The sequence below is a fragment of the Schistocerca americana genome, chromosome 2, assembly GCF_021461395.2.
Source record: "Schistocerca americana isolate TAMUIC-IGC-003095 chromosome 2, iqSchAmer2.1, whole genome shotgun sequence".
NCBI lineage: Eukaryota > Metazoa > Arthropoda > Insecta > Orthoptera > Acrididae > Schistocerca > Schistocerca americana.
This window is the reverse complement of record NC_060120.1, coordinates 756058650-756130738: the sequence shown is the minus strand read 5'-3', so window position 1 is coordinate 756130738 and position 72089 is coordinate 756058650. Positions and strand designations below refer to the sequence as shown.

Sequence of the window (72089 nt, the reverse complement as noted above, 5' to 3'; positions counted from 1 at the left end):
CCCCAAACAGCCAACCCCCCCCCCCCCCCCTCTTGTAGGTGAGGGTAAAAAATGATTCTAGTGCTAGATTTTCTGCATCAACGTCATGCCATAATTGACCTTCGACGATGTATAATGGAATTGAGTGGGAAGAATTCCGACTAGGGAATATTGTTTTCAATGTTATCTATCGTGAGGAGTGCTTAGTCCAGTTAAAACGCGAGCAATAACATTAAGTCTTGATTCGCATGATAGTGTATGGAAAGGCACTGGAAAATTCACTATGGGCGAATGTGGAACCGAACTTATCGGAAGGTCTGACATACTTAATAGGACCATTGGAGGTTATTAGACACAGCATGTTATTTGGTAGTAATGTACGAGTACAGGAAAGGGACGGAGAAAACGTGGTACCTCTCAATGTCGATAATTTTGCCGCCGGAGATGTTAACTTGTTGAAGAGGACGTTATTACCTACACTTGAGATTCCGGATGAGGAAGGTGGCCACACAGAAGGTATGAGCTATAAGGGAGTGCAGGACGCTCCTAGAACTACAGTTCGTGAGTAGTTGAACATTTCAAAGGAGCAGAAAGAGCAATGTTGGAAGATCTGATGCTGGAATTCCACGATCTGTTGTTTTCCGAGAGGCCGTTGCCTGCCAAGCCAGTAACACAACACAGGATTCCAACAGGAAATGAAGCAGTGGTATACCGAAGACCATATAGAACATCACTGCCGTTGCAGCCAGTTTCAGAAGAGTTCGTAGATCAAAAATTAACTGACGGAATGATAGAAGGAAGTAACAGTGCATGGGGCAAAAATTGTAATCGTATCTAAGAAATCTGTGTATGGTTCATAGAAGTACTGGTTTGGTTGCGATTATCGCTGTTTGAATGGCTAGACTACAACAGATTCATACCCTAATTCGAATATCACTCAGACCATAGATAACCTAGGCAAAACAAAGTACACTCCTGGAAATGGAAAAAAGAACACATTGACACCGGTGTGTCAGACCCACCATACTTGCTCCGGACACTGCGAGAGGGCTGTACAAGCAATGATCACACGCACGGCACAGCGGACACACCAGGAACCGCGGTGTTGGCCGTCGAATGGCGCTAGCTGCGCAGCATTTCTGCACCGCCGCCGTCAGTGTCAGCCAGTTTGCCGTGGCATACGGAGCTCCATCGCAGTCTTTAACACTGGTAGCATGCCGCGACAGCGTGGACGTGAACCGTATGTGCAGTTGACGGACTTTGAGCGAGGGCGTATAGTGGGCATGCGGGAGGCCGGGTGGACGTACCGCCGAATTGCTCAACACGTGGGGCGTGAGGTCTCCACAGTACATCGATGTTGTCGCCAGTGGTCGGCGGAAGGTGCACGTGCCCGTCGACCTGGTACCGGACCGCAGCGACGCACGGATGCATGCCAAGACCGTAGGATCCTACGCAGTGCCGTAGGGGACCGCACCGCCACTTCCCAGCAAATTAGGGACACTGTTGCTCCTGGGGTATCGGCGAGGACCATTCGCAACCGTCTCCATGAAGCTGGGCTACGGTCCCGCACACCGTTAGGCCGTCTTCCGCTCACGCCCCAACATCGTGCAGCCCGCCTCCAGTGGTGTCGCGACAGGCGTGAATGGAGGGACGAGTGGAGACGTGTCGTCTTCAGCGATGAGAGTCGCTTCTGCCTTGGTGCCAATGATGGTCGTATGCGTGTTTGGCGCCGTGCAGGTGAGCGCCATAATCAGGACTGCATACGACCGAGGCACACAGGGACAACACCCGGCATCATGGTGTGGGGAGCGATCTCCTACACTGGCCGTACACCACTGGTGATCGTCGAGGGGACACTGAATAGTGCACGGTACATCCAAACCGTTATCGAACCCATCGTTCTACCATTCCTAGACCGGCAAGGGAACTTGCTGTTCCAACAGGACAATGCACGTCCGCATGTATCCCGTGCCACCCAACGTGCTCTAGAAGGTGTAAGTCAACTACCCTGGCCAGCAAGATCTCCGGATCTGTCCCCCATTGAGCATGTTTGGGACTGGATGAAGCGTCGTCTCACGCGGTCTGCACGTCCAGCACGAACGCTGGTCCAACTGAGGCGCCAGGTGGAAATGGCATGGCAAGCCGTTCCACAGGACTACATCCAGCATCTCTACGGTCGTCTCCATGGGAGAATAGCAGCCTGCATTGCTGCGAAAGGTGGATATACACTGTACTAGTGCCGACATTGTGCATGCTCTGTTGCCTGTGTCTATGTGCCTGTGGTTCTGTCAGTGTGATCATGTGATGTATCTGACCCCAGGAATGTGTCAATAAAGTTTCCCCTTCCTGGGACAATGAATTCACGGTGTTCTTATTTCAATTTGGAGGAGTGTATTTCTTGACGCTAGATTTAAAGAGGAGGTACCATCAGTTATTAATGGCTCCTGAAGATAGACCAAAAACAAGTTATTCAGCGAATGCGGAACACTACCGATATAGGAGGTTGGTTTTTGGGTTGAAAAATACATCAGTGACATATCAACTGTTGTTGGACGAAGTACTGAGAGAATTGAAACCACACTAGTGTTCGGTATATCTTCATGACGTATTCGTCCATTCAAAGGATATGCAGGACTATAGACGTTTTCGGCATATTGTGGGCAGTACGTCTCACACTGAATTCTGAAAAATTTTGCTTTGCGCTGGAGGAAGTTAAAACTTTGGGGCATGTCATAAGTAAGGATGGTGTAACGACTGATCTGAGATTGGCGCAACAGTGTATGATTTTTCAGTACCACAAACTGCTAGGAGTACAATTTCTGATCGGTTTTGCGAATTATTATATGAGGTTCGTGAAGGCATTTGCAGATATTACAAGAGTACTTTCGCAATTGTTGAACAAAGGTATTAAGTTTGTGTGGTCGGAGAAGCATTTGACTAGTTAAAGAAGGTGTTGAAATCCAGTCCAGTTTTTTGTTTCCAGACTTTCGGAAAAAATTTAGGTTGTCACGCGATGAGCCAAACAATGCGCTTGGCTGTATTTTGAGCCAGGAAGTCGATGGTCAAGAACAGTCTGTTGCTTTTGCATTTGCGGATAATGCCGCTTAAAAGCGGTTGCTAAGCTTGAAGGACCCGTCTAGGAGATAAACGAGAGACGCATTGAAACTCGGTGAGATTGAGTACGAAGTAATCCACAAGTCAGGAAAGAGAGATGGAAACGCGGACGGGCTAAGGAGAAAGATAGCTGTAATACACACACTGGGTCATGATTTTGCGGAATGGTGAGCAGCACGGAACATGACGAAGAATGTGGAAAAGTAAACAGGAGCAATTTAGTATGCGTGATGGATTATTGTTCAGAGGGACAAAATTAGGACTACGAGTGGCGGTGCCAGCCAAGTTAAAATTGGAAGCGTTACGTGTGATACATGATCACATTTTGTCAGTCCGTGGTGGATGCTGGGCAACGAATAGAAGGGTGGCAGAGAAGTATTGGTGGAACGGAAGGAAGAATGTTATGGATTATGCTCAGAGTGCTAATTCCAGTTGGCAGCACGTATTGTTGCAAAGACTGCCAGAAGCAACGGAACTTTCAGTTTCATTGGGTTGGGCGTATTAGGACTATTCAGCCAACCATCAGCAGATAATCATTTTGGCAGAAAGGGATAAAACAGCCCGCAAATTTGCAAGAAAATTAAAGGAGGTGTGAGACAGCGTACAAACATCAAATACGAAGGCTTTGGAGAAACAAGAAGAGGCAGTGAGGCATGTTGGGACGTCACTGCGGTATAACGTGAGCCAATGGGTCATGTGCCGAGTCCATATACGTGGAATGCAGAAACAAACAAGTTTCTTACACTGTACCAGGACTCTTACCATGTATGATGTTACAATGAAATCCAGACCATTAGCTGCTTACAGGTTTGATAAATATCAAGTACCTTAAAAGTAGTCGAAACTATGTCACCGGTAAAGAAGGACGACGATTGTGGGTGTGGAACGTCTGCGACCATTCAAGGGTGCGCCAGAGGCGATCCCACGAAAAGTGCTAGTAGAGATAAGGAAGGATATTAAAAGGAAAAAACGTAACGATGAACAACGGGAGAGTAACGTCTCGATACCTCAGGCTCATTATATATTGTCAAGAGAGTAGTTACGTGTATCCATTTTGTGCAGATTATTTTTATGTGTAGTGTAGGATATAATGTTGATAGTAGTAAGGGTAGGCCTGTGTATGTATTTGTGGTCGTCTTGACAGAAGAACAATTAAATGATCATGGTTCAGGGACAGCAAGGTTTTTGGGAGGGAAGATGTGATATGGATCCTCAACCTCAGGTTCCCAGGCGAAGAAGAAGAATGTAGTTTTGGGAACACCGTACATCTCTGCAGAGTAAGGAGTCTGCATCACCTGCATGGTGGAGATTTGTTTTCCAGACAGCCAGATGTTGTGTTTTCTAGCCACAAATGGTCTTTTAGTATTTAATAGGAGGGAAGAAGTATTTTCAGGGGTGCCAGAATTGGCGATTTGCAGCGGAAAGCAGAGAGAGGTCCCAGAGGAACTCACGAATTTGCTTAGAGCATATGCACGATTAAAGAAGCAGGTGCAAGAGGTGATTGAAGTATTTCTGCACGAGCTTATGAGACTATTGAAGACAATCTCCGGGACTAGGTGTGATACAGTAAGACCTATGATTCAATTACCGGCGTCTATGACACAGCCACCGCTGTACTGGCCAGTTGAACCACTAGAGATACTGTACAAACAGAATCTTATCTTTCTGCACGATATTTGGGAGCCAGGTCTGGAGCACTCCTTAAGCCAAACGATAGCAGCCCAAGAAGGGCGCATAACTGTGGAATGATCCTCCTACGTGACGGTATCCTCGCTGATCCACTTGCCTGTCTCCCTGGTGCCATAGGTATGGTTCTCACATTTAGTGACATTAGGATAGACAATGCCTATGAGCCATCTGGTTCTGGTCGCCGCTGTGAGCGTTCCACCTTCTTCTCTGAGACAGTAACGCCTCTTTTCCTGGGTCGGTAGGATGCATTATCATGGGAGGCGATTTCAACTGCACCTAGGTACCCAAAGACCAACTAACACGTCACTCCCCGTGCGCGGCGCTAGCGATAATTTTCCAGCACCTCACCCTTGATCTCCAGACTCTCCTTTGGCTTGGGTCCCGTGGATGCAGCGATACCCGGTCGGAGTGGCCAAGCGGTTCTAGGCACTACAGTCTGGAACCGCGCTACCGCTACGGTCGCAGGTTCGAATCCTGCCTCGGGCATGGATGTGTGTGATGTCCTTAGGTTGGTTAGGTTTAAGTAGTTCTAAGTTCTAGGGGACTGATGGCCACAGCAGTTACGTCCCATTATGCTCTGAGCCATTTGAACCGTTGTTGATGCAGCGACGGATGTGCTTGCTAACGTCACAGAGGATGCTTTCCAGGCGGATTCTGAGATCAGGTCGCCTGGCCCTGATGGCCTCCACTGCAGTTCTGTCGGGCATTTCGTCCACTACTGACGCCAGTGTGGACGAGAATTTGTCAGCACCTTATGTCACCATTCGTGCCGATCGCAGACGGCTTCCTCATTCCCATCCACAAGCCTCTGGGTATCTCATGGACAAGCAATTACTGCCCTTTGAATTACTCAACTGCGACATTATGATCTTTACCCATCTGTTGGCAGCACGACTTAAACGGACGGCTCGATACGTGGTTTCCCTCTATTAAACTTCTTTTGGAGCCGCACTGCCCTCTGTCGCAATCGGGAACAAATCGCTGTAGCTCACGCTGCTCGTGTCTGGACTTCTGATAGCTCTTCAGCCAGGCATTCGATCGGCTCGATCACGACTACCTGGAGGAGGTGATCCGCAATATAGGATACCATCGTCGAAATCGTAATGCATCTCCTTCGTATAGCAACGTCCCGTGTACCCTACAATGGCCGTCTCACTGCAGCGCGTCAAGACTGCCCCATCTCTGTACTGTTGTATGCTTTCCCCATAGAACCGTTGCTCTGCGGGCTCCGTCAACGCCTCTCTGTGATGGCTCTCGGAGGCCACATTTATTTAGCTGCACTGCTTATGCAGAAGATCTCGACATCATTCTCCGTAGCGATGCTGAGGTCAGGGAGTTACCGACGTGGGTTACCACCTACGGCGAAGCTTCTAGTGGCTGCTTTAACGACCGCAATAGCGTAGGTGCTGGCCTTCCTGCGGACAGCGGTGCTCCTTTACGTGCAGTTGATACTATCCTATGCTTAGCACTCGATTTCACCACTGATATGGGGCGCATAATTGCCCTCAACTGTTTGCTCTGAGATCACAGCTTACAATCACTCGATCTTTCGCAACGGTCGCAATATGTAAATGATATTTGGCGTCATGTATCACCCACGCGGCACAGTCCCCTCCTACTCCAACACCCGTGGCTTGCCGCTTGCTGGCGGCATTGGGTTCATTCGTTTGCCACGGCTTGCTGTTCAAGATGAGATGCGTGGCCCTCACCCTCACCCAGTGCAGGGATGGCTTAGGTCTGTATAATGCGCCTGACTTAGCAATAGCCCTTTTCGTTGCCTCTCGCATTGCATTGTGACGCCGTTATCCTACGTGCCTTACCAGCCTGCTGCTGGAGACCCTTGCACCACACACTCTCTCAGCACCTATACCGCTTTCGGACGTCCCGCCGCTCTTCTTCCACCATTTTTTCCTCTGCCCGAGCTAAGTCCGTACTGCAATAATGCCATCGCATTTCACACTCACGAAGGCGATATATGGCTCTCTTCAGTAGCAGGTCACTGAATGTGGTTGAGGGAAAGCATCCCCACGTCGGTCGACAGGCGTGCCATTTGGCAATCAGTGTGCGCCCCTTATCTTGAGACTGACGTCCAGTCTGCATGGTACCTTACTGTCAATGGGAGGCAAGTACGCCTTCACAGGATTCACCTCTCAGACACCCCTTTGTGTGTCGCCTGTGATGTTTTGGACACAGACGATCATCGCCTAGTGTGCAGATCGGCAAGAGGTGTCAGGTGACTGGTGCGACATACGTTGGTCCTAATTATCCATACACTCCTCATCAGATACCTACTGAACTGCTCCTCTTTCCGGACGCGGGGCACTTCCCTCAAGCGTTGACCAACTTCGTCAAGTGGATTTGGGTACACGAAGCTCACTACCTGTTTTCTGATAGCGAGAAAAGTATCCTTGACTTTGGAACTCCCTTAATGAGCGACATTGTGCAGTTGTATACAATGCCAAATGCTGAAAAATTTCTCCAATTTCATTTTCTGTGTCTTCAAATGGTTCAAATGGCTCTGAGCACTATGTGACTTAACATCTGAAGTCATCATTCCCCTAGAACTACTGAAACCTAACTAACCTAAGGACATGACACACATCCATGCCCGAGGCATGATTCGAACCTGCGACCGTAGCGGTCGCGCAGTTGCAGACTGAAGCGCCTACAACCGCTCGGCCACCCTGGCCGGCGCAGTGCCTTTCTTACCCTATTTCTGAGCTGGGGTGGTCCTGCCATGAAGAATTGATCCCTCCTTCTTCCACACATAGAATCGATATATTCTCCGCTCATCGGAATGTTCGACTTCAAAAATATATGCGTCGATAGTCGTATTGAGTCTGACATCTCGATGCGTCCTCCCCCTCCCCCTCCTGAGGTCGGTTTCCTGCAATTCTCGTTTGTGATAATGTTAATTTAAAAAGAAAACCAAAACCAAAAAAGGAAAATAAATACGTGAATCACTGATGTTCATTGTGCCTTAGTTCGACATGCCCTACGCTTTTCTTGGTTCCTGGAGGTTAGGAACGGGACACGGGGACCACGCCTCGGGTTGCGACCCCAGCCCACTTTGCCCCCACCCCTCGCTTTGGACACCAGGAACGAAAGTGGTAGGGTGTCTACTCGCGATAAGCGAAAAATCCGTGTTAGATCCCGGTGGGAGACGAATTTTCCTATGGCGCGTTAGGTAGTACATTTATAACCATTACAGTTCAGTTGAGTTTCCGGAACATATTTCAATATTTGAAAGTGTAAAACAAAAAAAAAATAAAATGGTAAGGCGACCGCTCGCGATAAGCGGGAAATACGAGTTCGAGTTCCGGTCACGCAAAAATTTTCATTATCGTCAATACATTACATACAGCTGATTGTCGTCCATATCCACCATTGCGAATACATTTCATGGATTTTATTTGTTTTCCTTTGATCGAATTTTTATGTTGGGTTCAAAAATGGTTCAAATGGCTCTGAGCACTATGGGACTCAACTGCTGAGGTCATTAGTCCCCTAAAACTTAGAACTAGTTAAATCTAACTAACCTAAGGACATCACAAACATCCACGCCCGAGGCAGGATTCGAACCTGCGACCGTAGCGGTCTCGCGGTTCCAGACTGCAGCGCCTTTAACCGCACGGCCACTTCGGCCGGCCGAATTTTTATGTTGTTCACAAACTGCAACACCTTCCAAACATTTCACGGTAACTAAAGCCAGAGAAGCATGATCATTTCCAAATGCACTTCTGGCCAAAAAGCGATTCTGCTGGGTGAAGTACAAGCTTTTTGTTAATTACGGCTTTTGGGCTCTTGTAGTGAAATTTCCATAGTAACATGCGTTCCATAACACATATTTTTATTACATTTAACCAAGGAATAAAGTACCAGTTGTCATAGATTTAGCTTCAAAACTTTCTTAATGTAACAAAGTATTTTCTTAAAAAATTTCATCCGCTATTTCACTCCTTTAAGGGACTGAATTTCTAAAAAAGAGTGAAATACCTGATTTTTATATTTATAACAGAGAACCCAAATGTAAATTTTCGTAGCTTTACCTTTGAAAATGCTTTCATAGTGAAATAATTTCACTAAGTTTTTCATCCTCTACTTGACTGCCTTAGATTGTAGAATTTCCAAATAAAGTACTTTCTTAAAAACCTTCATCCCCTATTTCACTGCTTTAAGGGACTGCATTTCTAAAAATAGTGAAATACCCAAATATAAATTTTCATAGCTTTTGCTTTGGAAATGCTTTCATAATGAAATAATTTCACTAAGTTTTTCATCCCTTACTTCACAGCCTTAGATTTTTGAATTTCCAAAAACACTGAGACATTTTTTTTGTAACTCAGAAACCAAAATTTTCTTATATGTAGCTTTAAAAATAATTTCCCTATGAAATACCTTCAAAAAATTTTACACCACCTATTTCACCCTCTTAGGAGTAGAATTTCGAAAAGTCTCGTCTTAAAAGATGCCTATACGATCAATACCGTCTGTATATTTCAAGTTTATGTTAGTGGTTTGGGCTGGTCGGTAATGAGTTACCGCATGAGTGAATCAGTAGCTGTGTGTGTGTGGCGCTGCTGCATCCCCCTCAGAAGAGGGTGGACTCATCAGTCTGCTACTTGCAGTCTCCATCTTGAGTGTGTGGCCGCGGAGTGTCCCAGTAGCTTGCGGAACACGAAGTGTCTAAGACGTGAAGTGACTGCTGCAAACACAGGCTGAAGTGTCCCCTCCGCAAGTTGTGCATGAAGTCGCTCTACTCAGAGCAAAATGCGAAGTGCAGTTAGAAGAGCAGATTGCGTTCAGCTCTGCGGACATTTCCTGCGCCTCAAGCAGCAATCGCCAATCAAAAAGAAACATTTTTGTTCTACCAACAAAAAAATTAAGCAGACTCCCATTACGAAGGAAAAATGCTCTTCTTCCAGTCACGGGTACTGAAATTCTTCTTCCAGAAACTTGCGTCTAAAAGTTTTACATAATATCCCAGTCAATCAAGATGTCTTACATTCGTCGGCTTCTGCGTGCTGTTTCCAGATTGGGAACAAAGAAACAGAAAAAAGAAAGTGAAACAATGTTAGGCTAGATGCCGGACAGATGTCAGAAGTGGGTTCCCAGGAACTGCACATGTCTTTTAGAAAGTGTTCGTGATAGCTACCTCCCTTAGAAACTTTCTTCTTAAAAATGGTCCAGAGAAAAGTGGCCAAGTTCGTTACCAAACACTCTTTCCATCAGAAAAAACATTTCGCGGACTTTCTTACCAGAAAAATGTTGAAGAGTGTTCCCAGCTGACAGTCTCTCTAGGAAGCAGATACAGCACAGTGCACAGTTATGTCTAACGTCCGTCCTCACCCTCTCTGTCAACAGAGGCCGCCGCACATCAGCAGCAACTGGAATGATTCTTCTGTGGTTGGCACAACAAGCAAAAATCGCCTTAGCCCATACGCAGTACATGCAATGAAGTATCTCATAGTCTCTAGATGGAAGACAATGAAATAATCACCTACGCAATCACTGTTGTTGTATTGAAACTGAAAATAAACGTGTGTTTCTGTAGTCTTTCAGTTTCGACTGGATTTAATTTGAAATTTAATTGACCTAGTTATCAAATTTTCACTCAAAATTAGGGTAATTTGCATAATAACGCATCGCTGTAATAGAATTCTGCTTCGCAGCATTGAAAGGGATTGGTACTATTGGCAGGACAGAAGATTCCTGCAACATTTTCATAGGTGAGGAAGACCTCCAGTGTGTGAATGATAGTCGTGGATTCTGTTCTGCAGTTTAGTACTTGTGGTTCATTCAGGCTTGGATGATTTGGAAGAGAATATGCTAGCTTTTGATGTGTTAGTAGTCCTAAGTATGTAAAAACCTCTGAAGCGACGTAGATGACGCTGATACGAGTAATTTAATATAAGACACATAGGGTCGCAAATGTTGGGTGATACTTCAAAAGTGGATGACAGACGTAGTACACGTACGTCACCAAAGGTTAACCCTGTCGGTCTGTCGCACTTGATCACCCCAACCCAAGTCAATTATTCACGTCGGTGTGGGTTTGGGCCCACGTGCACGACTTCAGCTCCGGCAGCTCACGAGTCTTGCGTTAGGTATTTACATTGACGGGGTATTTATTATTTCATTTGCCCTCCCGCCATCTCCTCTCACATATTGCAAAGTATAGTGCAACGAAAACCCACCGTATTGGTTCACAAGTAAATGAGTATAAGAATACGAATTGCATCGTTACCAGTAAATGATGAACGTTTTCCTTACTAAATAGCGTCTGTAAACGAAAAAGGAAGGGACAGAAGGAAAGAAACAGCAAATGGGAACAGCTTTTATTTGGTTAGAGAGAGGACACTAATTCTGTATATTCTACATTTACAACAGATCACATTTACAAAAGATGTTCGAAATTTGCATCGTTTGCTCGAATGCTCGTATTGCATCGTTCAGTCATCCCTTCACGCCCAAACCCAACAGCTGGACATGCAGTGAGGTACGTCATCTGATAACGTCACATGTCCAGCATAACTCATCCAGTTTTGGAGTATTTGCCGACATTTGCGACTCATTGCGCCTTACATTAAATTGTTTCTCTGAACGACATCTATGTCGCTTCGGAAGTTTTCGAACGTTAATAATAATCACCCTGAATACGTGCTTTAGTTTGGCGAATTAGAAGACTGTTAACTATCAGATACTGGTCAATTGATACTAATTGGTGGCCATAACAATGTGACTCGACAATTTAGGTTAGGAGTTACATCCTTAAGTTTATTGTTCTGGAGGAATGCCAGAATTTCATGAATACACATTCAAAATCCGCTCCTCTCTGAGGAGACTTCGATCAGAGATTAAGCTTAGACTAGAGTGCACCTTCTCGCAGTTAAGTACACTTGACGTCACAGAGAGAGGGAGACACGACCAGTGTGACGTACCTGCCGACCGCAGAGTGGCCGGCGTACCCGTGGGGCGCAGTAAATCCGCAGCAGGGCGCCCCCCCCCCCCCCCCCACACCACACACACACACACACACACACACACACACACACACACGGGCCACTGCCAGCCGCCTCCCCGTCCTGGCGCGGCCTTAACTCGAATTCTTCCCTCGGCGACGCACGCTGAATACCCAATGTGCACAATTTATCGGCTAGGCTGGCTGCCTCGCTGTGCAGTCACAAGATTTCCCTGCCTTGTCACTCCGCTCGCTGGAACCTGGCCCACAGGTTTCCCGGAACGATATATTTCAGCTGGCTTCTTCCGATTATATTATCTTGTGTGCTTCGCCGTGTATCTTACTGCTACATTAGGTAGGTTGAGTGCCTTCTCTATGTGTAAAAGTCAAAACCGTCTGTATGAATTTCTGGCGACGGAAGTGGTTTCTCCCACCATCTTTACATCTTGGGCCTGTTGCCCTTCCGTTCGTTGAAACTACGAAAATCCTGGGTCTCTGGCTCGGTAATAAACTCTCTTGGTCCTCCCATGTATCTTACCTGGGAGTCCGCTGTGCGCGGTTCCTCAACATCCTACGTGTCCTCAATGGTACTTCCTGGGGTGCCGATTGAACCACCCTCCTCCGTTAGTACCGGACCCTTGTCTGTTCGAAATTCTAGTATGGGTGCTTCGTTTATGCGTCTGCACACCGATCCCTCTTAAGCCGTCTCAACACTATCGACCATAGTGCGTTCGGCCACGGGCGCCTTTTACACCACCCCGGTTGAGAATCTGTATGTTGAAGCTGCTGAACTCCCTATCCTACCGCATTGACCTCCTCAGCAGGTATGCATGCTGTGAGTCTGCCATCCTATACCACCTTCTTTGATGATTCCTTTGATCGTCAGTATGGGGCTCTTCCTTCTTTTGTTACTTCCTAGAAACCGCTTTCTGCACTAGCCATGGCGGCTTAATTTCACACTACCTGCACCTTTCCCAGTGGCTGTAAAACCTTCACCACCTTGGGTTCGTGAAGCACCCAGTGTGGACCTTGGCCTTCATTCGCTTCCTAAGGACACTACTCCAGCCTCGGTCTATCGTCTTCAGTTTCATGACCTTCGCATCGAGCTTCGCCATAGTACCTTTGTATACACTGATGGCTCTCGGACTGACCGTAGGGTTGGGAGTACCTTCGTCATTGGCACCCGTGCGTTTCGATATCGGCTTCCGGCACACTCGGTATTTACAGCCGAGCTCTTCGCCTTGTATCAGGCCACGGAATACATATAACGACACAACATATTCAATTGTGTCCTCTGCCCAGGAAAACTGTCAACTGCTCACTCTTGGTGGAGATAGTGTGATGTTTCTGTGGGTTCCTGGTCATGTCGGTCTGCCAGGAAATGAGGCTGCTGACGCTGCTGCCAAGGCTGCAGTCGTCATACCTCAGCCCGCTAGTTCCTATGCATCCTCCGATGATCTCTGTGTTGCCGTCTGTGAGGAGGTGGTGTCCCTTTGGCATCGCCAATGGTCCTCCCTTCATGGGAATAAGTTCCGGCTTATTAAGCCTCTCCCAGCGGCTTGGACGACCTCCTCTAACGACCTCCTCTCGGTCCTCCCGACGTTAGGGGGTTATTTTAACTCGGCTGCGTATTGGGCACTGCCTTTTTAGTCCTCGTCATTTGCTAAGTGGCGCTACCCCACCACTTTGTCCACATTGTACTCAAGATTTAACTGTCAGCCACTTCCTGATGGAATGTCCATGTTTTAACCTTTTGGGTTCCTGTTTGGGTTTGCCGTCTGAGTTATCGGCCGTTTTAGCAAATGACAAGCAATATAGCGAAGGCCATTTAAGTTTTAGTTTTGGACTTCTGTTTCTGTATGATGTCCTTTTTAGCCCTTTTCCCACGTGCCTGTTTTTAGCTGTCTTCCATTTTGTCAATTGGGATTGACGTATAGTCGTTTAACTCCTCTCTGTGTTCGTGTTCTATAGTTTTGACTTGGGTGAAAATGACCCCAGATTTTTTTGCGCCCTAAAGCAAAACAAAACCAAAACCAAGGAAGGGAGCTTAGAGAAGTACACTTAATTATTCGAAGGAAAGTCGCAAAGACATTCATCAGTGCCAGTCTTCTGCCACCATGTTTCGTGTCCCTAAAACTAATGTCCTGTGAAACTGAAAACCTTATTCTTCGGATGAGGCCACGTGCCGCCATTCGGCGGCAGTCTTGTTTCTGTACTGCAGGAGAACTCGTGGAAGGCCACATCGTATGAGGAAATGTTCTTTTTTATTTTTTTACAATAAAAAAGCGTTGTTACCGTTGGCTTGCAGAGCACTAGTCTGCTGCAGAGGCTGATACCTAGCGCAGCACACTTTTAGCTACTGTAAAACACACGAGTTAAGCTTGGTTTATTCGTACGATTCTGTAATGATGCCTCTCGAATCGACTGTCACGTGTTACGCCAGTAGTACGTTTAGCTCCGCAGTTTGCGACACAGGTGTCTACAGTAGTGCCTCTATATTAGTCACGAGGTAGTTACACAGTAATTGAATACAGATCGTATATCGATGCCTTTGGCGATGACAACGGGGGACGAAATCAAACAGTGAGCCCGATTACGTGCCTAATTAGCCTGAGCAAAGGAGTAAGTACTGCGTCTAGGTGACACTTCTAGCTAATGGTTGTAATAATGCCAACGATTTGTACGCTACGTTGAAATAAAGACCGTAATAAAAAATGTTAATGCTTTTGTGGCCGCTTGTTGACAAACTGCCTATTGGCTTCTGGCTCGATTTCTTCGGCCGACATTCTCAAACCCAATAGGCAGTTTGTCTAAGACTGTCATCTCTGTTTCATTGCGCATTTACCTTTCCTTAATCTACCAATTTTTCCCGAGGGCATGCAGCTTTACTGTATGATTACATGATGATGGCGTCCTCTTGGGTAAAATATTCCGGAGGTAAAATAGTCCCCCATTCGGATCTCCGGGCGGGGACTACTCAAGAGGATGTCGTTATCAGGAGAAAGAAAACTGGCGTTCTACGGATCGGAGCGTGGAATGTCAGATCCCTTAATCGGGCAGGTAGGTTAGAAAATTTAAAAAGGGAAATGGATAGGTTGAAGTTAGATATTGTGGGAATTAGTGAAGTTCGGTGGCAGGAGGAACAAGACTTCTGGTCAGGTGACTACAGGGTTATAAACACAAAATCAAATAGGGGTAATGCAGGAGTAGGTTTAATAATGAATAGGAAAATAGGAATGCGGGTAAGCTACTACAAACAGCATAGTGAACGCATTATTGTGGCCAAGATAGATACGAAGCCCACACCTACTACAGTAGTACAAGTTTATATGCCAACTAGCTCTGCAGATGACGAAGACATTGAAGAAATGTATGATGAAATAAAAGAAATTATTCAGATTGTGAAGGGAGACGAAAATTTAATAGTCATGGGTGACTGGAATTCGAGTGTAGGAAAAGGGAGAGAAGGAAACATAGTAGGTGAATATGGATTGGGGGACAGAAATGAAAGAGGAAGCCGCCTGGTAGAATTTTGCACAGAGCACAACATAATCATAACTAACACTTGGTTTAAGAATCATGAAAGAAGGTTGTATACATGGAAGAACCCTGGAGATACTAAAAGGTATCAGATAGATTATATAATGGTAAGACAGAGATTTAGGAACCAGGTTTTAAATTGTAAGACATTTCCAGGGGCAGATGTGGACTCTGACCACAATCTATTGGTTATGACCTGTAGATTAAAACTGAAGAAACTGCAAAAAGGTGGGAATTTAAGGAGATGGGACCTGGATAAACTGAAAGAACCAGAGGTGGTACAGAGATTCAGGGAGAGCATAAGGGAGCAATTGACAGAAATGGGGGAAATAAATACAGTAGAAGAAGAATGGGTAGCTTTGAGGGATGAAGTAGTGAAGGCAGCAGAGGATCAAGTAGGTAAAAAGACGAGGGCTAGTAGAAATCCTTGGGTAACAGAAGAAATATTGAATTTAATTGATGAAAGGAGAAAATATAAAAATGCAGTAAGGGAAACAGGCAAAAAGGAATACAAACGTCTCAAAAATGAGATCGACAGGAAGTGCAAAATGGCTAAGCAGGGATGGCTAGAGGACAAATGTAAGGATGTAGAGGCCTATCTCACTAGGGGTAAGATAGATACCGCCTACAGGAAAATTAAAGAGACCTTTGGAGATAAGAGAACGACTTGTATGAATATCAAGAGCTCAGATGGAAACCCAGTTCTAAGCAAAGAAGGGAAAGCAGAAAGGTGGAAGGAGTATATAGAGGGTCTATACAAGGGCGATGTACTTGAGGACAATATTATGGAAATGGAAGAGGATGTAGATGAAGATGAAATGGGAGATACGATACTGCGTGAAGAGTTTGACAGAGCACTGAAAGACCTGAGTCCAAACAAAGCCCCCGGAGTAGACAATATTCCATTGGAACTACTGACGGCCGTGGGAGAGCCAGTCCTGACAAAACTCTACCATCTGGTGAGGAAGATGTATGAGACAGGCGAAATACCCTCAGACTTCAAGAAGAATATAATAATTCCAATCCCAAAGAAAGCAGGTGTTGACAGATGTGAAAATTACCGAACTATCAGCTTAATAAGTCACAGCTGCAAAATACTAACACGAATTCTTTACAGACGAATGGAAAAACTAGTAGAAGCCAACCTCGGGGAAGATCAGTTTGGATTCCGTAGAAACACTGGAACACGTGAGGCAATACTGACCTTACGACTTATCTTAGAAGAAAGATTAAGGAAAGGCAAACCTACGTTTCTAGCATTTGTAGACTTAGAGAAAGCTTTTGACAATGTTGACTGGAATACTCTCTTTCAAATTCTAAAGGTGGCAGGGGTAAAATACAGGGAGCGAAAGGCTATTTACAATTTGTACAGAAACCAGATGGCAGTTATAAGAGTCGAGGGACATGAAAGGGAAGCAGTGGTTGGGAAGGGAGTAAGACAGGGTTGTAGCCTGTCCCCGATGTTGTTCAATCTGTATATTGAGCAAGCAGTAAAGGAAACAAAAGAAAAATTCGGAGTAGGTATTAACATTCATGGAGAAGAAATAAAAACTTTGAGGTTCGCCGATGACATTGTAATTCTGTCCGAGACAGCAAAGGACTTGGAAGAGCAGTTGAATGGAATGGACAGTGTCTTGAAAGGAGGATATAAGATGACCATTAACAAAAGCAAAACAAGGATAATGGAATGTAGCCTAATTAAGTCGGGTGATGCTGAGGGAATTAGATTAGGAAATGAGGCACTTAAAGTAGTAAAGGAGTTTTGCTATTTGGGGAGCAAAATAACTGATAATGGTCGAAGTAGAGAGGATATAAAATGTAGGCTGGCAATGGCAAGGAAAGCGTTTCTGAAGAAGAGAAATTTGTTAACATCCAGTATTGATTTAAGTGTCAGGAAGTCATTTCTGAAAGTATTCGTATGGAGTGTAGCCATGTATGGAAGTGAAACATGGACGATAAATAGTTTGGACAAGAAGAGAATAGAAGCTTTCGAAATGTGGTGCTACAGAAGAATGCTGAAGATTAGATGGGTAGATCACATAACTAATGAGGAAGTATTGAATAGGATTGGGGAGAAGAGAAGTTTGTGGCACAACTTGACCAGAAGAAGGGATCGGTTGGTAGGACATGTTCTGAGGCATCAAGGGATCACCAATTTAGTATTGGAGGGCAGCGTGGAGGGTAAAAATCGTAGAGGGAGACCAAGAGATGAATACACTAAGCAGATTCAGAAGGATGTAGGTTGCAGTAGGTACTGGGAGATGAAAAAGCTTGCACAGGATAGAGTAGCATGGAGAGCTGCATCAAACCAGTCTCAGGACTGAAGACCACAACAACAACAACAACAACAATCTACCAACCACGTCCTCTAGTTCTCTCTCTGTAACTACTAAAAAGAACATCCATGATACTATGTTCGAAACCAGCTGCCCAGATTTCGAGTAAAAATCATTTGTAAGGACAACAGAAGGCGTTCGGTATAAGAAGTCAGACTCGCTCTGATAATGATCGACAAAAGAGTGGACGCGGTTGAGGCCACGTTCTGGCTCGAGGGATGAGAAATTATGCCTACAACGCGGAAGAATCAGCAGTGATCAACGGTATGAGGTTGAGGAAGGCTATGAAAACCACTGAGTTAGACACGTACTGAAAATCCACTGGCAAAAGATTCGGGCCGCCGGGACGGGACTACCAAGGGGAAGGCAACCATGAGGAAAAGTGGAATAACAAACGAAATTCTACCAGTCGGAGTGTTATACGTCAGAAATCGAAATGGGAGGGAGGGGGGAGGCGTGGGGGTGAGAGGCTGTAAAATATGAAGAGGGTGTAATGGTCCTTGAATTACGTAACCATTACGACACCTCACCTCAACCTCTCGATACCAGCAATATTCTACTGTGTTTCTGTAAAATAACTAACATATTTCTGTGACAACATTCAGATTTGATTTCATTAATGTAGAGGTACTTCGATACATCGATATATATTGCAATGACATTATCCTTATGTGTATTCTTTCTTTTGTCACTATGATCTTTGACGTACTTGTAACTCTGATTTTTGGGCGCGTAAGCGGTTATTAGAGAGTCAAGCTTTGGTCGTCGTGTTAAAAAGACGCAAATTGTAGACAGTTTATGAAATGTTAACTTTAACAGCGAGGAAGATATTTTCAAGTATGTTTTATGTTGTGAAATGATGTTTTGGAACGAGTTACGTGATATTACAACAAAAGTAATAAAAAAGAAGTGTAACTTAAATTCGGAGTGCTGATTACTTTTTTACATCACCATTGTCCTAACTTGCAAAAGTTTAATCTTCAAGAACGGTTTATGAAACACATCTATAAAACTTTTGAATATCGCAGAATAACACCCAGGCCTTTTTGCATCCGAGCTTGGAATCATCACTACCTAGATTCTCGACGATTGAGCCATGAGTTCACAACGAGACCAGCGTGGGAAAAACGAAAAGATGAGTGCCTAGTTTATCCATTATTTCAAGAAATGACTTTGTTAACTGCGCTCTAATGACACATGCCACGTAATATAACTTTGTTGTTGCCCGAAAATGCAATATTTAGCAGCGTGAGCAACACTACTATCATAATTAGTTTTTGACCTTTGTTGTGGTAGGGATGTTAGAAGGGAAAAGCAAAGGATGAGTCTAAATATTGCGGGGTCAGCGAGGCGAAATGGAAAAATGTTAAAGAATACTAGTCCGATGAAGGAACAAACATCTGTCTCTACATTTATACGCTGTAAACCAACTCATCGTCTGAGGTGGAAGGTACTTTGTGTACGGAGTACGGTGGTCAATCTTTCCGTTTCTGTTCCAGGAAGGAAAAACGACTGTCGTTAAGCCGCCATGTGAACTCGAATCTCTAATTTAACACCATGTTTTTTTCACGAGATATACGTAGGACGAAGGAATCTAGCCTGTATTTTCTAGGAACGCTGAGTCTCGGAAATTAACAGTGCACCGCGAAGCACAACGCTTCTCTTTCATCGCCTGCTAATGTTGCTGGCTAAGAATCTCCTCCACTCGTTTGCACTTGCTAAACAAACTTGTGATGAAACTCACTACTCCGCCTTATATCTTCTCTATTCCCTCTAGAAGCCCCATCTGTTACGGATCAGAGATTGACGAGCAATGTGGTTTGTGCTTGGCAAGCGGTTGAATGTAGTAAGCGCAATAGGACGGGTCGGCATGGAGACCTGACATAATGACGGAAAGGAGCTGTCGTGTCTGGACGCGTCCGTGACCACAACGCGAATAAAGCTGTCTGATATGCCTATGTAGAATGTTATGACAGTCGCAGCCGTGTAGCACTGCAGAAGAACACTTGACGCAAAAAAATCTTCATCGACAACGACCCTAACGAGTGTCAATGACAGTTAATTTCAATGCGATAGGAATTTTGCGAAGTGAACTACATGTAGGGATGATTTACGATGGGGTACCTCGCAAAACGCCATTGCTCAGTGACAAACTGCACGCCTTCAATAAGCCAAAGAACAAAAGACAGGAAGCGTTTATCGTGGTTCAGCCGAACAGCGATTTTGCTTTTTCCCAAATGCTGCAGGGCGTCGAGATAAGCAATGGCTCAATGAAGCATTCAGTCGACAGCGTGTGTAGGTTGTTGTCGAGAATGGCAGCAGCTCAGGGATATTCTTCTTATGTGAGAAGGCTGAGGACACTCCGAAGACGACAACAGCAGTATTCACAGGGCTGCGCACATACTGTGTATTCCTGTTTGGTAAAAATTAAAATACCTTACCGCACCTCGACTCGCCTATTAAATCACCCGATCTCTGTACCATAATAAATTTTTGGGAGTATCTGTAGCACCAGATAATAATAACTGCAGGTGAGTCATTGGCCTCGTGCAAATCTTTCAACTGGAAGCGACTTCGGCCACTCGCTTGTTTCTCACCCCATTTATCCAGAGCACAGGGGGCATACAGTGTACCGTGGAATCCAAACAACGTGTCGTTCTTGGCGATTCTTCACTCCTTTGACGGATGAACGTTGAAAGCTGATTAAAAATTTCTCTATTTCGATTGATAAACAATGATGCGATCTCTCGTTTTCGAGGCATGCACATTACCACTGTTCCAACAGGTCCATCGTAACAGCGGACGGATCGTGGAAATCAACATCCGTGCAATTTTGTAGCTTTTTGGGATCTAATTATCATTGAAAGACGTCAGTTAATTAAGGGGGGTAGGACGTCAAACAGGCCGACTTGGAGCAGGAGAGGCATCACAGGAGTTTCATACAACTTTAAGTATGGTTTGTATGCTGTGCACAATTCATCGAAGAATCTCTCTTACTTATGAAGAAAAGTGTACCTATAGCAACAAATACTGCCATTAGTAAGTGAAAAAAGGTGAAATTTCACGTGTAAAACAAATTATTTCGTTATGTTTTAGAACTTCCACTGCTATGAGTGTGAATTCTGAAACCTTCCTGGTCATGCTGACAAAGTTTTATGAATTTTTTTGTAAAAGTATAGACAGTGGAAATTAAAACGTGCTGTGGTGCCTCTCCTGCTCCAAGTCGGCCCGTTTGACGTCCTACCTCCCTTAAGGAACTTATGGACTCATCTCTCCACTTTGAGGCTGTTATGAAGGACAGAGATAGTGTTTCACAGAAGTGCGTTGTTGTCTCCCGAAATTGACTAATGTAGTGTTGGAAAATATTTTAGCACGGCCATGTAATTGTGCAACATAAACCAAAGACGGTAGGCGTATTTCTACGTCTGGAAGATGATGTCTATTCAAAATTCACACTAGTCACATAAGACTGACGCTAATAGCGCTTCTACGAAAAGGTACATCAGGTTTGCTTTAAATAGAAGTAGTAAGGTTTGTGAGCGTTGGGTACCGTTAAGGTTGGTGATTTGATGTCAACCGAGAATACCTTTAAGGCGACAAAGATGCCATTATCAACATCTCACCGAGTTTGAATGAGGTCGTGTAATAGAGCTACGAGAAGCTGCATGTTCCTTCTGCGATACCGCAGAAAGACAAAAAAATGGTTCAAATGGCTCTGAGCACTATGGGACTTAACTGCTGAGGTCATCAGTCCCCTAGAACTTAGAACTACTTAAACCTAACTAACCTAAGGACATCACACACATCCATGCCCGAGACAGGATTCGAACCTGCGACCGTAGCGGTCGCGCGGTTCCAGACTGCAGCGCCTAGAACCGCTCGTCCACTCCGGCCGGCGCAGAAAGACAAGACAGGTATGTAGCCACTGTACATGAGTGCTGGCAGCGGTGGTCACGAGAGTGCACGATCGTAGGAAGACCAGGCTCTAGACGGTCACTTTGCACTACCAAGAGCGAATACCATCGTGCTCGGCGTACGGCCCTGTGTCATTCAAAAAGGATCTGCAGCAGCAATTTGAGCGGTAATTGACACCACGCTGAAACAATGAACTGTTACAAATCTGTTACTGTAAGGACAGCTACGAGCCAGACGCCCTGTAGTATGCATTCCCGCGTCACCTAACCACCGCCATTTGCGACTTCAGTGGTTTCAATTGAGAGCTCATTGGAGGACAGGATGGAAGTCTCTTGAATTTTCTGATGAAATCTGCTTCTGCCGCGGTGCCAGTGATAGCCGTCTGTTGAATAGAAGGAGGGCAGTTGAGGGCCTGCAACCGACCTGTCTGAGTGCTAGATCTACATCTGGAGTTGCGGTCTGGGATATCATAAGACAGCAGGAGCACTCTCGTGGTTATCCCTCGCACCATGACGCAAATTGTCAGTGAGTCTGGTAATTCGACATGTTGCGATGCCATTTATGGAGAGCATTCCAGAGGGTGTTTTCCAGCTTGATAACACTCGTCTGTATGTCGCTGTTGTAACCCAACATGCTCTACGGAATGTCGACATGTTATCTCGGCCTTCTCAATCACCAGATATGTCTCCAGTCGAGTACATAGGGTCATCACCGGACTGCAACTACAGCGTCATCGACAACCAACATTAACTGTCCCTGTATTGTACCATCAAATGCAACAGCCATGGACCTCCATCCCTCAAACTTACATCCCTCACCCTTCTCGATCAGCAGATATGTATCCAATCGCGTACAGAGGGTCATCACCGGATGGCAACTATAGCTTCATCCACAATCAGCATTAACCGTCCCTGTGTTGTACCATCAAGTGCAACAGGCATGGAACTGCATCCCTCAAACCTACATCCCTCGCCTTCTCGATCACCAGATATGTATCCAATCGAGTACACAAGGTCATCACCGGACGGCAACTACAGCGTCATCCATAATCAGCATTAACCGTTCCTGTATTGTACCACCAAGTGCAACAGGCTTGGAACTCCATCCCTCAAACTTAAATCCGGCACGTGTACAGCAAAAAGCACGCACGTTTCCATGCTTGCATGCAACGTTCTGGCGTTTACACCGGCTGTTAATGTGCCAGCATTTCAAGTGTGCTGTGGACTGTCCCGTGGAATGTTAAGTAACTAAAATGTGTTACCAATACAAATGTGTTCCCGAAAATTCATTACTCTACGTTAATAATATTTGCGTGTTGCGATTTCTTTCCGTCGGCGTATTTTTTGGTGACCTTATTTTTGCGTGAGTCTAATTGTGTAAAAATCTACTTTAATTGAGCAGTGGTACAAATTGCTGTTTTCAAGAGTGCGCCCCAGCGCGTAGTGTGAAGCAGTCGCCCTCCGTTTCTGGCGGTGGCGCCGCTGTGGCAATCGCAGCTTTGGTGTCTCCCTCTGGTGGGAAAGGGGAAAGGTTGCCAGTTCACGTGCATTTAAGGGGTGCTATGAGCTCGCCAGTCGGTGAGTCTGGGTCAGTCTCTCGTCCCCAGCTTGCTAGTCTGTCTCTCGTCCGCATTTGTTAGGCAGTTAGTGTCTGTCTGTCGTTAGGAGTCCTAGTATGTCTGTCGTTCGGATCAACCTTTAAAGCCGGCAAAATGAGAGTCTTTCCATTCCGCCAGTAAGAGAACTCAGCGAGTGGTCACCCGGTCGGGGCTTAGTTCCTGCATCTGAGTCTGCGCGTTAGGCCGCCAGTCTGCTCGAGTTTGCTCAGGCAATGGTCATTTGCGGTTTGATCGATCGGTTGGTCGGTCGCGCACTGAGACACAATATGAGTTGTCCGTCTCGAGCGTCGGCGCATGTGAGGTAGCCACTTGACTACAGTGGGCTGCGGCGTATAGCGAGGGGTAGTTACTTCGCGGTCGACACGAGAACAACAGGAGTCAACCCGCGACATCAGTCTGGCCGGCGCGAGCTGCGATGCCGTTTGACGTCAGATCGCCGCGCCTTCCTTCGTGCGTTGAAGCGGCTGGCAGCGGACGGTTCGGGAGAGCGTTGGTGGTGCTGCGCCAGGTCTTCGCCAGAAATCGCAGTTTATTTGAAGTAATTGGTGATATTTTGTTTGATTTACTCTTGTTAAATTCTACTTGTTTTCTTGGTGAGGTCACCAGCCGTTTTGCTTTGGGGTCGTCCTGCCATTCTTCTCCGTTTGCCCACCCGCAGGAAGGTGGTTGTTTATAAATTGGGTGGAGTAGGGGCGGATTAGAGCAACCTACGGTTCGGGTTGTTCGGCAATCTCCCTATCAATCTACCGTACGTTAGTAGCTGCGTGTGTCATGTTTGTCGGATTTGGTGTGTTACCGAATTTATTGCTTGGAGTGTAACGGCCTAATACCTAAAATATGTTTTGACCTTTGTAAACTTTGATGTTATTGCCTATGATCTTGAGAGGCGGTATCTGTGTACTGTAGAGCATCTTAAGTATTGTTGTAGAATTTTATATAAGATTGCATTTCATGGGCTTTCATTTATATGAGCATTTTAGAATATAAACTTGCCACCCTTTCACCGTAAGACGTTTCTTAGAAGTTAAAATCAAGTTGGACCTTCGGTGGCAAGGTTAATATTTTAATTGTTAGTACGGGGGGGGGGGGGGGGAGGTGCACAGTTTGTGTGCTTGTGTAAATTGTTAAAACTCTTAGTTTAAAGTTATCTGGTGTGTTGCAGATTTGCACCGGTGTGGTCTTTCAAAGGATATTGTGAGAGGTCGTAACTACGGCCGTGTCAAAAAGGAGCGGCAAGGTTCTTTGCCGGAAAGCTTATACAGTCAAAACTTGTTTCTTTCTGTCTCTGAATAAATTGTAACTTTGATTATAATTTTAAATCTGTTTCTTTTAAAAAATGCTTTTAGGCACTATTAAAGTGAATAAAATTCCTATTTGTTAAACGGAATTTGGTTATGATTTCATCAGTTAGTCCCTGGCAACTTCTTCCATGCTTATATTGTGTGATTAAATGTGTTAATGTTCTTGATGGATCGCTAGTAAATAAACTAAATTCTTAAGAATATTCTTTCAAAATAAATCACGGTTCAGTAATTTTTCCAAGAGTTTATTAGAAAACAAGGGTCAACAAATGTATAAAAAAAATGGTAAGTCCAGTAACAAAACAGAGGTTGTGCCAACGGCGAGTGCCGAGCGGCGTCACCAGCCGTGGCCGTGGCCGCCGCCGCCTCCGATGTTGTGGTAGACGTGCTTGTAGACGGGCACCCTGACGGGGTACGGCTTGGGCACCGGCACGGCGACCGGCTTCTTGACGGTGATGGGGTAGGGCTTGTCGACGGGCACGGGCACGCGCTTCTCCACGTAGACGGGGTAGGGCCGCTCGCGCTCCACCTGCACGGTGCGCGTCACGGGCACGTGGACGCGCTGCACCTGCCTGTGGTAGACGGGCACCGGGTGCGGCACCGCCACCGCCACCGGCTGCGGCACGGCCACGGGCACGGGCTGAGGAACCGGCACGCGGATCACCTTCACCTGCGGCGGCGACGGCGCCTCGTGGAACACGCTCGAGTGCTCCTCGATCGGCTCGAAGGCGCTGTGGCCCAGGAAGCCGCCGCCGCGCGCGCCGCCGGCCACGGCCAGCAGCACAGCCACCAGCGTCGCGCTCCTACACTGCACCTGCCGACAGAGGACCACAGTCAGGCCGTGTCCTGCTAGGAAACAGATTCCTCCACGAACGTAATGACTAAAATTTTGTTAATTTATCAAGTACCCAACTGTCACAGTTGTTATTGTTGCCACTCTGAAGACTAATTTGATCCACCTCTCCATTCTACTGTGTTTTGTCGAGGACTTTTTCTATTTGAACAACTACACTACTGGCTATTAGAATTGCTACGCCAGGAAGAAAGGCGTGTGATTACGTTTTCACGCAATTTCGGTGAATAGGCCCTGAGAAATCAGTACCCAGAACAACCACTTCTGGCCGTAACACGGGCCGTGATACGCCTGGGCATTGAGTCAAACAGAGCTTGGATGGCGCGTACAGCTACAGCTGGCCATGCAGCTTCAACACGATACCACAGTTCGTCTAGAGTAGTGACTGGCGTATTGTGACGAGCCAGTTGATCGGCCGCCATTGACCAGACGTTTTCAATTGGTAAGAGATCTGGAGAATGTGCTGGCCAGGGCAGCAGTCGAACATTTTCTGTATCCAGAAAGGCCCGTATAGGACCTGCAACATGCGGTCGTGCATTATCCTGCTGAAATGTAGGGTTTCGCAGGGATCGAATGAAGGTTAGAGCCACTGGTCGCGACACATCTGAAATGTAACGTCCACTCTTCAAAGTGCCGGCAATGCGAACAAGAGGAGATAGACGTGTAACCAATGGCACCTCACGCCCGGTGATACGCCAGTCGCTTCAGTCTGAAACCGCGTGACCGCTACGGTCGCAGGTTCGAATCCTGCCTGGGGCATGGATGTGTGTGATGTCCTTAGGTTAGTTAGGTTTAAGTAGTTCTAAGTTCTAGGGGACTGATGACCTCAGATGTTAAGTCCCATAGTGCTTAGAGCCATTTGATACGCCAGTATGGCGATGTGCGTTCACCGTGATGTCGCCAACACGGATGCGACAATCATGACGCTGTAAATACGAGAATCTGGACTCATCCGAAAAAATGACGTGTTGCCATTCGTGTACCCAGGTTCGTCGTTGAGTACTCCATCGCAGGCGCTCCTGTCTGTGATACAGCGGCAAGGGTACCCGCAGCCATGATCTCCGAGCTGATAGCCCATGCTGCTGCAAACGTCGTCGAACTGTTCGTGCAAATGGTTGATGTCTTGCAAACGTCCCTATCTGGTGACTCAGGGATCGAGATATGTCTGCAAGATCCGTTATAGCCATGCGGAAACGGTGCCTGTCATCTCGACTGCTAGTGATTCGATGCCGTTGGGATCCATCATGGCGTTCCCTATTACCCTCCTGAACCCACAGATTCCATATTCTACTAACAGTCATTAGATCTCGACCAACGCGAGCAGCAATGTCGCGATACGATAAACCGCTATCGCGATAGGCTATTAATCTGACCTTTATCAAAGTCGGAAACGTGATGGTACGTATTTCTCCTCCTTACACGAGGCATCACAACAACGTTTCACCAGGCAACGGCGGTCAACTGATGTTTGTGTATGAGAAATCGGTCGGAAACTTTCCTCATGTCAGCACGTTGTAGGCGTCACCACCGGCGTCAACCTTGTGTGAATGCTCTGAAAAGCTAACCATTTGCGTATCACAGTATGTTCCTCCTGTTGGTTAAAGTTCGCGTCTCTAGCACGTCATCTTCGTGGTGTAGCAATTTTAATGGCCAGTAGTGTTTTATGCCCTCACTTCCAGTCTTGATTTCCCTTCCCTCTAGATTTAACACCCCCCCCCCCCCTCTCCCGCTCGGTCCGATCCCACCACACACACACAGACACACACACACACATACACACACACACAAATAACCTCCCTCCACTCTCAGATTAACTGTTCGCTGTAGCCTACGGATGTATCTAGCCAACCTCTATCCCTTTAAGTTGTCCTATGTCCATTTGTTCAAAAAGTGGCTCTGAGCATTATGGGACTTAACATCTGTGGTTATGTCCCCTAGAACTTAGAACTACTTAAACCTAACTAACCTGAGGACGTCACACACATCCATGCCCGAGGCAGGATTCGAACCAGCGACCGTAGCGGTCACGCGGTTCCAGACTGAAGCGCCTAGAACCGCACGGCCACACCGGCCGGCTATGTCCATTTGTGATTCAACATCTGCGAGACCTGAGCACACATCCGTAGTATAATGAAACACCTGCAGCCGTCGTTTTGCTGTTATTTTATTATACTACAACCAATTTTGATGACTCAGTAAACCATCTTCAGGCTTTAACTAACACTGAGGGGCTGAGCTCCAGTGTTTAACATCTATGAACTGGCTTCTATACACTATTGTGAAAGCCATATTGTGCAACCATGATTGCAGACACAACACCACTTTTGCAATACTCTTCAGAAGCCAGGTAATAGACGTTGGTCACTGATGGAATCGTTTTGACATTGCGATTCACCCCCTCAGCTTCGGTTACGGCTTGAAGATGGTGTAATAAAAAAAAAAAGCTAAACTTCGCCAGAACAGGCCATGAAGGCCCAATGGTATCGACCGGTAGCCGTGTCATCTCCAATCCACAGGCGTCACTGGATGCGCATATGGAGGGGCATGTGGTCAGCACACCGCTTTCGCTGCCGTATGTAGGTTTAGGAGACCGGAAGATGGTGTACATCAAAACGACGGCTGTTGGTATTTTATTTTAGTACCTGTATTCCTTTAAGTCAAATTGTGCAAACAGCTGTTTTCTCCGACACAGTAGCCTTTCACTACCGGTGTTGCCTTCACTTAAGGAGGAGGAGGAGGAGGAGATCAGTGTTTAACGTCCCGTCGACAACGAGGTCATTAGAGACGGAGCGCAAGCTCGGGTGGGGGAAGGATGGGGAAGGAAATCGGCCGTGCCCTTTCAAAGGAACCATCGCGGCATTTGCCTGAAGCGATTTAGGGAAATCACGGAAAACCTAAATCAGGATGGCCGGAGACGGGATTGAACCGTCGTCCTCCCGAATGCGAGTCCAGTGTGCTAACCACTGCGCCACCTCGCTCGGTCCTTCACTTAAGACTTCCTGTCTGAGGGTGTGTAGTTTTTGGTTTCGTCTCTCACTGAAGGAGACACCGTCAAAGGTCAAACGACAACAGCCAAAGATAAATCCCGCAGTCGGAGACGACACGTTGGGGAATCGTCTTACACAGCGACAACGCTCTTGCTTAATTTTTTTACTGTAAACTGTTGCATCCCAGTTCAGTTCACTGCCTCTTCGTTGGCAACTAGATTTGCCCTTCCCAAATTCACTACTGTTCACTACCGCTGATCACATCATTTCTTGTTCTTTGCATCGTTTATTTTCCACATTTCCCGTTCATATAAATATTTCCAATTCGTATAAGGCTACACTCCAAACCATATCCACACATAAATTCATATAAGACTTTAACAACTGTCTCCTCTACTGTCTTATCAACGAACATGGTCTCATGTACACTAAGTGTTTATAAGTATCGTGACACCTGGGTCAAAGTGACTTGCAAGTTCGTGGCGTCCCCCATGTTAGAATTCAATATGGTGTTGGCCCACCCTAAGCCTTGATGACAGCTTCCACTATAGCAGGCATACGTTCAATCAGGTTCTGGAAGGTTTTTTTGGAAATGGCAGTCCATTCTTTTCGGAGTGATGCACTGAGGAGACGTATCGATGTCGATCGGTGATGGCTGACACGAAGTCTACTTTCCAAAACATTCCAAAGGTGTTTTATATCATTCACGTCAAGACTCTGTGTAGCCCAGTCCATTACAGGGATGTTATTGTCGTGTAAGCACTTCGCCACAGACCGTGCATTATGAACAGGTGGTCGACCGTGTTGAAAGATGCAATCGCCATCCCAAAACTGCTCTTCCACAATAGAAAGCAAGAAGCTGCTTATAACACCAATGTAGACCAGCGCTGGGATAGTGCCACGCAAAACAACAAGGGGTGCAAGCCCCCTCCATAAAAAACACGACCACACCATAACACCACTGCCTCCGAATTTTACTGTTGGCACTGCACGCGCTGGCACATGACGTTCACCGGGCATTCTCCATACCCACACACTTGCCATCGCATCGCCACATTGTGTACCGTGATTCGCCAATCCACACAACGTTTTTCCACTGTTCAATCGTCCAATGTTTACGCTCCTTACACCAAGCGAGGCGTCGTTTGGCATTTACCGGCGTGATGTGTGGCTTACGAGCAGCCGCTCGACCTTGAAATTAAACTTTTCTCACCTCCCGCCTGACCGTCATAGTACTTGCAGTGGATCCTGATGCAGTCTGCAATTCCTGTCTGCTGGTCTGGATAGATGTCTGCCTATTACACATTACGATCCTCTTCAACTGTCGGCGGTCTCTGTCAATCAACAGACGAGGTCGGCCTGTACGCATTAGTGCTGCACGTGTCCCTTCACGTTCTCACTTCACTATCATATCGGAAACAGTGGACCTAGGGGTGTTTAGGAGTGTGGAAATCTCGATAACAGACGTATGACACAAATGACACCCAATCACCTGACCATGTTCAATGTCTGTGAGTTCCGCGGAGCGCCCCATTCTGCTCTCTCAAGATGTCTAATATCTAATGAGGCCACTAATATGGAGTACCTGGGAGTAGGTGGCAACACAATGCACATAATGTGAGAAACGTACATATTTGGGGGTGTCCGAATACCTTTGATCACACAGTGTATCTCTCCACGATATTAATGCTCTTGTCTGAACAACATGGCGGAAACACCAGTTCTCATTAGAACGAAATCCTTCTAGTCCCACTCCATCGTTCAGCCACTTTCTAGAAGTCTTTCTCAATAGCACTATCCCTACTCTGGAATAATCTCCAGCTTTATGTTAGAGAACTGAGTGATATCTCCAGCTTCAGAAGACAGTTAACGACATATCTACTAAAGCAATAGTAAGGATTTGCATTGTCACTGTACGCACTTGTTATCCTTGTACATTCTTGTTCCCTACCAGATCATCATTTCCCAGTATTCTTGGCTGATGCAGTCTCGTTAAATTTTCTTTTCCCAGCACTTGCTATATTAGAAAGTTTATATTTTCAAAATCTATAAATTCTTTTTACATTTGCAACTGATTTTATTGTTATTATTGACATTATTGTAATTATTATTATTATTACTATTATTATAATGTCCTCTCAATGGTAGCAGCCGTAGCAGTACAAGTACTCAAGTACTGATAGTGTTAATTTTGTTAATACATAGCCAATATCATTTACTCTCATGCCATTTCAGTAACATCTGTCATATTTCAATTGTAATTTCTTAGACAACTACAATGTAAAAAAATAAATACATCTACATCTACATGATTACTCTGCAATTCACATTTAAGTGCTTGGCAGAGGGTTCATCGAACCACAATCATACTATCTCTCTACCATTCAGCCGGCCGGCGTGGCCGTGCGGTTAAAGGCGCTTCAGTCTGGAACCGCGTGACCGCTGCGGTCGCAGGTTCGAATCCTGCCTCGGGCATGGATGTGTGTGATGTCCTTAGGTTAGTTAGGTTTAATTAGTTCTAAGTTCTAGGCGACTGATGACCTCAGAAGTTAAGTCGCATAGTGCTCAGAGCCATTTGAACCAATCTCTACCATTCCACTCCCGAACATCACGCGGGAAGAACGAACACCTAAACCTTTCTGTTCGAACTCTGATTTCTCTTATTTTATTTTGATGATCATTCCTACCTATGTAGGTTGGGCTCAACAAAATATTTTCGCATTCGAAAGAGAAAGTTGGTGACTGAAATTTCGTAAATAGATCTCGCCGCGACGAAAAACGTCTTTGCTTTAATGACTTCCATCCCAACTCGCGTATCATATCTGCCACACTCTCTCCCCTATTACGTGATAATACAAAACGAGCTACCCTTTTTTGCACCCTTTTGATGTCCTCCGTCAATCCCACCTGGTAAGGATCCCACACCGCGCAGCAATATTCTAAAAGAGGACGAACGAGTGTAGTGTAAGCTGTCTCTTTAGTGGGCTTGTTGCATCTTCTAAGTGTCCTGCCAATGAAACGCAACCTTTGGCTCGCCTTCCCTACAATATTATCTATGTGGTCTTTCCAACTGAAGTTGTTCGTAATTTTAACACCCAGGTACTTAATTGAATTGACAGCCTTGAGAATTGTACTCTTTATCGAGTAATCGAATTCCAACGGATTTCTTTTGGAACTCATGTGGATCATCTCACACTTTTCGTTATTTAGCGTCAACTGCCACCTGCCACACCATACAGCAATCTTTTCTAAATCGCTTGCAACTGATACTGGTCTTCGGATGACCTTACTAGACGGTAAATTACAGCATCATCTGCGAACAACCTAAGAGAACTGCTCAGATTGTCACCGAGGTCATTTACATAGATCAGGAATAGCAGAGGTCCCAGGACGCTTCCCTGGGGAACACCTGATATCACTTCAATTTTACTCGATGATTTGCCGTCTATTACTACGAACTGTGACCTTCCTGACAGGAAATCACGAATGCAGTCGCACCACTGAGACGATACCCCATAGGCCCGAAGCTTGATTAGAAGTCGCTTGTGAGGAACGGTGTCAAAAGCTTTCCGGAAATCTACAAATACAGAATCAACTTGAGATCCCCTGTCGATAGCGGCCATTACTTCGTGCGAATAAAGAGCTAGCTGCGTTGCACAAGAACGATGTTTTCTGAAACCATGCTGATCGTTCTCTTCGAGGTGAATCATAATGTTTGAATACAGTATATGCTCCAAAACCCTACTTAAAACCGACGTCAATGATATATGTCCGTAGTTCGATGGATTACTCCTACTACCCTTCTTAAACACTGGTGCGACCTGCGCAATTTTCCAATCTGTAGGTACAGATTTATCGGTGAGCGATCGGTTGAATATGATTGCTAAGTAGGGAGCTATTGTATCAGCGTAATCTGAAAGGAACCTAATCGGTATACAATCTGGACCTGAAGACTTGCCCGTATCAAGCGATTTGAGTTGCTTCGCAACCCCTAAGGTATCTGCTTCTAAGAAACTCATGCTAGCAGCTGTTCATGTTTCAAATTCTGGAATATTCCATTCGCCTTCCCTGGTGAAGGAATTTCGGAAAACTAAATACTGTAAGTATGAAACCATGTTGCTATGTTAGGGACTGATGGCACTAAACAGATCGGTTTAGATAGCTAAACAAATGTATAGATAAAAAAAATGCAATTCTTTCCCTATCTACTGCAGTAGAGGGGAAAATGAGGGAAAAAGGGGTTAGAATACAAAAAACAAATAATTGAAGACAATCGGTGTATTTGAGACTCTGAGATGAAGGCATTGGTACAATGGACAAAACTGTGTTGAGCCGCTTCAAATCTGTTTGAAGGCGCCATCCTCCTCAGTAAAAAAAGGGACAGTGAGTGTCAGAGAGGGAGAGAGAAAGAGAATACCTCACTCGCACCGCCGCCTCGTAGATAAGTTATACATTATCGGAATCCCCCAGTCAAGTACAGTTTTGTGTATCTGATAGTCACAATGACGAATACATTGTACTCTCCTTGTAATAAAAAAGTACTTCATGGAAAATTAAAACATTTAAGTAAATTTCCAGGGATCGAAACTTGGAATATATTGCAATAATCCGCAAAAAAGGAAGAACCGTAAGTGTTGAAGTACCTGATAGAAGTTTTCGATGTTAGGGAAACAAAAGAAAGGAACTTAGATGCTGTAAAAGCTGATTTTACTCTTTCTACTTATTAGCAACGAACTTAAATTACGTATAGTCATGGACTACCTTCACATACCGAAAGCAAAATCAAATGATGAGGGATCCTTTCGTTACTCATATCATGTCTCCGTCTAAATATCTTCTGTTTCTGTGTACAACGAAAAATATTTTCATCTCTAAAAACTGTCTAAGTGTTGAAATATCAGTACAGTAGATTTAACGACGGCATTCATAAGAAATTCATCAGCTAACTGTTCATATTTCGACGTCTGGAAAGTTTGCTACGATGTTATAGTTTTAACGTCCCAACGGATCGTGTGCATTATTTATTTCTAACTACTGCTGGCCGAAGAAGAGCTGCAACTTTATTCACTGTCCGTAAAAAGCGGAACCCAGCAGTTGGGTCTCAAGGTATTTGTGTGTCCCGTAGGAACAAGCAATGCACTCAGTCACAAACCGAGCTTCCTCATTAGCGGATGGCACTGAACTTTCTATCAGGTGAATGGACGATGCCGTTTTCAAAAGGGCAACGGATTCGACGAGGGAGCGAAAATCATGAAGGCGGATACGATGAACTAGAGGGCACCGTAGAGTAGTAACAAGTTCTTCCTGCCCCCCACATTTCTCTCTCTCTCTCGTTCTCCAGATCCCCTCCCTGTCTCTCTTCCTAGGTGTATTATGATATTCCATAACACCAACGCACCGTTGACCGTCTTCTTCAGTGGGCGTACGATTCGATTGTCCACCCGAACACTTTCATTACTATTACGGCAAATCTAGGTTGATTTACAACCAACAAATTACTGCTCGCATATGCTTGACGGGTGGACAGGGGGGATTAGCGATCAAGAAATGTGAGCTACAACGCTCAGGCGGATAAAACGATGCTGTTACAGACGATGCAACGACCGTCTATAAGACAATTAACGCTCGTGTTACTTTCTTGAAGTATATAGTTGAAGAAAATACTCACCATCAGTATTTCACGAGCAAAAGAGAGAGAGAGAGAGAGAGAGATAGATGCGTTGTACCACACGGCCTTTTAGGGTAATTTCTCTTTCACTTTTCAATTACAAAATCACTCCTAACCACACAAGATTCCACAAGAACTAGTTCACCATATTCCCTCAACGCAAATACGAAGTGAAGACGGTAATCTGATGGTAGAAGAATGACGTGACGTTAGTGATTCAGTATGTCCCATGAAAACACATATACAGCGACGCAGCCGGATACGCAACAGAAAGAATAAAGACTAAGGCAATACGCGTGAGATATACAAAAGGAGATGCCAAAAATATTAACATGTTGCATCTCAGGGTCCTCTCTATTGAAGCGACGAGAGGACCGTACAGCGTTATTATACGTTCTGTTGAATGAACAATAATTTTATGTTTCTAGCCAACTGTATCGCTCCTAGGGAATTTGTTACTACAAGTTCCATTTTTAGTATAAAGTCTGGGATACTCGCACGAGGAGCATTTTAGGGCGTGTATATGAACGAAGGCGACATCTTACGACGGAAAGGCGTCGACCGCCATTGCTGATGACTTTTATGCAAAATTTAGGCAATGGCGGGGTCGGAATACGTGACCCAGGACATTTTTTATTATTAGTCAAAGACACTACTTCTAGACCGACGGGCCAAGAAGTCCTTTCTGCTGAGATTATTCTGGAATCAGACCTATGAAAAACCGGTTTGTGCAATGATACTCTGGATCTGCCGTCTAAGATAGAGCACCTAAACAATAAAACTTTAAACGGCGACTGAAAGGAACGACTGCAGAAAAGACTAATTTGAAGTATGATGTGCATCGTGCCACCTCCGTCTGAGAAATATGTTCACATCAAAGAGTATGCGATCTTCTGGATTTACTTCCATGGACTACAAACAACTGTGAAGAGTAGGGCGGGGATCATTTGCCAATGCACTGCGTCTTAGAGTTTCTTCCTGTTTCATTCGTGCGTGGAGAGGTCGAAGAATAGTTACTTAAATGCATCTGTGTGCGGTATAACTAGTCTAACCTCGTCTTTGAAGTCCCTATGTCAGACTGTGGGCATTAGTGTTAGCCTTCCTTCTATACGCTCATAATTACCAGTTAGTCTTGTTCCTAGCAGGTACCATCCTGTTCATCAATATTCTAGATGGGTCACACGAGTGTTTTGCAGACTGGACGTTTTCCCACATCCTACCAATGAAGTGAAGTGTACCGCTTGCTTCACCTACGTCATGTTAGCTTTGGGGGGGGGGGGGGACATGTTGGGCCCGTTAAGTGCCTCCTAGAAAATTACCGAGACACTTGCTCAAAGCATCTATACTGGTGACGAAGAAACATTCCAGTGTTGCTACCATGTCTCTCGATTGCTACGGTGTTGCGAATCATATGCTACTGAGAGCACCCCCGCTGATGAGTTTATACCACTAGTTGGTGTTGCTGGCTTCTGCACTCCAAACATCCCAGGCCGCTAATTAAATTACTGATCCTCTTCCAAGCGGAAAAGAAACTGCAGACTGTAACAGGCTTAATAAACGCTCGTGACACGTAATTACTAACAGAAAAGGACCGACTCGCTATTTTACGTATCACCTGGCCGCTATTTTGACGTCACAGATATTAATTTGCGTTTCCATTCTATAAGCCTTTGAGGGAGCTGGCTTTGTGAGTTAAACCAAGGATGAGAAGCATCACGTGTGTTAATACCGGGTGACAGCGAATTAAAAACTCCCGCCTGTCCGCCGCGAACAGTGGCTGAAGCGCCCTGCGCGTCTGTGTTCTCCAACAACACAGCAGAAACAGCGGTAGGTGTGTGCCTGTTAGGCCCGACAGAGGCATTTGGGTCTTGTTCATTACAAAAGGGAAAAAATACCGAGGAGATGCGACGTGAAAATTAATTTTGTACTTCCAAAGGCAAGCCACTACATATAATGAACTGCAAAACTAATTTTAGTGGAATTCATACTTTACGTAGCCCACATACATTTTACTAGTTTATACCGTGCCGCTACCTCAACGGTTACCAACAATTTTTACCGGAAAGAGATGCTGACGAGGGCACCGAATGGGAAATACCATTGTGACATTCTGGCAGCATAGACTGTTCAAGAGCTCAAGAATGGGATTAAAATTCGGAGAGAAAGTATATCAATGCTGATAACATTACTGTGCTCAGTGAAAGTGAGGAAGGATTACAGGACGTGCCGAATGGAATGAACCGTCTAATTAGTAGGGCCTACAGAACGTGGATTGGCAGCTAACCGAAGAAAGACGATTGCAGTGAGTAGTAAAAGAAACGGGATTAGCGATAAACTTAACATCAGACTTGGTGACCAGGAGGTAAACGAAGTTAATTGTTTCGGCTATCTTGGTAGAAAAATAACGAATGAAGCAGGACGAGAAAAGCAGCCTAGTACAGGCAAGGAGAGCATTCCCGAGCTAAAGAATTTTACTTGCATCAGACATAAGCCGTTAGTTGAGAAAGAAAGTTTAGGAATGTACGTTTGGAGCACGTCACTGTATGGGTAGTCAATCAGGAGCTGTAGGGATACCCGAAAAGAAGAGAATTAAGTGTTCGAAAGACGATGGGGATGGAAACACTCAAAAGAGGAAGGAAAGATAGGACATCTGTTAAGTATTGAAGGAATAACTTCCATGGTACTTGAGTGAGGTGTAGAGGTTAAAAACTGCAGGAGAAGACAGACATTCGAACATATCTAAGGAATCATAGGGGACATCAGTAGTATCTACTACTCTGACGTGAAGGAGTTGGCGTAAGAGAGGAATTCTTGGTGGGTCGCGTCAAATCTTCGACTGGTGACTCAATAGTTAATCCGAACATATTATGAATATGGGTTTGTGTGTATGTGTGTGTGTGTGTGTGTGTGTGTGTGTGTGTGTGTGTGTGTATTTGTGAGTGAGTGAGTGTGTGTGTGTGTGTGTGTGTGTGTGTGTGTGTGTGTGTGTGTGGTGTGTTCCACATCTCCTCCTAAACGACTGCACCGATTTCACCCAAACATGGTACACATATCCCTTCCTCTAAGGCAACAATCAGTAGCAAGGTGAGGGCCACCTACCTACCATACTTCAGGAGAGATGACGTCGTAAACAAAGAGGTGCATGAAAAACTGCAGCGTTGTGCATGCAGATGTTTAAATTTATTACTTCATTGTTACTAACTCTATCCGAAACACATTTTGCAGCCAGTCTTCACACATGCCGCTGAATGTTTCTACACTGACGGATCAGCACATATGACTTCAGCTGCTGCATCATTCATAACGTTTATATTTATTACTTCTTTGCTACTAACTCTGCTCGCAAGATATTTTGGAGACAGTCTCCTCATATGCCGCAGAATGAACTTACACAAATACATCATTGTACGACACATAGTACAAGAGATGTGACGTCATATACACTGAGATGCGTGAAAAAATGCCTGATCATGTCTGAACTTTTAATAAGTTTATAGCCGGCCGGTGTGGCCGTGCGGTTCTAGGCGCTTCAGTCTGGAACCGCGTGACCACTACGGTCGCAGGTTCGAATCCTTCCTCGGGCATGGATGTGTGTGATGTCCTTATGTTAGTTAGGTTTAAGTAGTTCTAAGTTCTAGGGGACTGATGACCACAGAATTTAAGTCCCATAGTGCTCAGATCCATTTGAACCATTTTTGAATAAGTTTATTCCTTACTGTCACCACACTCCTGCAGTCGAGTGAACTTGCGGAAATCCCTGACACCTGTCAGCGCATTTGACAGCTGTCAACTGCGAAGCGCAAACGGCTGTTGGTGAAAACAGTAAGCATCGACAGAGCTATGATAAGGCTTTGCTATAGAGACATTTACACAATTGCGATGTTGATACGAGAAGCAGCTATACTTATATATTTGTAGAAGATGCTCATTTAATTTGTACGAGTGCTGCATAACTTCAAGGGTGTTTTCATGAATACATGGAAAGGAAACTTTTTCCCCTTTACACTATAAACACAGTTCAGCTTTTCTTTCAGTTCTAATGCAAAACTTTCCAAATGAATGCCTGGGTTTGGGAGCTAGTAATAAAAGAGTAAAAGGGGGGAGAGGGAGAGAGAGAGAGAGAAAGAGAGAGAGAGGGAGAAACTGTTTTTCTTGGCACAAGAGAATAAGACTGTTAGTATTGCTCAAGAGCTAACTGTTGTAGCGTACTACTGTGCCGTTTTTCTAAACTTTTAACTGTGCCCGTAATCTATGAAAAGTGTCATTAATATCAATTTAGTGAGTGCTACTGGACGGACAGAATATTCAAGTCATCTCCTTGCGCGTCCCCCAAGGAAACGTCATCCGCAATAGCACAAAAAAGAAATCGAGACTGAATCCGTGAGTTAGCAAATGTACTGTCGGAAATGAGTGGTGTTACATAATGAACCAAGTCCAGTATGTCGTAACGCAGAGGATATTAAATGATTAAACTTTCATTCCATTCGGTAATTATGTCCAAACCACTATTGTATGTCTTGAGACATCGAAACAAACCGATTCGGAATGCATCTTGCGAAATTTCTTGCAATATATGAAACGTGTGCTGTGTCAGTTTAGGCTGGTTCACATGTGTTTGTCTTCCCATCATATCCCAGCCGTACTTTACAGGTGACATGCCAAAGAATTGAGTATGTCAGGCAAGTATCCACAGACTGCGCGAGGTGTTTGTGGTGTGGTTTTGTATTTTTATTATGTTGGAATACGCCTTTTAATACTCTGATCGTGAAGGGAACGTCAAACTGGCTCACCATCACTGCTGCATACCAGCAAGCGTTCAGCCTCCTTGGGAAATTTACAGAATCAGCCTTTTTGTCATACGTAATAGCTCCTCAGTTAACGGCCTTGCCGCAGTGGCAACACTGCTTCCCGTCAGATCACCGAAGTTAAGCGTTGTCGGGCTGGGCTAGCACTTGGATTGGTGACCAACTGGTCTGCCGAGCGCTGTTGGCACACGGGGTGCACTTAGCCCTTGTGAGACAAACTGAGGATCTGCTTGATTGAGAAGCTGTGGCTGCGGTCTCGGAAACTGACATACGGCCGAGAGAGCGGTGTGCTGACCACATGCCCCTTCATATCGGTATCCAGTGGTGCCTGTGGGCTTAGGATGAAGCGGCGGCCGGTCGGTTCAAATGGTTCAAATGGCTCTGAGCACTACGGGACTTAACATCTGAGGTCATCAGTCCACTAGAACTTAGAACTACTTAAACCTAACAAACCTAAGGATATCAGCACATCCATGCCCGAGGAAGGATTCGAACCTGCGACCGGAGAGGTCGCGCGGTTCTAGACTGTAGTGCCTGCAACCGCTCGGCCACACCGGCCGGTGTCGGTCGGTACCGTTGGGTCTTCCAAGGCTTGTTCGGACGGATACAGAGAGAGTAGCTCCTCACACTATAATTCCAGGAGCCGAAAAACCATGGGCCTCGAGAGTTGCTGCTTCCTGTGCCCATTCAAAAGGTCATCTAAGGACACATTGGCATCGAGCTGAATGTCTCAGACAGAAGCGAGACCCGTTACTGATCATCGAAAAATGCCACTCAGTTTCGCATTTGAGTGCTGCCGTGGAAGTCTCCGTTGCCCGGGGTTCAGCGTCAGCAGTAAACTACGCACTGTAACTCGGCAGCTACCAGTAACCTGTTCCCCATTATCCGTGGTGACAATCTGCCTATAGTCCCTGCAGTGACTTCCGTTGCTGTCACATACGAGTCAGAGCCAGTCGAAGAATCCCACGATCTTCTAGCTGCGTAGACCTTATGGAGGTATCCATTTGTACCTACTCTTCTTACCACAATATTATTGAGATTCCTTTCCGTCACCACTCGTTCCATCACAGCACCAGAGCCAACTGTTCTCCTTGATCTGTAGGTATGATGCTACCATGTCCCTCAGGAAAACGATTCGAACTATCTCAAAGTACGACAGTATGCTACAGGTAGACGTGCCATGGCATGATGCGTTGGGATCTGCATCTGAAAAATCCCAGTAATGTTAGACACACCTAATGATCGTGATATACTCACACTGTTCTTCGTCTATACGAATAGCCTCAGTGAAAATTAAGTCACACGAGGATGAAATTTTAACCATCATTCCTTGCAGGTGCACTGGATTGTCAGTACGGTAGCGATCAGTCAAAGTGCTCATGATAAAACACTTTCCATTCAGGTAAGTATATTTTTAAGTGGTGTTAGCCGCTTTCGAAGTTGAGCCTGTTCGAGTACATATATGGCAGTGTAACAAACATTTATCCAAGCCTCTTTCCGTAATGCTGTAATTGTGCTGCTTCGAACTTCCAGCTTATAACAAGAGCAGGTCTTTAATAACTTACTCGCCCTCTGCCACTAGGATTACAGATGTTGGTGTGTTTTATCACGACGTGTACTCAGTTAAAGAAATAAAATACAAATATAGTATGAGTAAAATAAACAGTGTAGTTGTATCTGGGACAAAGAAATTTTTGGGGAAACCTTCACACAACATTAAATTTATATCCGAAAACTTGTTCTTTTTAAAGTTTTGACCGCACAGCTGGAGTGTTCAAGGGTTTACAGTACCTGCGCTCTTGATGAACACTCTGTCAGTGGTTCCGAAACATTGAAGCGGTAGAAAACTTGCAGAGTGATGCAGCAACCTGCTGGAAAAATTTAAAATAGACGATACCTCACAACTGAAACTCCTATATTATGTAGCTGCAGTTCTAATTTATTGTACAGGTCCTAGGGACTAACTGGGACGGTGCAAACCGAATAGGTCTGCTGAAACCGAGCAGCATGTAAATCAGCGAAGGTATCAGATATGATTTCATTGGTTTTCCTTTAGTCAAATGATGGCGGACGATACTTCACTAGGCGTACACTTCCCCTCGAAACATCTGCTCCTGAAATTCTGGTGAGACTGTTACATTATCGATTCATAACTCACACACTGTGGGGAAACGTGAACAGATGCGAATCGAAGCACTTGAGATGTGGTGTTACATAGGAATCTTGAAAATTAAGTGGACTGACTAGGTAAGGAAAGAGCAGGTTCTGCACAGAATCGGAGAGGAAAAACATATGTGTAAAATACTGACAAGAGTAAAGGACAGAAAGATAGGACATCTGTTAAGACATCAGGGAATAACTTCCATGATACTAGAGGGAGGCGTTGAGAGCAAAATCTGAGAGGAAAACAGAGACTGGAATACTTCCAGAAAACAACGGAGGACGTAAGTTGCAAGTGCTACTCTGAGATGAAGAGGTTGCTACATGAGAGAAATTCGTGGCGGGCTGCATCAAACCAGTCAGAAGACCGATCACTCAAAAGAAAATAATAAATAAAATAAAAATAAAAATAAAAACTTCGTCGAAACTATTGTGTATTTCACAGAGGTTATCAATTTGTTTTGAACAATAGTAGGCGTTTAACTGTTTTAAGAATATGGGCCAATCCGTATTTTGTTTAATAGTGGCGACATCTGGTCGCAGAGATTAGTTAACAAAAATAACCTGACCCTAACATTTGATGAACTACAGCAGAATTAATCATTGCAAACGCCATCAGACAAAATAAGCAACCACTATAAACTGTTTTCCGCTTTGTTCAATTGGAGTAAGGCTTGGGGATGCTAAGACCCCCGTGATAAGTATCTTTTAAGTATTAGATCACATTTACGGCAGGTCAAGGTAAAAAGCCATAGATAAATACGTATCATTAAAAAAGTTCGTAAACAACGTAGTTCTTTATGCTGAAATCAAGAATGCGAATACATGCATAATTAAATCAACAGACAGCAATGGATTAAGTGGGACACACTTAAGACCCAACTGAGGAATGTGGAGATGAAAAAGAGAAGGAATACCCCTGACTGAAAGCAAGATAACGTAATATGACGTATATAGATATCCGTAGAAGGTGTAGGAGAAGGAATATCCCTGTGTTGAAAGCAAGATAACGCAATATGGCGGAGATAGATATCCATATAAGGTGGAAGAAACCTATAGGAATTAAACTGTATTGGAATCACCTACTGACACATAGTTCTGAAAGAATTTCCTGGAAGTGAGTGTGTGGAGCATTTTTGTTCACACCGGAAAACAAATCCCTGGAATCATTTTAAATGTGGTTGTATAGACAGATCTGAGAAACAGAACAGATAACGTCAGAAACAAATTGGAAAGGAAAGCGAATGAAAGAAAAGTTATGAAAAGGTGGCATACAATATCAGGGTATGTGTCACTAAAAGAGTACTTGGAGGTGAAATTTACACAGTCAGTTAAATATACAATTTTGTTGATGGTCGAGGCCGTGCATGGGCTTGGGATCCTTCTGTCAAAAATGACAGATAAATTATTAGAGATAAACTGCAATTCATGACAAATGCTTGTAACTTCAGTGGAACCTTGGTTTTAACCATAAAGCATTCTATAGCGACTGTGTTAACGAAAGTAAAGAACTTTAAGCATTATGATATGTAAAATAATCGACGCTGGTGGGTGTAGGAGGCGCAAAGAAACGTATACATCAGCAGACAGCGGATGTAGACAAAATGTTCGCCATTGTAAGGTGGAATAAGAGGCTCTAAATCATGAGACAAATAGCGATAAAACACATAGACGGCCTACAATTTACAACACCTATAAAAATCCAATGGGCAATAAAGAGGAAGATTACAAAAGAGGAGACCGAGTAAGCCAGGATATAAAGCGTCATTACTGTATAAACTGTACGCTAGTATGCAAGAAAGGAAGCGAAGAAGGAAATCTGAACAGGAACAAGATTACAAGGGGAACGGATACCAAAATCCATGCTATAGCTACTAGGAAAATGTTACATGATTCGTTGAGCATTTAGTTAGCGAATGTAATACATGTTACCAACTACGGGTAAACAGAGATAAGATAAAACTGAAAGTAGTAGGAGGCATGCCAACGGCATAATGAAAACTGAGAAACACACTGTAGTGCAAATGGAAAATGTCACTGTTCAGGAACTGCGAATACACAAGGTGACCTAAGTTATCAAGAAAAGAAAGAAACTGTTCCCGCTCGACACTCTACCCGAACGATTAATTTTGCGCCTCACAAACAGATCAACGCAAGTGACGAAAGATCCATGTAATAAGAGTTCCACTGATAAAAGTACTGATGTGGTGATGAAGAAGTTCATGAAAGTCTACGTCCACAGTAATGTCCTGCAGCAAACTGAAATCGGCATCATAAGAAACTGGAAATGCTTTTGAAATCTGGCGCAATGAACAGATAACATACTAAACGTAACAGTTCTTTAGACAAGGAGAGTATTGTATGGGAAACCGTTATCAAAAGAAGATCAGAGTGCTATATGTCAACTAAGGTCTAATGAAACTAAAAGATATGAAGGACAGCATAAAACGGTCTGAAGAATGATAATTACATGGAAAAAGGAGAAGGGGGCTAATTTACCCAAGCGTGCGGATTGTTTGGACGACAAAATATAGAAATTGAGCAACATTTGTTTGTGAACTCTGTAACTTGGTTGCAATTTGTATTCGAGTCAAAAGATACAAAATGGTTCAAATGGCTCTGAGCACTATGGGACTTAACATCTGAGGTCATCAGTCCCCTAGAACTTAGAACTAATTAAATCTAACTAACCTAAGGACATCACACACATCCATGCCCTAGGCAGGAATCGAATCTGCGACGGTAGCGGTCACGCGGTTCCAAACTGAAGCTCGTAGAACAGCTGGGCCACGCCGGCCGGCAGTCAAAAGATATTATCTGGTAAATTACTGCGTAATGTGACTGAAGGCGCGAGCCACTCATCGTGTGTCTTTCCTGACGCCATTCGTTATGCGTGTCCCGAAGTAATGTCATGGACGTAGCAACTCACCGGGCGGGCCATGTCGTCGCTCGTCTGTTGGTGGGACGGACAGTGTGCTGTGTGCGATGACCAGACGCCTGGCGGGCGCTATTATACCTCCATCGCGAGACGCTTTCACCGGCGCAGCTCCAACCCTTCTCCAGACGCAATTCACCACTGTGCATTTTTGCTGCTCCGTGCGCTAGGCCGCTTTGTATGCGTCACGTAGTCAGAGCACGGCCGACATACTGACCTCAGGTGACCACTCACAGCTGTGATCAATACCTGGTGTGATGAATCTCCACCTATATTACTCATAAACGTTTCATTTCGTCGAGCTTGATGGGCTAGCGGTAAACCGTGCTCCAGATAATCTAAAGGTTGCGGGATCTTGTCCCAGTCTGACTACAGAATTCTTCAGTTCACCTTTCACCTTCCATCTCTCAGTGACTTAGGGAGTCTCCGGAAACGAACTTGGTTCGGAATCCACGTTAAAATGTTCCCTATCCATGGATAGATAACTATAGTAGATTACGGACACTCAAGTCACTAAAGTGGCGTCCCTTAGAAAGACCTACACCCGAGTACTGAACCACGTCCAATTATTTAACCGCGAAAAAGTTTTCTGCTGTAAGGCCGCTGTCAGCAATGATTCATGAAAGAGTGCAATTTTTTTTATTTAATACTTAATTTTGTCCGCACAGTTAGATACACGTTGTCTCTCCTATGAGTCGTGAGGCTCATTCCACTGGTGCTTCAGGAGATAATTGCAATTTCGCTTCAACATTGAGTAGGTAGAGTCAACCGAAACACCCGGCGTTCGTCACATCTTTCACGCGACGCCCACTGCCGATGAAAAGCGTCGGTTTGCGTCTCGTTCGAAACTAAGTTATTTTTGAAGCGGAGTTTTACGTGCCCTTTCGATAGAGCGGTCTCAGGTTAGTCTAGTGCGATATTTGTATGATCTATATGTATTAACGTGGACAGTAAAACTCGAAAAATAACCAGTACTGCAGCAGCGACAGCAAGGGCTTGACCGGAGCTGACTGCAGCAGTTCTGAAATACTGCTGTTCTTCGTGTTTTAGTGCTCTTGTTAAGAAATATCGATGAAAAAATATCAGTGAAGATTGATCTGGACTGCTCTGTCGAATGGGCACGTAAAATGCCGCTTTGAAGATAATATTGTTTGTAACTCGAAGCAAAGCGACGCTTTCCGTCCATACTGAGGGTCGCTTGAAAAAGTGATGAGCAATACTTCTTTGGGTTCACTCCAGCTACACAATACAAAAACGAAATTCCATACATCTGCTTGAACACCAGGGAATAAGCGCCTGATGACCCTTACGAGAAGCACCCGGTATAATTTATATGAGAAATTATCTGTTGAGATGGTCATCCGCCATCTTAAAATCATTAAGATGAAGCAATAGCTCACTTGACAAACACTTTGAGGAACCACGCTGTCAGATTGAGTACGTTGTTTTCTAAAAGCGTTTGTGTGTGAGCTACCGCTTTCTTATTGTGATGTGATGATAGTCAGCGACGCCGCAATCCGTAATGTATTGTTGGAATTGTATGTGATTTTGCCAGAAAATAAGTTTAGAAAGCATTTCAGAAAACACTGACATCTCCAGCAGGACTGAAATGTCGTTTCTCCAAAATTAATTTTTGTATAGGAATAAAAACTTACTTCGTTGGAAGTAATTTTTTATTTTTATGTTCAAGAAATGTCCAAAATGTTAAGGAGAAGAGGAGAAGAATGTGTCTCCAGTCACGTCAAATGCTCTTCTGCAGAAAGTTACCTCAAAAAGGGAGAGGTATGCGAAATTAAAACTGTGACTTTTCATGCCATTCAAACTGTACAAGGTGAACCGAAATTCCACTGTAAATACTTCTCAGATAGCTCAGAACATTTTCAGAATATTCTGGTAAGAGGGACTCGTGGCTTTCGTTGCTCATTACAGAATAATTACGTCACTCTGATTTATTATGTAATCATGTTTTATTCGTTTTGTTACACCAATTACATTTGTTTCTGTGAAAAAAATTTCACAGTAGTGGAAAAGCCTGTAATACGCAATTACCAAAATGTCCAACACAAAGCACAGAGTAATAGAAATTTTTTGGAAATTTATGGTAACTTCCTACGGAACTAAACTGCTGAGGTCATCGGTCCATAGGCTTACTTACTACTTAATCTAACTTAAACTAACTTACGCTAAGGACAAGACACACACCCTTGCCGGAAGGAGGATTCGAATCTCCGACGGAGGGAGCCGCGCGAACCATCCTAAGGCGCTGAGACCGTGTGGCTACCCCTCGTGGCACATGCATCAACACTCAGACAAAATATTTAAATTTTACAGTGCTTCCATTGTCCTCCATTTGTATACCGTAAATTTCTTAACAAATATATATATATATATATATATATATATATATATATATATATATATATATATATATATATATATACAGGGTGTTACAAAAAGGTACGGATAAACTTTCAGGAAACATTCCTCACACACAAAGAAAGAAAATGTGTTATGTGGACATGTGTCTGGAAACACTTACTTTCCATGTTAGAGCTCATTTTATTACTTCTCTTCAAAACACATTAATCATGGAACGGAAACACACAGCAACATAACGTACCAGCGGGACTTCAAACACTTTGTTACAGGAAATGTTCAAAATATCTTCCGTTAGCGAGGATACATACATCCACCCTCCGTCACATGGAATCCCTGATGCGCTGATGCAGCCCTGGAGAATGGCGTATTGTATCACAGCCGTCCACAATACGAGCACGAAGAGTCTTTATATTTGGTACCAGGTTTGCGTAGACAAGAGCTTTCAAATGCCCCCATAAATGAAAATCAAGAGGGCTGAGGTCAGGAGAGAGTGGAGGCCATGGAATTGGTCCGCCTCTACCAATCCATCGGTCACCGAATCTGTTGTTGAGAAGCGTACGAACACGTCGACTGAAATATGCAGGAGCTCCATCGTGCATGAACCACGTGTTGTGTCGTACTTGTAAAGGCACATGTTCTAGCAGCACAGGTAGAGTATCCCATATGAAATCATGATAACGTGCTCCATTGCGCGTAGGTGGATGAACATGGGGCCCAATCAAGACATCACCAACAATGCCTGCCCAAACTTTCTAGTACTGTAAGGCAATGAGAAGCATGTCAACACAAGCACCGATGCGACATAACCTTCCTTCAATTGGGCCAACTGGCGGTGAATCGAGGAAGTACAGTACATATTGACGAAACTAAAATGAGCTCTAACATGGAAATTAAGCGTTTCCGGACACATGTCCACATAACATCTTTTCTTTCTTTGTGTGTGAGGAGTGTTTCCTGAAAGTTTGGCCGTACCTTTTTGTAACTCCCTGTTTATATATATATATACTGGCCATTAAAATTTATACACCACGAAGATGACGTGCGACAGACGCGAAATTTAACCGACAGGAAGAAGATTAGCTTTTTAGAGCATTCACACAGGGTTGGCACCGGTGGCGACCCCTACAACGTGCTGACATGATGAAAGTTTCCAACCGATTTCTCATACACAAACAGCAGTTGACCAGCGTTGCCTGATGAAACGTTGTTGTGATGTCTCGTGTGAGGAGGAGAAATGCGTACCATCACGTTTCCGGCTTTGATATAGGCCGTATTGTAGCCTATCGCGATTGCGGTTCATCGTATTGCGACATTGGTGCTCGCGTTGGTCGAGATCCAATGACTGTCAGCAGAATATGGAATCGGTGGGTTCAGAAGGGTAATACAGAACGCCGTACTGGATCCCAACGGCCTCGTATCACTACCAGTCGAGACGGCAGGCATCTTATCCGCATGGCTGTAACGGATCATGCAGCCACGTCTCGATCCCTGAGTCAACAGATGGGGACGTTTGCAAGACAACAACCATCTGCACGAACAGTTCGACGACGTTTGCAGCAGCATGGACTATCAGCTCGGAGACCATGGCTGCGTTTACACTTGACGCTGCCACACACACAGCAGCGCTTGCGATGTTGTACTCAACGACGAACCTGGGTCCACGAATGGCAAAACCTCATTTTTTCGAATGAATCCAGGTTCCGTTTACAGCATCATGATGGTCGCATCCGTGTTTGGCGACATGGTGGTGAACGCACGTTGGAAGCTTGTATTCGTCATCGTCATACTGGCGTATCACCCGGCGTGATGGTATGGGGTGCCATTGGTTACACGTCTCGGTCACCTCTTCTTCGCACTGACGGCACTTTGAACAGTGGACATTACATTTCGGAAGTGTTACGACCCGTGGCTCTACCCTTCATTCGATCCCTGCAAAACCTTACATTTCAGCAGCATAATGCACGACCGCATGTTGCCGGTCCTGTATGGACATTTCTGGATACAGAAAATGTTCGACTGCTGCCCTGGCTAGAACATTCTCCAGATCTCTTACCAATTCAAAACGTCTGGTCAATGGTGGACGAACAGCTGGCTCGTCACAATACGTCAGTCACTACCCTTAATGAGCTGTGGTATCGTGTTGAAGCTGCATGGGCAGTTATACCTGTACACACCATCCAAGCTCCGGTTGACTCAATGCCCAGGCGTATCAAGGCCGTTATTACGGCCAGAGGTGGTTGTTCTGGGTACTGATTTCTCAGGATGTATGAACCGAAATTGCATGAAAATGAAAATGTAATCACATGTCAGTTCTAGTATAACATATTTGTCCAATGAATATCCGTTTATCATCTGCATTTCTTTTGGTGTAGTAATTTTAATGGCCAGTAGTATATATATATATATATATATATATATATATATATATATATATATATATATACTGTTGCAGTCTTGCATTGACTCCACACAAGCACCAGCAGCAGTAGCAGAAGCAATAGGCACTGAGCTCCCCAACAAGTTGGTGTTCGAGCAGCAGCAGTCTCCATTTGAGCTACTGGACCTACTAGTGTTCAACCGACCACAGCCAGCAGCAGCAGCAGTGAAACTGCAGTCTAGTGCCCACTACTACTAGCATGATGCTCATACTGATTTTCTATAATACGTAAATTTTAACAGCAAGTGATTCAAAGTGTGTGAATTATGGGCTAGCTCCAGAGGGAGTTTAGAAGTTGACATCCACATAAAGAACGTGCAGTAAAGTGTTACTAAAGTACACTACACATGGTTAGAATTAGACTACTTGTGTGGCATTATCAAGTACATAGAAAGGAATGTGACTGATGGGTATTGTTTGCTATTTACACTAGTTAGTGTTGGTATATTAAAAGGTGAACGAGAAGTGTGTAAGGAGGTGTGTGGAGAGGCATGCTTGAGTTAAGGACTGACAATGCAGCAATATACAGGGTGTTCCAATTATTTGCTGATCGCCTGGCAGGGGTACTGCAGGCTGGCCACGGGAGCCGCGCCTGCCGGTCGAATGGGTACCATGGGGCCGCACTATGCCCCCCTTCTTTGTGAATATTAGCCTGAATGCCGTACGTGCTTGTTGCCAAGAGTCATTCGATCAGTGGAACAGGCATCACGAGGGTAACAGTAAAGTTTTCGAACGCAACAATGACAAGACGGAATTATTCAGTTCCACAACCAGTGGTTATTTACTATTCGTATGTGCGTATATAATCCGCTCGTACTGTTGAGAGACTGTTTGAACGGAAGTTCCCAGGTGTTCGAGTTCCAAGACGTGATGCAATTCACAATTAATGAATAAATTTCGTGAAATGGAAAGTGATTAACACAAGAAACGTAAACGACGACGTACAGTACTCACAGAACTTTGTCTCGATGACACTGCATACCGCCTGGAAAATTCACCTAAAAAGAGTCTTAGACCTCTTTCGCTGCAGACACATGTATCGTGCATCTCTGTACAAAGAGGTACTAAGCAACTAGGACTAAGGCCCTATAAATTATAAGTAGTACAAGAACTTTGACATAGTGATCCTGCACTCAGGGTTTTAGTTTTGCGAATGGGTTATAAGACAAGTGTAAGACGGTGAAATGGATCCTTATATCACTCTGTTTTCAAACGACGCTTGGTTCCATGGAGACGGGTGTGTTAATTCCCAAAAGTGTCGACATTGGTGAGCAGATAGACCTGTCGTGCTTCATGAGGAACCCCTTCATGATCAGAAAATAGGGGTGTGGTGCTCAGTTAGTGGTCACAGAATAATATGCCCAATTTTTTTAATGAAAAGTTACAAGTGAAAAACATTTTGCGACAGGTGTAGCAAAATTACATGAAGTGTATTGTGCAATAATGATCGCATCAGACTGTGTTGCTGGGGTTAATATGTTAGAGTGACATGCCATGACTTTATTAACTATTTGTGTACTAACAAAGCTAGAACAACTAGGGCTATATATAAATATGTGTATTCTATGTGTACCGCAGTATATAAAAGTTAAACCCCTAATTGTGAACTTTGTGGACTCCAAATACACTGATGGGATACCAACAGGTGTAATAACACCAACAAGATTAAATACAATACAAGGAGAATCCAAGGCATATAAACATGAACCATTTGCGCAATACTGTGCATCACTATGTATGTACACATGTTCTATCGCTTGTGCCTTGTCCTGCGGTATCGCAGGGTCGGCCATGGTTAACCGGATTTGTCATGTTAATTCTAGCAGGTGGCTGGATGCCCTTCCTGCCGCCACTCCGTACCCCCCAGGATGAAATTAGTGTACCCAGCTGTCTGCATCTAGTGTAAATCGTGAAATAGTGTGAATGTGTTTCAGATGTCTGTGAGTCGTGTAATTGAGGCGGGACGTGGATGGTGGTAGTGGTGGTGGTGGTTAGTGTTTAACGTCCCGTCGACAACGAGGTCATTAGAGACGGAGCACAAGCTCGGGTTAGGGAAGTATTGGGAAGGAAATCGGCCGTGCCCTTTCAAAGGAACCATCTCGGCATTCGTCTGAAACGATTTAGGAAAATCACGGAAAACCTAAATCAGGATGGCCGGAGACGCGATTGAACCATCGCCCTCCCGAGTGCGAGTCCAGTGTGCTAACCACTGCGCCACCTCGCTCGGTGCGGGACGTGGAGACCAGCCCGGTATTCACCTAGTAGGATGTGGAAAACCGCCTAAAAACCACATCCAGGCTGGCCGGCACACCGGCCGTCATTGTTAATCTGCTGGGCAGATTCGATCCGGGGTCGGCGCGCCTACCCGAGTCCAGGAAGCAGTGCGTTAGCACTACTGGCTATTCTGGCGGGTATGTATGTACACACGTCAAAAGTGAAAAAAAGTTAGGTTCAAAAAGATCTTTTTTTTCTCGTACCTATGATCATCATCTTCTTCATCATCATCAATATATTTGCATAAAAACACTTATAATCTTCTGGGGGTATTTCATAAAATGAAGAACAGCATTACTATGAGACAACAGCTTCCAGACTTTCACTAGACATTTAACAAAATAAACAACATTGTTTTGAAGAATAAACGCATTTTTTATTTAAAATTCTTTCATGTTCACGAAGTACACAAATTGTACCGGCACCACCGTTTAGCATAGGGAAAGTTAGTTTTGTGCGATATTCGAAGCACAAGTTACAGCCAGGTGCGGGCTGTACTGCAGTAAGTTATGCATACCACCAATTGTGAAGGCAAATCGAGCCCACAGGGGCGTAGAACAGCTGGAGAGGACACACACAGCAGTTTTCATGGCGCAAGTCACAGGCAGAAACAGGCCACTGGCCAACGTAACTGATATGCATATGTGACACGAAGCAGTGCGTTAGTGAAACAGAGGCACACAGCCAAGTATAAATAGTTGATGTTTCCTAAAGAGAGTCATTCAAGTGTGGCAGCTCTCCTGGATGGCAGAGCAAGTCACACCACCAGCTACACACAGCAACAGATGGGGCACCAGCATCCCAGTCCACAGCGGGTCATTGGTTCGACCTTCTGAGGCCAACGCGGGGTCCACAGCCAAGCAGCGGCGGGCCACTCTTTCGCTCACTACTACAGGCAGTCATTTCGGCTTCCGACACATGCCGGAGACTTCCTGAGGCGAGGGCCACAGATTCGGACGCCGGATAGATGGCGCTAGTTCATCGCCGCGTTCTCAGTCACGCCCGGGAGGAGAAGGATGCAACTGGCCACCCACGGCTCACACCGAGCAGTGCTTAGTCAGCTGCTGGTGCAGCCATCCTGACATCATCGAAACTCAGCTGGCCAGCCAAGGCCAGCAAGACACAGCACTGCGTTGCACAGGCCACTGCGGTGCTTCCTCAGCATGGCGGCACCCTGTGGCACAGACCGAGGTGAACGGAGCACTGTAGTGGAAGCAAATGAATCATTTCGAATGTTCTTGCCGAGTTTTAATACGGAACCTTCTGGGTCCCACCCACAATATTTGGTGCCAGAATAGCGGACGTCGTGTGTCCAGTACGACGTTTGAGCCCACCGCCTGCAGGCACAAGATGTGGTGAGTGCTGATAAAATTGTTCTTTGTGAGTGTTGGACGTTTTCTTTCTTTTTTGTTTTTTTTCAGTATGGCTCCTGGCAAGCCACATTTTAGATGTTTGCGTTGGCATAGTATATTTTGTTGTCAGAGTAAGTGTTAGTATGTTTAGGAAGTAACATTGTTTTGTGTCGTTTTGTGTTATGGTGTTGATTTGAGTATTATGTTTCTGAGTGTGATGATACGGAGTTGTAGGAAGTCAGGTTATTCTTGTGCTTAATCGTTTTGTTTTGGGGCTAACTGAGAACGAAAGTAACACAATGGCTGAGTCAAGGATGCAAGGTGTGTCAGAACCAGAAGCGGTGCAGACTTTGAAGGAAAAGATAGTACAACAGACAGCGGACAAGACGCAATTGAAAAGTGAATTAACATGTAGAATTGAGCGGGAAACTGCATCTGATCAGTTGTTGTTGCCTAGGGTGCAGGAGATTGATCCAGATGCCGCAAGTCTGATTATTCCGTTTTCTGGCAAGGCACCTGAGAATGTGCATTCGTTTGTGGGGGACTTGGGGACTTCAGCGGTGATGATTGGTTGGTTTGATGAGCAGTTGTTACATAAAGCCAAGATTAGATTAACGGGTTAAGCTAAATCATATGTAAGGTGTTCTGAGGCCTTAAGGAAGGCAGCACAGTTTAAGCAGTTAAAGGAAGGGCTTTTACAAATGTGCGAGAAACAGAATAGCGCTCGCTACTTTAGGGAAAGGTTAAGTACAACGACAAAAAGACAGGGGGAGATGGTGGAGAAATTTGCGGACATGATAAGGGTAATTAATGAGTATACTTACGAGTTGGGTCAGAGCGATGAAGCGAATAGTGTTCTGTTGCAGGAGGCAGAGCAAAGGGCACTTGATGTATTTTTGAGAGGGTTACCAGCGCATATGTCACGGAAAATGCGTGAAGGAAATCCGAAAGATCTGTATGTGGCCATTCTGCTGACAATTCAATGTGAGTAAATAGACGTGGCAACTGGGGCATGCTAGGGGCAAACAGTGTTTACGGCGGATGTGAAATGTTTTAAGTGTGGTCGTAAGAGACATGCGTAGAGGCAATATTCCCAGTCACCAAGGAATCGAGGAAGGGGTGGAAATCAGCAGCTGGGAGGATGGAGAAGTGGAGATAGGAGAGGTGGACAATCGTTAAACGGCAGAGAGGGCACAAGACCCACGTAAGTTAGATCCCGTTTAATTTCAATGCTACAAATACGTATGCAGAGGTGGAATGATCAGTGGTAGGATCCGTAGGACCTAAAAAGCTTATGATTTTGTTGGACAAAGGGGCGCAAGTGTCAGTGGCTATTAAGATTATAATGGGACGAAGGAAGTTACACACGCCACGTTATAGGTTGTGTGGAGTGGGGAATAAGGAGGTCACGCCTTTGGGATCGTTGACAGTTGACTTTCGCATAGGGAAAGTCCGATTTAGTTCATATATGGACGTAGTACCATGGGTGAGCGAGGGCTACGACATGATCCTAGGAGTAGATTTCTTGCATTAACATCATGATTGACCTTGGACAACGAACTGAGAAACTTGGTGGAATGTAATTTCCTAGAGGAAACATGTCAATGCATAGCTGAACCGTACACATTAGCATTAAGGCTTAATTCGCATATGTGTGTGGCACCGGAAAGTCGCTTTGGGTAAGTATGGAGTCGAATCGACCTGTGGGTACAGTATGTGTTATTGAACCATTGGAGGATAATGAAGATTTAGGTTCATTGGGTTGTTTTGTGAAACGTAGTGTCGTACGCGTACAGGAGGGGAACGACGGGGGGAGTAGTCCCCGTGAACGTGGATAACTTTAGCGCTGTAGACGCGAATTTGAGGAAAGGAGTTTTAGTAGCAAATTTAGATGTGCCAGATGACGAAGGCTGGTGTTCGAGAGGTAGGCGAAGCGATCAACCACTAACTACCGATATAACTACGTTGCGTGACAAAATTAAGGACTTGAAACGAGAAGAAAGAGAGCATAGGGAAGAATTATTGTGGGAATTAAAAGATTTGTTTTTTCCTCAGGGGCCGTTGCCAGCAACTCCATTAGTGCAACATAGAATACCAACAGGGAATGAAGCCCCTGTTTACCGTAAACCATACAGAATACCGAGGTATTTGCAGCCGGTTGTGGAAGATTTCACTGATCGGCAGCTTGCGGACTGTATTACAGAGCATAGTAACAGTTTCTGTGGAGCGGGCATTGTCGTTGTGCCTAAAAATTCTACGGACAGAACTAAGAAATACAGGTTCTGTTGTGACTACCGATACCTCAATAATAAGACAGTAACGGACGCATACCCTGTTCCAAACATATCGGAGACTTTGGATCACTTAGGACAGTGCCAGTACTTTTCTACGATGGATTTGAGAAGTGGTTATCATCAGTTAGAGGTGGCTCCAAAGGATCGTCCAAAAACTGCTTTCTCTACACCTAGAGGCCATTACCAGTACATTAGAATGCCATTCGGTTTGAAAAACGCTTCGGCAACGTTTCAGAGGTTACTAAACAGTGTCTTGAGGGGTTTGAAACAACGGCATTGTCTTGTCTATTTGGATGACATTATAGTGTTTTCAGGTAGTATGGAGCAATATAGACAGCGGTGAAGGGAAGTCTTTATGAGGTTAAGAGCAGCTCGATTGACTTTGAGCCTGGACAAGTGTCATTTCGCATTAGAAGAAGTAAAATATTTGGGTCATATTATTAGTACGTACGGAGTGCGAACTGATCCGAGGTTGGTACAGGCTGTAAGGGTTTTTCGGGAACCGAAAACAGTTAAGGAAGTGCAGTCATTCATCGGACTTTGCAATTTCTATCGAAAGTTCGTGAAGTGTTTTGTAGATTTAGCACAATCGTTGACGCGATTGTTACGGAAGGGTGTGACATTTGAGTGGACAGAAGAGTGTCAGAAAGCGTTTGACAAAATGAAATAAATGTTAACATCAAGTCCGATTCTTGTACTTCCAGATTTTGAAAAGGAGTTTAGACTAGCATGCGATGCATCGAATGCTTTATGGTCTGTTCTTAGCCAGGAAATTGATGGGAAAGAACTTCCTGTAGCCTATGCGTCTAGGCAGTTGAATGCAGCAGAGAAGAATTACTCAACTACAGAGAGGGAGATGCTTCTACATCTACATCTACATCCATATTCCGGAAGTCACCTGACGGTATGTGGCGGAGGGTACCTTGAGTACCTCTATCGGTTCTCCCTCCTATTCCAGTCTCGTATTGTTCGTGGAAAGAAGGATTGTCGGTATGCTTCTGTGTGGGCTCTAATCTCTCTGATTTTATCCTCATAGTCTCTTCGCGAGATATACGTAGGAGGGAGCAATATACTGCTTGACTCCTAGCTGAAGGTATGTTCTCGAAACTTCAACAAAAGCCCGGAACGAGCTACTGAGCGTCTCTCCTGCAGAGTCTTCCAGAGTCTTCATCCTGTAACGATGCGCGCTGCTCTACGTTGGATCTTCTCTATCTCTTCTGTCAACCCTATCTGGTACGGATCCCACACTGCCGAGCAGTATTCAAGCAGTGGGCGAACAAGCGTACTGTAACCTACTTCCTTTGTTTTCGGATTGCATTTCCTTAGGATTCTTCCAATGAATCTCAGTCTGGCATCTGCGTACTCCTAGATAATTTATGGAATTAACTGCTTCCAGTTGCTGACCTGCTGTTTTGTAGCTAAATGATAAGGGATCTATCTTTCTATGTATTCGCAGCACATTACACTTGTGTACATTGAGATTCAATTGCCATTCCCTGCACCATGCGTCAATTCGCTGCAGATCCACCTGCATTTCAGTACAATTTTCTATTGTTACAACCTCTCGATACACCACAGCATCATCTGCAAAAAGCCTCAGTGAACATCCGATGTCATCCACAAGGTCATTTATGTATATTGTGAATAGCAACGGTCCTATGACACTCCCCTGCGGCACACCTGAGATCACTCTTACTTCGGAAGACTTCTCTCCATTGAGAATGACATGCTGCGTTCTGTTATCTAGGAACTCTTCAATCCAATCACATAATTGGTCTGATAGTCCATATGCTCTTACTTTGTTCATTAAACGACTGTGGGGAACTGTATCGAACGCCTTGCGGAAGTCAAGAAACACGGCATCTACCTGTGAACCCGTGTCTATGGCCCTCTGCGTCTCGTGGACGAATAGCGCGAGCTGGGTTTCACACGACCGTCTTTTTCGAAACCCATGCTGATTCCTCCAGAGTAGATTTATAGTCTCCAGAACAGTCATTATACTCGAACATAATATGTGTTCCAAAATTCTACAACTGATCGACGTTAGAGATATAGGTGTATAGTTCTGCACATCTGTTCGATGTCCCTTCTTGAAAACGGGGATGACCTGTGCCCTTTTCCAATCCTTTGGAACGCTACTCTCTTCTAGAGACCTACGGTACACCGCTGCCAGGAGGGGGGCAAGTTCTTTCGCGTACTCTGTGTAAAATCGAACTGGTATCCCATCAGATCAAGTGGCCTTTCCTCTTTTGAGCGATTGTAATTGTTTCTCTATCCCTCTGTCGTCTATTTCGATATCTACCATTTTGTCATCTGTGCGACAATCTAGAGAAGGAACTACAGTGCAGTCTTCCTCTGTGAAACAGCTTTGGAAAAAGACATTTAGTATTTCCGCCTTTAGTCTGTCATCCTCTGTTTCAGCACCATTTTGGTCACAGAGTGTCTGGACATTTGTTTTGATCCACCTACTGGACATAAGACCAAAATTTCTTTGGATTTTCTGCCATGTCAGTACATAGAACTTTACTTTCGAATTCATTGAACGCCTCTCGCATAGCCCTCCTGAAACTACATTTCGCTTCGCGTAATTTTTGTTTGTCTGCAAGGATTTGGCTATGTTTATGTTTGCTGTGAAGTTCCCTTTGCTTCCGCTGCAGTTTTCTAACTCGGTTGTTGTACCATGGTGGCTCCTTTCCATCTCTTACGATCTTGCTTGGCACATACTCATCTAACGCATATTGTACGATGGTTTTCAACTTTGTCCACTGATCCTCAACACTATCTGTACTTGAGACAAGACTTTTGTGTTGAGAGGTCAGGTACTCTGTACTGCTTAGCGTAATCTATGCAATCACTTGTTTTAAATGTTATTTATATGGGAGAAGATTTCTGGTAATGACAGATCATGCTGCGTTGAATTGGTTATTGTGGTTGAAGGATCCGTCAACTTGACACGCTAGATGGGCTGTGAGGCTTAGTGAATTCGATTACGAAATGGTGCACAAGCCTGGGAAGAAGCACGGTAATGCAGATGCACTAAGTAGGAAGGTGGCAAAAGTAGAAGTCATAGGTTATGACCTAGCAGTACGGCAAGAATTACAGGACGCGGACAACTATTGTAAATTGTATCGAACACAGCCACAATTTAATGTGTGTGGCGGTCTTCTGTGCAGGGAACAGATTCGTTCTGACAATAATAGACCAGTTTTCGAGGTATGTGGAGATGTTGGCTATGCCAAATCAACAGGCAGCAATGGTCGCACAAGCGTTAGCATACAATTGGATTTTCAAGTTTGGTGTACCAGAGACAATAATTATTGACCAAGGGACCAACTTCATGTCGGCTTTAATGAAGTATCTATGTAAATTGGTGAACGTAAAGAAGTTGAGGACGATCGCTTTGCATCCACAGGCGAGCGGAAGGACCGAACGGGTACACAGAAGAATCGGGAAGATTCTGAGCTTTTATGTGGATTCTCATCACCATCAGTGGGATGAGTATTTGAAGCATATTGTATGCGCATACAATGCAGAAGTCCATACAAACACCGGTTTGTCTCCATATGAGGTAGTGTAAGGGCGAAAAATGCCGTCACCGTTTCACTTAGTGAAGCTACAGAAAGGAAAGTACTGATGAATCAGTATGTCAATTCGCAAGGGATATTTGGGACGTTTGGAAATGGGTACAAAGGCGCATAAGAAAGTTTTGGAAAGGCAGGAAGACGCAGTTCAAGCGGAAGGGAAGTTTACCATAGTATACGTTGGGGCAATGGGTGATGCTGTCCAACCCCTACACGCAAAAAGGGAAAACGAAGAAGTTCCTCACAAGGTATCAAGGGCCATACCAAGTTGTTGAAACCACATCTCCCATTAATGTTAAGCTTCAGCTGCCAGCTAGAAGACGATAGTACACATTGGGCGGTTACGGCCATTTAAGGGTTGCCCGGATGTGATTCCAGGCACGTCACAGGAAGGAAAGTGGAAAAAGAGAGAGTGAAGAGAGGTGCTAAGCACAGAGAAAACCAGGAAGATAGAGTACAGCATGAAGTACCGTATGCTTTGTGATCTAGAAAATAGTAAAGTATTTGTAGTTCTTTTTTTCTTTTGTTTTAGTGTCATGTATCATTGTGTTTGCGTACAGCAATTAGGCATTGTATTTTATATGTGTTTTCGAGTATTGTGAGCCTCCTAGGGGCAGCAGTCTTTTGAAGAGGGAGAAGGTCTGATGTTGATCCCTGTGTTCAGGTCACTGAGGAGGGTGGTGTAGCATCTGATGTGTGGGAAGTGTTGTTGGAGGAGAACTAAAATGCAGTTCTGGAGAAGTAAATGCATCGGAAAAAAATTTTGCGACAAAGCCGCAATAAATATGTGTATAACGATGTCAGTGTCGTACGATTGCTTACTTATATTTTTAGTTATCAAGAGTGCTGCGTCAGGGAAGTCGTGTTTATTGCACCAGTTCATGTAAATTTAAGGATGAAGGTAGTCACACAATCGGTGTTGTGTTTGGATCAAAAATAGTGAAAGCTGAAGAAAATTTGTGAAACTACAAATATGGGACACATGCACGGTGCAGTTATTGTTTTGAGCGGGGAGTATTTGCAGAAGCGAAATGTATAGAGCTCGAGGGAAGCGGAATTGTAATCATTGGAACTAAGTGTAACATAATAGGACCAACCTTAGATCTGCCAGCGTCAATTTCAGGAGTCACACAATTGAATATTACGCAACCACAGCTGTACTGGCCAGAAACCACTCTAGAGTTTTCGCCAAGGCAGAATCTGACCTTGTTAAATCAAACTCTGGATCCAGGTCTGTTGAGATCCGTAAACCAGTTAATTTTAGAGCACAAGGGGCACATATCAGCCGAACAGCTTGTGCAACATGTCGCACAGTATAGGGAAAGGCAATGACAAATAACGATCGTTTTGTGCACCTCTGTGCCAAGTGTATCGCAGCCTTAGCTTTGTTATGTGTTGTTTTCTTTCTGATCAGGCAGACAGCTGACTCCAAGAGGGAATGAAGGGTAGTCCAAGTTCCAGTTGATTGGATACCAAGGGTGTGAGACGAGTAGGTAAGGGGTTGATCGAGCAGTGGTCGTCCATGTCATGTGCTTGGGGGCACTAGGCCACGTTTAAGTTTTCTAGTAGTGAGCAAATATGCCATAGGTGGCGACCCAAATAACTTAAGAGCTAGTTAAGGGTTGACCCACGGACTGGGCCTTTTCGAAGAGGAGCATAATGTAGCGGCACCACCGTTTAGGAAAGGGAACGTTAGTTTTGTGCGATATTCGGATCACGAGTTACTGCCATGTGTGGGTAGGCTTGCAGTAAGTTACACATACCAGAAGTTGCAAAAGCAAATCGGGGCCACATGGGTATATAAATGCCAGAGAGGGTGTTCACAGCAGTTTCCATGGAGCAAGTCACAGGCAGAAGAGGACCACCGGCCACCCTAGGTGTTATACGTACGTGATGCGAAGCAGTGGGTTAGCGAAACAGACGTATGCAGCCGAGAATAAATATATGTTATTTTCTAAAGAGAGTCATTCAAGTGTGGCAGCTCTCCTGGATGGCGGGGCATGTCATACCACTGGCTACACATGGCAACAGAAGGGGCACCAGTGTCCCAGTCCACAGTGGGTCATTGGCTCGACCCTCTCAGACTGACTTGGTGTCTGCAGCCAGCCAGCGCCGGGTCACTCTTCGGCTCGTTACTACGTGTAGTTGTCTCGGCTCCCGACACACGCCAGAGACTTCCTGAGTGAGGAGGGCCACAGATTTGGACGCTGACTAGCTGGCGCTTGTTCATCACCGCATTCTCAGCCACGCCGGTGTGAGGAGAAGGACGCAACTGGCTACACATGGCTCACACAGAGCAGCGTTGAGTCGCCTGCTAGCGCAGCCATCCTCAAATCATCGGAGCTCAGCTGGCCGGACAAAGACGGCACAACACAGCATTGCGTTGCACAGGCCACTGCAGTGCTTCCTCTGAGTTGCGGGGCCCTGTGACGCAGACCGAGGTGAATTGAGCACTGTAGTCGAAGCAAATAAATCAGCAACCCATGCTGGCTGGCTGACGTGTACGAACATATACTTGTGTCATTAGCTGACGTCATGGCTACCATATTGGATGACGTCATGCACTGTGCACGTTAATACACGTTAGTGCACGTTAGTACGCGTTAGTAGACGTTAGTACACTTTCGTACACATTAGTGTGCCAACATGGTTTGGTAAGGGGACGTGGCGGTCGGTTGAGGATCGTGATGGAGACTTTAACTATTTCAGTCCAAGTCCAGGTGGGCGTGGCACTCGCGAAAATCTGACAAAATTTGAATTTGCTGCCTGGGAAGGGGGGGGGGGGATGGCATGGTGGGTATGACATTTCCCCACCAGATACATTAATTAACTGATCAGTTTAATTAAGTAGTTAATGTGACTTATCTCAAGCCATTTTTCCATAGGTTAATAGAGGTTGCATTGTCCTGATGGAATCTGAACTTCTTGCCAGGGGGCGTGGCACTTCCCCATTAGAGAAGTTAACTAATTGATCAATTTTGTTTAGTAGTCAATCAAACGGATAAGAGTTACAAGGGCTATTCCAATAACTCACATGTAGAAGTGTACCTGTAGCAGTGAGGGGGATGGGGGATTGGGGGAGGTGGATGGGGGTGTGGGGTGGACAATAGGTTAAGTGCCTGTCAATCAAAAGGAAATGGGGGTGACATGGAAAAGCATTTAACAGAACAACAGGTTAACTCAGACCTGAAAGTGTACCTGTAGTAAAGTGGGGGGAGAAGGTTGGGGGAGGGGGAGGGGGTGGTGGGCAATAGGTTAAGTGCAGTGACATGGAAAACCACTTAGCAGAACAATAGGTTAAGTACCTGTCAAATAAAGGAGAACAATAGACTGATGGAAAAGCGCTTAACGGGTTTGCCCGTGTGCATACCTGCCCCTGATGTAGGCAACCCACACTAACAAAATGCGCCAGAAACCGTTTTGTCCCCCTAGTAACGGTGTGTTATGTCGAAATGTGTGCTGTAAAAGAAAATAATTATAATAGCAGCAATGTCACAAATATATTCGACAAAATGCCGGCCGGAGTGGCCGAGCGGTTCTAGGCGCTACAGTCTGGACCAGCGCGACCGCTACGGTCGCAGGTTCGAATCCTGCCTTGGGGATGGATGTTCGTGATGTCCTTACGTTAGTTAGGTTTAAGTAGTTGTAAGTTCTAGGGGACTTATGACCTCAGAAGTTAAGTCGCATTGTGCTCAGAGCCATTTGAACCATATTCGACAAAATCAACAATTTTTTGGACAAATACTAATATTTGCAAACACCTCCTGGATGGCGACTGCTGCTGCTGCCAGCTAACGATCTATACTGCCGCTCCTCGCACAACTGATAGTATGATCCGACACACTACGTCTTGAAGGATCCACAGCACTCCGCCCATGGCCCAAAAGGTCCAGTACTCAAACACCATTGGTCACCAGGCATGTGAGGGGGTGGGGAGAGAGGGGAAGCGACAGATAGCGTCCAATGAGACACAGAGCGTAACTACGTAAGATCCAAATTATGATGGTTGCACTTGTAACTAGGGGTCATGGCTCAAGATCGTTGCTTAGATAAAACGTCCCAGCTCCCCTACTGTCATACAATAGGTGCTGTGCATTGCTCTGGTGAAACACAACATTCACATCAGGAAACTCTAGTCTCAGAATCAGTGATCGGCGACAACGTCCATTTAACGTGCACCAGTAATTTGCCCCTGTAGCCAGGCGATGGTGCACATTTGCTACTACGCGAATACAGCCTATATCTTAACGTAGCTACTTCCTTGGTGGCAGTGCACATCTTTAAGTCGGACAAACAGAGCAGTGATTTTTCGCCACCCAGTTAATTATTGCTAAATAGTGCTGAAAATATCAACCAATCAGTTTGCAGAATTAAGGTTTTTTTATCCTTTACCATGGTTTCGACAAATATAAGTTTGTCTTCTTCAGAAGGGAAATAAACCTTGAACAAATTATTACAAAATATTCATAAATTCGTTAAACAAAAGTTACAAAATTTTAAGATAACCATACTAACTAGTACAATCACATATTGACAGTAAGGGATGTGGGAGCCGAAAGACTCTTATCTAGTCTTGTGTACTTGTACATTGTACTTGAAAGAGTTTTTGGCGATTGAGCATGCTTTTCTAAAAAAATTTAATATTTGTTTATCGAGTTTAGATCCAGCACCCTTCCATATTTGTAACTACTTTGTAACAAGATATTTAATAGGTAGATCTGCCTTCTGCAGAAGACAAATTTATGTTTGTCGAAACCATTGTAATGATTTAATAAATCTTGAATTCTGCAGCTGATTGGCTGTTATTTGGAATCCTGTCAAGTTTCTATGCACAGCTTCGCTGAAGCGTAAATAGATATTACATGACTCTTATGCTTTCACATACTGGTATAACAAATCTAAATGTCATGCAGTGCTGTTTTGACAGTGTGAACAGTGTGTTTCATAGCCAAACCTATTTATCTAAAAGCAAAGCACAAATGAGAATATTTAATAGTGGTCGATCGTGTAGTTCGATGATTTTTTAACGGGAATGCCGCGCTACTTCGTTTCTGACTTAGTGTTTCCTTTTATTTTTTTACATCTTAGTACGTTTCAGCAGAACAACGACGCGCGTCTGCCGAAATTCATGGTTCTTTGAGCAACCGCTGACTAACCCAACATGAAGTTTGCATATTTTCAATCTCTGATATATCCTACTCGCAATTTCATGGACCTATAAATATGAATTTTCCTTTAAGGCCGTTTTGTGAGAAGGAACATGATCCCTCAAGTGCCCAAGGAGATCATTTCTGTAGCCACTGAGAAAATAATTATACAAAAATACATAGGTCATTGACTTCAGAAACGTATGTTCTTCTTGAGACACGTACACTAAAACGTAACATTCGAAATTTGCATCCAGTTGATTTCGATACATTACCACGAGATTCCTGCTAGAAGTCAACCCTCCATTTTCAGGTAAATTGTAACATCTGAATCTGACTGCTTTGCCGTCAGCCAAAATATTATGGCACGATGTGGAGCTGACTGAAATCCCTGGAATTTATAAATTATTTACTATGCCAGAACAATTCCGAAACCAATATAAAAGATCCACTGTGTCCCATTTCAGATTCTAACACTAGGCCTCTGATTTAACTGTCAGACAAAAGCAGGAACTATTCTGCAATAAATGGAATACCATCATTGAGACAGAGCACAATCTTTAAAATTGATGTTGTAGTGGTAAACATGTTCCCCTTTCCACTATGAATTTGTACGAAAATATATTCTTGGTATCATCTGTTTGTGACTGCACGACGTAGTTCAATAAAGACGATTTGATTTACGAGTAACAAAAAATATTGCAACAGCATTTGGTAATAATAAATAAATCAGTACGTTTTAGAAGTAGTGGCTATATGTGTTTTGAAGTAAGATACACTCAGATATGAATCCGATGCTTATTTCCACAAGCCAGCAACGTCCCGATAAATGGATGTATTAATAGAAAAAGAGTAGCGACTTTTTACCGACTTGTTACTGACAACAACTGAACGTTCCGAGTGTTACTTAGCTCATGTTATAAAGCAGCCGCAGAAACGACCAGTGTGCTTTGGCAGGGAGTACAAAAACCAGAAATGCGCGCACGAGGCGGTGACTCACAGGCTAAAATCTAATGGACCTTCTGTTGTAGAAGGTGTGCATTAAGTGCTACGACCACGAAAGAGCTCCATTTGCAGTTCAGAAGGTACTTCCAGATACAACAATTTCTACTGCTTTGCGATTCAAATACCCAGCGTTGGCTTTACATAGCAAACAGAATTTGACGAACTTCGTGCACTGCGCTGCCACAGAATAACAAAACATGCCATTTGTCACTACTACACAATAAAACGGGCATGAGGAAGAGGCGTACGACTGTATAGTTCTATTAAACAGATTACTATAATCTAAAAAATTAGCGTTTTATCATGTTCGTTAATGTTGCCGAATACACAACGAGGACATATTATACTTATTTCGAGATTGTGTAAGGTAATGAGACGGCTCCAGTAGTACAGTGTATGACGGTATTAGGCATTCTAGACGTTCTTACACGAAATGAAGCTCGATTTAGGCAAATGGTGTACATCGAGCTTTCATGCTACTTTCATGCTATTTCAGTATGACCATAGTATCCCAGATATGTTCATCCCAGCCTAGTTTTACGCATGTCATTCCATTGTAGCAGGTATCATCCTTACTTAAACATGTCAGTGACAGGAAGGAAGGCAAACGCAGACAGTTTGTACTACGATACGCATCTTTCTTAAATTAATTTTTAACCTATTTATTTTAGTTTTAACGAGGTTTGTATTGAAAAAAAAAAGGCTATTGGACCAGAAATGAACGAACAGGAATAATATTTCCATTAACTTGTAGTATGGAATGCTACTAAGCTCCTACCTGATTATACAGGAGTGTGCAATAATTGTGGAATACTCTCTATACCAACCAATCTCAGTGTAACATTATTTACAACAGAAAACAATTTAGACGAAAACCATTTACCATACTTTCACAGAACATCCTCTGTTTGTAGAGAGACCAACGTGAAAGAAAGACAACATTAAACAGTACCAGAACGGAGTGTAATGGAATGAAAAGAAGCCGGCCGGGGTGACCGAGCGGTTCTAGGCGCTACAGTGTGGAACTTCGCGACCGCTACGGTCGCAGGTTCGAATCCTGCCTCGGGGATGGATGTGTGTGTTGTAATTAGGTTCGTTAGGTTCACGTAGTTCTAAGTTCTAGGGAACCGATGACCTTAGAAATTAAGTCCCATAGTGAAAAGAAAAAAAGGAATGAAAAGAAAACACCTACGAAATTTCCTTCACGGATCACAATGAAATGATTGTTTACTATCGTCACCTTATGCATATTGCCGTTTAAACATTAAAATCAGATTACGTGAACAGTAAAATCTATTAAGTGCAGCAGTACATGCGAAATTAGTTTTGGAATGGAACATTCCGTTATTTTGTAACAAGCTACTGGTTTGTTTGTTCCTCGGCCTCTGGAACATAAGAGGCAGAAACAAAGTTAATAAAAGAATTACTTTCTTTGTGAAGGCAGTCTCCGAAGATAGTCTTACTAGCCAATGTCTACTTTTCTTAAACTTAGCTGTTTCCGATTAAGGAAGAGGAAGTGATACTAAAACTGTCTTAGAACTAGAGGACGTTTCCCGACAGCTACTGGGTCTCGTAATACCGGTTGACCGGTAATTTCGAACTGCAGTTGTTGAACGATAGCTTTGGAAACTTACAACATTCTACTAAATAAACATTAGTTGTGTTGCTGCCAACTCAAAAATCTAGGTTGTTTTTAGGAGTGGTACAACGTTGAATTTAGACTTATTACACTGCTTGTCACTAAAACCTCATAAATATCACGTTGTCATAAGAGTGGGTCATTAAGTGATATCTGTTTTAAGCAAATGTGATTGCTTTCAACTGTAGAGTTTGCACTACGCCTGAATTCAACATTTCCTCAGCGATCTAAGGTGCCCTAGAGGCAACGACTATATAAATTCGTAATAAAAATTATCGCTGGTCAGAATCATATGTCTAAAATTTATTTTTAAACTATTTATTTTGCCATAGGCAAGATTTATACTGAAAAAAGGAACTATGAGGCCACAAGTAAATATAATTTTTTTCTGAATGTGAACCAAATGAGGCCTAGTTAAGACTCTTACCATATTGTCGAGCACTCATTTCGTATAACTACAGTGATATTGGTCGTGAATCTATTCCAGTAAAGTAAGTAATTCCAGCGGAAGAGATTTAATGGTTATGACGATCGGTAATCGAAAATGTGTTTCGGAAAATAGTTTAAAATCTTCTTGATACCTAATAGACCACTGCGTCACTGTTATGCTTACATCGAATCAGTTTAATCGGGACACATATAAACTGTCAGTACAATAGTTGCTCGCTTGTTTCACCTTCCGTCATGATTTCGATTCATTCCTTCGTGGTCATCACCGCGAGTCTTTCGTTATTTATTAAGTAATGACATAAATACACTTAGGAATATATTGGACGGACCTTTGGTTTCTCCGAATTAGTGTCCATTACTTTAAACAATGCGCTTAGCCACACGTCACCTTATAACTAAAATGTTTTGTACGTTATGTTTCATTAGGATATGATGCGACGGAACTGATTTTTATCGCAATGAAATATCCATTATTTTTATCAACGATGTTGAGAGTAAAGAGAAGAGATGGCAGAATTTTTCTTTTTCTTCTTTTGCTCCTGCCGTTTTTCCTGCGGATGCGCAGGGTCCGCATGGTTAATCAGATGTGGCAATGTTAGTTGAAGGGGTGGCTGGATGCTCTTCCTGCCGCCACCCTGTACCTCCCGGGAAGGAAGTAGTGTACGCCAACTGTCTGCGACTGGGGTAATCCATGGAATAGTGTGAAAGTGTTCAGACGTCTGCGAGCCGTGTAAATGAGGTGGGGTGTGGGAACCAGCCCAGTATTCACCTAGGGGGATGTGGAAAACCGCCTAAAAACCACATCCAGGCTGGCTGGCTCACTGGCCCTCATCGTTAATCAGCCGGGCGGATTCAATCCGGGGCCGGCGCTCCTACACGAGTCCAGGAAGCAATGCGTTAGCGCGCTCGGCTAACTTGGCGGGTCAGATGGCACAATAGCAGAAGCATTTGTAAATTATTCACAAAACTTCTCTCCGAGTTTATTCACAGAACTGTTACCGTACTTACGTTTTCACTGTGACTCAATTAAGAAGACCACTGAGAATTTAATATACTTAGTTTGGTTTGGTAGGCGTTTCACTCATCAACAGTTGCCTGTTGTCAGACGCCACTGATTTATGTCCTGCTTTGCTTGTCTTCCTCTCCTTTACAGCTCCTCCTCCATGTTTCCTCAGCCTTTCTTACCTCCTTCTCCCTGACGGAGACCAGTTGAGCAAGCACTACAGCCAAAGCTGTTCTTCCACCTGTCGGACGTGCCCATACCATCTCAGTACTCGAGCATCAATCCTGTCTGTGACTGCTTCCACCACATCCACCCAACATTCTTATATATTCAATCGATCCAAGCGGGCCACTTTCATGTTCCGGCGTAACCTGTTCATTTTGACAGTCTCAGTTTTCCCCTCTTTGTCTCTCGTTCAGTCCACAACACTTTGAGCCAAACGCAGAATGCTTTCAACTCCAGCACGTAGCCATACTTCGTATGTTCCTATGGACATATGCCGATTCCAAAAGATACCATTTAATGATCTAACAGTCACCCTCTCTTGACTTTAGTTGTGACATTTGTCCACGTCACACTGTCCAGTCTTATCGATTAGTGAACCCAGATAATTGAGGACTTCCACATTTCTTATCTAGCCAAACTCCAAATCCTCACCTTCCCCCTTCGAACAACAAGATATTCTGTTTGATCCACATTGACTGTTAGTCCCAGTTATTTATAAGTATCCATTAACTTTCTCATTTGATACATGGCACCATCCTTATCCAGAGCCATAAGTACCTACCTGATCGTTGGCAAACAGTAATGAATGAATCCTTGATGCTGTACTGTCACACACAAAGTTGTGGACTGACTGTTCCAGAAGGAAAGAACAAGTTCTAAATACAACATAAATATGATGGATAACATAGAGCATACATGTCTTAATCCTTTACTTGTTTTAAAACCAACCTTCTCAACTGCCTCACATTGGTGGTAAATCCTTTTCACCAATGCTATTAATGCATCACTCACTCCAACCTTTTCGAATGCTGACCACAGTAAACATAGGTTTTTTCTAAATCAACAAACACTAAATGGAGGTCTTAATGTTTTGCATCACTTTCCGACACATCTTGGGTACATGTTGTCAACACAGCTTTCCACAGCACTAAAACCCAACTGTTCCTGTGATACAACAACCTGTGCAATCTTTTGTATTCTGTTCTTTGGTCTACTACTGAACAATCTACTCACAGAAGCTATGAAACGTATTCCCCTGTATGTAGTCTGATCTCTCCTGCTCTGTTTCTTATATATGGCCATAACGTAGGAGTCTTCCATTCTTGCGTACTTCATCTCTTAGACCAACTTAATTAAAAATAGGTACTAGCGTTGCTACTACTTTAGGTCCTCCGTACTTCAATCGTTAATTGCTATACCTCCAGGATAGGCTTCCTTTCCATATTTTTTTTTATTTTTTCAGCCAGCCATTCCAGTGGATAAATCCATACTTCATCCTGCTCTTCTCTAAACTCCTCCCTGCACTCTGTAAGAATATCTTTAAAATGTGTTTTCGACTCAAAACCGACAAACATTCTAGCTCCCCTTCTAATTTTAGTAGTCACTTTCTCTTGGCGTGTAACTGTCGTGTTGTACACAACTAAATGTTCTATATCGCCACATATATTGTACCACTACTCGTTAGGTAAGGTAAGCATCCTTCATACCTCTCTCTAAATTGTGTTGTAGTGAGCTCTGCCTTCCTGCCCTTTAGAGCTCAACCACTTTTGGTAAACAATCTTATTTTCTTCAGTCCTTTCTCTTAAGGCCTGAGTCATTCACAAATCACCCTTCCCTCTTCCTCCTTCTCTTCCAAGAGGCTCCTCAGCAGCTCCCAGTAAAAAATATTTTAAATTCTCATTTAGTGACGTTACATTTTCGACCTTATCCAATCTATCTGCTCCCCTCGTTTCTGGTCTAGATCTCCTATGTTCCAATCCTGCAGAAACACTACCTGTAGCAATGGGGCTTCGATGCAGATTTTAATATAGCGGTGCTTTTATTGACTATGAAGAAGCATTAGGCAAGGCTAACAGTCTCGTTAGACCAAAGTCTTCAGCAGAATGTGGTGAAAATAGTAGGTATGAAAGGACGTATATTAAAATTGTAAATGGGATGAAGCTAAACGCTCATCTCAAGCTCAAGGTCATACTAAAGAGTGTATACTTTACCTACAATATTTGATGACCATGTTGCAAATAAACCATAAAAAACATTACTAGAATATTAGATAACGCTACTCTACGGGCACTGTACTTTGCAAACGAACGGGAGATTTTGGCTGTAGCAGAAGGCTGTATCAGTTTCCGAATTTAGTAACTATAGTTTAGATACCTCTACAACACAAGCAAAAGGCTGTCCATATCAGTTCATTATTTCCAAATCGCCAGTTTTGCTTTCTTAAGCGCATATTTGGTTCATCCAAAAGATGTGTCACCAAATGAGAATTTGAGACATCGTCCTCAGCTTAATTATTATAATAATTACAAAGCTTAAAACATTTCATCTGTTTATAAGAAAACAAATGCACAGGAAATCATATTCGTAATTACACGGTCACATCTTACAGAAACGTTATCATTTTTACTGTCATATCAGTTAAAAACAAACTTTATGCTATTTATCTACATTACAATTCATAGGGTTTACATTGGAGCACCAAACAATGTTATTAACACTACTGACGGATCAATATGAGTGTTTAAAACTCAACTAGTTTGTGTGGATGATAGTAACACTACAGGCTTTTCCTGTACGAAGAAAAACACTTCTGAATAATATGAAGTCATGTGTGGCGGTAAAAATATATAACTACTGATGTCATATGATCGTTGCTTTTATAAATGAAACATTTTGCAGCTTTTTATAATTAAATCACATGATTAAGTCCCAAGGTCATTTGCTATCATACCTAGGGACGGGTCTGAAGACACGTGATTGTACTTGAAAACGATGATCTTGAAAAGATAAAAAGGAGTCGACAGACTGAAAGAATTTTTTCTAAAAATAAGGATCGCAGGTCACTTATTATTGACATGTATGTGCAGTTAATTGTATTTGGAAGATGTTAATCAGTTAGGGTCAATATAGTCATCATTAACAAAGAAACAGAGGAAGTTTCTTTGTGTGTAATATTACATACCTACAAAACGATTATGTGAATCATACCTACTGACATTCCAATATCAGTGTGGCGCAATTCGATGGCATTTGGAAGTAGCAGGAGATATACGCTGTTCAAATTGTGTAAAGTATAGTATGAGTATTGATGTTCGACGTTCATTAGACTACAGATCAAAAGGACAGCAAGTGACGACAGTAACTGGCTCCACATTCAGTGAAAGGAAAAGCAACGAATAGCTGAAGAAAGAGTGAAACATATTTCATCCGAATGAAGAAGACCAGTGGACAAATAAAACGATACGCAAATCCAAATACATGTGTGAGAACAAATAAAGGGGAGCATTCAATCTCTGTTTTTGTTGTTGCAAATCATGTAGGATGAAGTAATAAACTTTCGGCTTATTGTTGAGAAGTTAATCGCAAATCGTGTTATAATTTCCGACACATAGGTTCGAGGGTATGAAAACCTTTCAAAGCCATTAGGCATGCTCTATATACCCCGTTGGTCCTTTCTAACGGAAGTATTGTCGAGTCAGCGAAAGTAGCCACCTTCACCAACAGATGGACGTGCTTGGAGAAACTGTTAAGCGTTAATAAGTGACTGGATAACGCCATTCACTGTGTGATACAATGATGTCTCTTCCAGGGCGTCCACGAGTAGCAAGTGTGCTTGTAGCTGCAATGATTTGGAGTAATGGCTGCACGTGCTAACGAGAGAAAGGACGAAAGCTAAGATTTAATACCGCGCTGACGACGAAGTCTTTGGAATAGACGCTAAGACTGGGAAAACATTTGTGAAACCAATGAAATTTTCCCACCCGCATAGCAATTTCAGACCTACCAGGCAGTACTTTGTAAACAATCAAGCTCACTGTAATATTTTTTCTCTTTGATTACCAAAATATTTCATACGACAGCGGATCTTTCCAAAATTTTGTATTCGGTTTCCACTCACACAATTCGGGAACAGTTAGTTTCCGGCATGTACCATAAATGGCAGTATCTTTCAACTGTATTGTCTTAGAAGCTTTAATTTTTTTGTATCACCGAGGAACTGTAGACCCTAGCAAGTGAAATAAGTTTCAACCTGATATACCTAACGTTTCCTGCAGAAAAGGGTCTTAACAGACGGACAGCAGACAGACGGGTAACAAATGAAAAAGATATAATTTTTTTCGCGTGATATATTATTTATTAACGATTTTCGGATTTTTTCCTTCCTTGTACTGCAAAACCTTACTTCTTGCCAAATTTCTTAAGGTCAACAGAAAGTACCCATAGGTTTTGGTGAGATAATACACTAACGTGAAAATGTGCGTCTTAGATGTCCCTGTGGATTGCATTGACTTAGTTGATTAAACTGTTTACATCTCCAAACAACTGTAGATTTTGGTATGGGACAAAAAATTGAGCTTGATACATCAAGCTGTTACAAAGGATCTGGGGTCTTAGACATTAGATGGATAAAAATGACAAAAAAATTTCTTGTAATATAATTA

The 72089-nt window shown here is 44.1% G+C and overlaps 1 protein-coding gene across 1 annotated transcript; it reads right to left on the bottom strand.

The window, feature by feature from the left end:
- Positions 1-24790: 24790 nt before the first annotated feature.
- LOC124594401 (MAGE-like protein 2) lies at positions 24791-43867 on the bottom strand. The gene is made up of 3 exons (XM_047132770.1): positions 43856-43867; positions 25071-25267; positions 24791-25025 (listed from the first exon to the last, which is right to left on the bottom strand). The coding sequence occupies exons 1-3, from the start codon at positions 43865-43867 to the stop codon at positions 24791-24793; spliced, it is 444 nt and encodes a 147-aa protein (XP_046988726.1).
- Positions 43868-72089: the final 28222 nt, after the last annotated feature.

What these genes read in the sequence shown, in the direction of transcription:
- LOC124594401 (XM_047132770.1), bottom strand. An exon ending in GTGCCCGTGGCCGTGCCGCA is followed by an intron (nt 25,026 to 25,070) that starts GCCGGTGGCGGT and finishes CGTCTACCACAG; the next exon opens with GCAGGTGCAGCGCGTCCACG.